Genomic DNA, 54,155 nt, shown 5'->3' with positions numbered 1-54,155 from the left:
GCACTCGGACACGCGCTTCAATCCGTTGTGGAGACGGTCTATTCGTTCCGGTGAAATTACTAAACATAAATATACACAAACGTATCCCTGTCTGATATACAACAACTGATAAACATAATAAGTTTTGATAAATAATAAAAAAAAAAACATACGAGTGTGGGTTAAAACCCAAACCCGGACCTCTGACATGCTAGGCAAAAGTTCTACCACTGAACCATTTGAGCTGACAAACAGATATATTGTAGCTTGATATTCACTATAGGAAGAAAGTGCAGCATAAAAAATAGCATATTTTAGCATTAAAATCCCTTTAACATTTATGGTGATCTGAGGGGGCGGGGGAGTCCAGTTAACGAGGCGTAATTCATTAGCTTTAATGAGAATTGTATATTTTATAGGCCTACATTAAAGTTTATTTCGTTTTTTATATTTTACATGTATTTCTTGAATGCTACTATTACATTAACTGTAGCTGAAAAAAATAAACCACTGTATATTTAATTTGTATATTATGTTGTTTATATGAAACTTTCTTTGTTTTTATATTTTTAATAACAGATTGGTTACCTGAGTACATATGTATAAAGTACAGTTACACTGTATGATTGTGAATTTTAATTGCTGTTTTTAACAGAGATTTTTTACTTTTCTGTTCTTTTACAGAACACTATTGCACACAAAGTAAGCAAAACAACATTTTTTTATTTCATTTTATTTTATTTCTGCAAACAACTTGCACCACTTGCAATAGCTGTCCAAGGAGGTGAAGGACCTGCGGGAGGAGTTTAGGCAATTCCGCCAGTCCTGCAGGTGTGGACAATTGGAGTCTGTGGTACAGCCACTGTCGGAGCCCTTGGAGCTGCCCTTCCACACCATGGAGGCCCTGGACCATGCAGAAGAGACACTGTTAAATGGCACAAACCGACAGGCAATGGTAGTTTTAGTTACATCATTATTCTGTCAGAGAACTTCACTGATATGCACAACTTCCTTAAACTGCCTGACCTTTATGACAGTAGACTCATGGGTTAATTTCACATTTCTCATTTCAATATCTCCTTAAAACTGCTGTTTTTTCAGTATGCCTTTATCAATCCAAGTTACATTCAGACTGAAAAAAATTATAATTCTGCACAGACCAAATTGGCTGAAAATTATGTTTGATCTTGAAGCACTGTATAGAGGGGTGTTTCACAGCAGCTCCAGTCTGTAGATGACGGGAGAGTACGCTGTGGCAGGGGAGGGACGGACATTAAGGGACAAATACATTGCGTTTACTGCTAAAATATACGAGATTGGTGAGGAAGAAGAAGAATGTCAGTAAACAGACAGTTTTTGGTCCCATTGACTTCCATAGTAGGAAAAAATGTATACTATGGAAGTCAATGGGACCAGAAACTGTCTGGTTACTGACATTCTTCTAAAGAAGGATTAAGAGATCCGCTGAATGGATTCGAAAACGATAAAACTCAACTGTTTAACTTTGGGGGAGTTGTAAAATGAGCCTAAAAAAGTGGAGTATCCCTTTAACGCTGCAAATGTGTAATACTTTGCCAGACTGCTCATCTCGCCACCATTGCAGGGACTACCCTAGAGGTGAGGATCCGCCTTATGATGGCACACCAGTTGTCGAATGAACTGGCTTCAAGACTGAACTGGGCTGGAAAAAAGAACAAGGAGCCTACCAAACAAAAACGTCCCTTTAAAGAGTTGGCACTCTGCCGATCTTTGTTTGGTAAGTCCTGCTCCATTTTCAATCACCATTATATTATCAATCCTAGGCTGCAAGCCAAAGGGCCTTAATGCACACCCCAACTCACCCCATGCAGCACCAGGAATCTTAGCACGAAGTTAACACAATAATCCAAAAATAAACCTCAGCATTCAGTGACTTGTAACAGTGATCTATAATTGTTAAAGGATTAGTTCACCTCAAAATGAGAAACAGTTGAAATGTTGCCGAAAAGATAAGAGCAACACACCGCTAATCCAAATGTAGACTTGTCTATTGGCGGCCCTCCCTCTGGCTCTGACCTAACAGCAGTAGCACAGCGTCTATGGCGTTATTTTCCTTTCAAATGTAGAGAGCGCATTATTGTAGCGCGAAAGTACATTAATATAATGCACGAGCGCGAATCTCTCTGCTCACGCTTGGAATTTAAAGTGCCAAGCGCGAACATCTCTGCTTACGCGCTGGAACTGGGGGGCGCTCTCAGATACACGCTGCTCTTGTAAGAATTGTCTCTGGGCTCGCTCAGAGTATATGCCTGCACTTAAAACGTGTTCAGTGCAATGTACTTTCGCGCTACAATAATGCGCTCTTGACATTTGACAGGAAAAGAAAGCGATACGCGTCAGGCACGCGACGCAGCTGAAACGCCACGCCTGCACGTGTTAATCATGTTAATATTTTCATCCCAAAGGTATAAATAATACCATACCCAATACCACCCTGCGATAGGTCAGCATTATGGTCAGGTAGGCAACGTGCATTTTCTGACAGGAATTGGAGCATGTGTTGCCTACCTTACCATATTGGTTTTTATTATTATTATTTAGAAAATTTGGGAACTAGACCACAGCAAACTATCTTACAGTCCAAGTGACGTTAGCAATATAATGTCTAATGTGTAACGTTATATATAACAGTAACGTTAACTTACCTTTGGTTGGTAGCCAGAGAGGTGTGTCAATCGTGAAGCAGCCCTAATGTCAGCTGTCGACCTGCAGGGTTGCCAGATGTCAGCAAGGTTTTCCAGCCCAAAACCTCGTCCAAAACTGAATGCAACGGTTTTTGTCCAAGATTATTTTGTCAAAACATCTTTTGTCTATGGTAACTCTAATCTACATTAACTATTTAATTAGTAGGCTATCCAGTTATTTTGATTACATTTGTGGAGTTAACAACTACTTCTGAACTAATAAAATAATAAACATAAAATTTTTAGAGTCACTTTGGCCTCATACATTTTCCTTATGAAAGAAGTCACTGCAAGCTAATCCTTTTTGCCTCCCTTTAATTCGAATACATCCATGAACAGGCAGTTTTGAAAAGTGCTTTGACTATAGGGGAGATATGATCTAGCCTACAACAAGAGGACTTGCCTTATCCGATCATTGAAAAATCATAGGCCTAGGCTACTGAATTTGTTCCAAGTCTTCAAATATATGCTCTGTTTAACTTAAATGCTATTTTGCATTGTGATTTTATCTTCTGTTTTAGATGCTCTTACTCAGCAGATGGGGACAGCTACCATCACCCAATTTTCTTTTGCACAAGCTGTGCAAAAGTGGCTGCGCTATGCGCCAGACCGGGCAGGAGGGACTGGACAACAACTTATGCAGGCATCAGATGACAATGAAGTGTAAATAAAGAGCAGAGAGGCTAATAAACATGAATTTGATTTTAAATAGTGTGGTGTGTTCTGTGTTTTATACAAGATTTCAAATGTTCCATTACTTTTTAACATCCTGGCTGTAGATAAAGCAGGCTATTTAATTTATGGCATTACATTTAAAATTAACATTTAAAAACAATTGAAATTCCATTGAAATCACGTTGATCCTTAGTTCAGTTGGAATTTCAACATTGTTTCAATATTCCTGATAATTGAAATACCATTGAAATTCCGTTGATCTATGGACAGAATTTCAACATTGTTTCAATATTAAATCAGGGTGCAAAATGATGTTGAATCAACATCAGAGTTAGATGTTGATTCAATGACTTAATGTTGACAACGGAATGTTGATTCAGCATAGTTTCAATGACTGTTTGCTATCTGGGTTTGCTCAGGACGCCGCCATCTTGCTTTGAGAACGTAGCGCAGAGCGTCCTGCGTCGTTACGTCACGACGCGTCCAGAATAAAAATGGGAGGGCCTCACGCGGATTGTTTTTATTTATTTCTTTGTGTCTAGTGGTAGGAAAACAATTGACAGTCCCGCTTTCGCGTAGCGATGCTCATCAGTATTAGGACAGTCACGTAGTTTCCCCTCGAGTGTTCAAAGTGACGGGAATCTAAAGGGTGGAGGAGGATGAAGCGGCGCAATGCGGACTGCAGCAAACTCCGTCGCCCGTTGAAACGGAACCGAATAACCGAGGGTATTCACAGCAGGTACGGACCGAGAAGCTCCCGGGCACCGACCGCACCGTAATGGCGTCTCTGAACGGAGCTCTGCCGTTTATGAGCTTTTCACAGTCAGATACAGATGCCATTCACTGTGATCCTTCACTCCGGCCTGAGTGTGTAGTGTATACGTGGATGCTGGCTTCTGTGTATCATCCATAGGCTTCAGTACTGCAGGATATGAAATTATAAGTATTACATATAGTACTGGCCATGGCATAAATGCTTTTATGCGGTTGTTTTTTATAGCCATCATCACTGTGTTCTGCTGGAAGATCCTACTTGTGCAAATGTGTTTTGGATCATGGTAGCTGGTGCTTAGTTGCTCAGCCAGCTTCAATAAAAAAACAGCTTGACCAACTGGAAGCTGGATTGTTGCTGGTACACTTACAAAACTACAAATCTTCAGCTAGATCTTACGGTCAGGCATTGAGATCTCATCTATGTTTAGATTAAACCCTGTGCAACTTAATGCTTCGAGTCATGACCGTGTGTTGGCAATAGACATGTATCTGTGGACCCATCTGATAAATTTGTGTGTGTATGTATGTATACACACCACCAAGATCTGCTCAGCCAAAACCTCATCTTGGCTGAGTATATTTGAATAGTTTAAATATATGAGGTTCTTTCAGTTAAAAATGTCAGGAGTAGACCTGAAAGAGTCATTGAAATGTGATATGTTAGCAGTCATGGAAATGTCTGCAGTGAATGTAAATTTCTGTGGTTATGCTCTTCTTGGATGCTCACACAAGCCTCCATTAAATGTTTTCTTTTTTAGAGACATTTGCACACGCAGAAGTATAATATTTAATAAAAAATTATATATTTAATTGCATTTATAATTGTATTTATTTATATTTACCTGATATACTGATATTAATCCTCCCTAGAATTTGTATTTTTTCTTTTTTAAGCGCTTAAATGCAGTAATAATGGAAGAGTGGAAAAGTAATCTTTTCGAAATTAATTTATAAAAAAGGTTTGCTTAAGATTTGAAGAATTAGTTTTTACCCTTCTGATTTCTCCTGATCTAGCAGTACCCTCCTGTACCTGAAGTTCTTGGTCGTTTGGGCGCTGGTTCTGCTGGCCGATTTTGCGCTGGAGTTCAGGTTCGAGTACCTGTGGCCTTTCTGGCTTTTTATCAGGAGCGTTTACGATTCCTTTAGATATCAGGGACTGGTGAGTATTTGACTCTGCTGGGTTCTTTGTAAACCAGCATTGTGTATCTCTTTGAATGACATGTTTTACACCGGTTAAATCAACCGTCTCTACTCCTCTCATCTGATTCCACAGGCGTTCTCTGTGTTCTTTGTGTGTGTCGCATTCACATCAGACATCATCTGCCTGCTGTTCATCCCCAAGCAATGGCTGTTCTTCGCCGCCAGCACGTATGTCTGGGTACAGTACGTGTGGCATACAGGTGGGTCAACATCGCTCAAGCCCCGTCTGACTTTACATCAGTATCTTTTTAGGAGTAAAGCTGCTTACACTCTAGAGTTGATTAAATTTGGGAACACTAAGAATCCGTTGATTGGACGTGGATGGTGCATTTGCAGAGAACGTATGGAAGAAATGTGGTGTTCACCAATGAAAACTGGATAAATGTGTATCGAGCTGTGCTTTTAGAAACCCAATCGACTGTTTTCTTGTTTCATCTGTCCCAGTTTGTTCCACATTTCTGTCCATGAAATGATCTGTCAGAGGTCTGTCTGTTGCTGGCATCTAAGCGCCCTAAAGCCTTTGTCGCTGATTATTCAGGGGCATAATTCAGGAGCATTCTGCTAAATATTACGCAACGGTTCACTTTTCTGCCAGTTACTAGAGAGGGAGATGTTGAAAGAGCTTTTAGATCTCTCTGGATAGTCCTTTATCTTGAATGTGTTTGATTGCATAATAAAAAATGAGCAAGTGGTATCTTCCTTTTTTTTTTTTCTCTCTCTCTCTCGCCAAAGCACTTGTTGGTGATTGACATAGTATAGTAGTATACTTTATTGTCCTCGAGAGGAAAATTGTTTTGGACTACAAAATTGCTGCATGACCTACATACAATCATCACAGACATCATAGTTTATGTACAGTAACAGTACTGTTCAAAAGTGTTTTTCAACTTGATCAAACATGCAGTGAGACCGTGATCTTATGAAATAACAATTTAACCCCCTTGACTGTCACTCACGTTTTTGAAGATAGACTTGAATGTGCTCGATACAAACCTAAATTTTTATAATTCATGACTGAAAACATTTTGTAACATGATTTTGATGTGCCATTTACATGGTAATGCAATGTCTGATTTTTAAAATGGGTTTTAAAGGATGAATTTTGAGATTTTATGTTTTCAAGTGATATATAACTTCTGATGATTTCTAAAATGTGATAGAGAAAAAGGCAACGAGGAAGTCTTTTTTTTTAACTAAGGTCAAAACTCCTTTTGTAATGTAGATTTCTGAGGGTGCACTCTTGTCATAAATTAATCTATTACTCTTCCTACATAATTTTTAACAAAAAATATTGGTGAAATATATATTTGGGAGTCTTAGACCTTTCCAACGATATATAGTTTGTCAAGATTAGATTAGATTTGATTGTAATATAGTATAGTCAACGTAGGCGTCCCTTATTCGGGACGGGGTGACCGTTAACCGGTTAAATTAATCTATTTGAATGCATTTTGAAATGTGAAGGAAAGCTGAATTTTCAGCATCATTACTCCAGTCTTCAGTGTCACGTGATCCTTCAGAAACCATGCTAGTGTAATAATCTGAAGTAGAAATGTCTGTACTTTAACTTTTGATCAATTGAATGCATACTTGCTGAATATATATATATATACACACATACATACACACATACATGCATACATACAGTTGTGGCCAAAAGTTGAGAATTACATAAATATTAGTTTTCAAAAAGTTTGCTGCTAAACTGCTTTTAGATCTTTGTTTCAGTTGTTTCTGTGATGTACTGAAATATAATTACAAGCACTTCATACGTTTCAAAGGCTTTTATCGACAATTACATGACATTTATGCAAAGAGTCAGTATTTGCAGTGTTGGCCCTTCTTTTTCAGGACCTCTGCAATTCGACTGGGCATGCTCTCAATCAACTTCTGGGCCAAATCCTGACTGATAGCAACCCAATCTTTCATAATCACTTCTTGGAGTTTGTCAGAATTAGTGGGTTTTGTTTGTCCACCCGCCTCTTGAGGATTGACCACAAGTTCTCAATGGGATTAAGATCTGGGGGAGTTTCCAGGCCATGGACCCAAAATTTCAACATTCTGGTCCCCGAGCCACTTAGTTATCACTTTTGCCTTATGACACGGTGCTCCATCGTGCTGGAAAATGCATTGTTCTTCACCAAACTGTTGTTGGATTGTTGGAAGAAGTTGCTGTTGGAGGGTGTTTTGGTACCATTCTTTATTCATGGCTGCGTTTTTGGGCAGAATTGTGAGTGAGCCCACTCCCTTGGATGAGAAGCAACCCCACACATGAATGGTGTCAGGATGCTTTACTGTTGGCATGACACAGGACTGATGGTAGCGCTCACCTTTTCTTCTCCGGACAAGCCTTTTTCCAGATGCCCCAAACAATCGGAAAGGGGCTTCATCGGAGAATATGACTTTGCCCCAGTCCTCAGCAGTCCATTCACTTTACTTTCTGCAGAAGATCAATCTGTCCCTGATGTTTTTTTTGGAGTGAAGTGGCTTTTTTGCTGCCCTTCTTGACACCAGGCCATCTTCCAAAAGTCTTCGCCTCACTGTGCGTGCAGATGCGCTCACACCTGCCTGCTGCCATTCCTGAGCAAGCTCTGCACTGGTGGCACTCCGATCCCGCAGCTGAATCCTCTTTAGGAGACGATCCTGGCGATTGCTGGACTTTCTTGGACGCCCTGAAGCCTTCTTTACAAGAATTAAACCTCTTTCCTTGAAGTTCTTGAAGATCCTATAAATTGTTGATTTAGGTGCAATCTTAGTAGCCACAATATCCTTGCCTGGGAAGCCATTTTTATGCAACACAATGATGGCTGCACGCGTTTCTTTGCAGGTCACCATGGTTAACAATGGAAGAACAATGATTTCAAGCATCACCCTCCTTTTAACATGTCAAGTCTGCCATTCTAACCCAATCAGCCTGACATAATGATCTCCAGCCTTGTGCTCGTCAACATTCTCACCTGAGTTAACAAGACGATTACTGAAATGATCTCAGCAGGTCCTTTAATGACAGCAATGAAATGCAGTGGAAAGGTTTTTTTGGGATTAAGTTAATTTTCATGGCAAAGAAGGACTATGCAATTCATCTGATCAATCTTCATAACATTCTGGACTATATGCAAATTGCTATTATAAAAACTTAAGAAGCAACTTTTCCAATTTCCAATATTTGTAATTCTCAAAACTTTTTGCCACGACTGTGTGTATATATATATATATATATATATATATATATATATATATATATATATATATATATATATGCTTCCATGGTTTACCGTGCTCTTGTATTCGATCTCTGAGTGAACAACAGAGCTTTTTAATGGATTTTCAAGTGCCTTGGTCATTATATGTCCTTTTTTTGAGTTTATTCAGCAATACCTCAGGATAGAGGAGGAAAAGAATTGCTGACACTGAATGATTGTTCCTTGAATACTGCTTCAATACGCCTTGAGCTGTGACTGTGATTGCTCCTGCTGACACACAACTTGCAGCGTGCCTCAACAAGAGAGGGTTCTTCCAGCAAACTAGGGTTTTGTTTGCAGCCTAGAGCTTGTTTTGTGAAACCTGTTGCAATATTGATCTCAGAAAACAACCGGTAGCCTTTTGTACAACCTCTCAAGGTCACTTATGCGCTAGAAGTCATTACAGTTTGAAGAATTATGCATTCCTAGATATGCCATAAGAATGTCATAACTATTTACAGCAGACTAGAGTTCAGTTGTCGAACATTAAATGTGCTTTTCCCTCTCTCTCGTTCTATTTTCAGAGCGAGGTGTGTGTCTGCCGACTGTCTCTCTCTGGGTTCTCTTCGTCTACATCGAAGCAGCCATCCGATTCAAGGATTTGAAACATTTTCACGTAGACCTTTGCCGTCCATTCGCAGCTCACTGGTAAGCTTTGCTTGCATTTTACTCGCCCTCATTTAATTCCAAACCTTTATGATCTACTTTCTGTTATGGAACAAAAGAGGAGAGATTTAAAAGTATGTTCATGCTGCGCTTTTCCAAACTATAAAAAAGCATGAACTTTCTTCACAATGTATCCTTTTGAGTTGCATGTAAGAAGGAAAGTCATAAAGGCTTGCATAATTTTGGGTGAAATCTATTTTCAACCACAAAGTCACACCACATTATGCTTCACAGATTCTTTATTATTAAACCTAGCTGATGTAACTGTACTACTTATGACGCAGAGTCAGCTTTGCATTCGTAAACACACTGGTGGTGTCTCTATAGCAGCACATGGGAGTGTGTCTGATGTTGAGTCATCACTAGTTGTACCAATCGTGCTTTTTTTTTCTGTTTTCTGTAACATGTTGTTCGAACCCTTTCATTGCAGCATTGGCTATCCCGTGGTGACGCTGGGCTTCGGATTCAAGAGTTATGTGAGCTATAAGATACGTCTGCGGAAACAAAAGGAGGTGCAGAAGGAAAATGAGTTCTACATGCAGCTCCTACAGCAGGCCCTGCCTCCAGAACAACAGATGCTTCAGAGACCGGAGCGAGAGACAGAGGAGGGTAAGATCACTTGATTATGGCAAAAATCATAATCACGATTATTTTGGTCAATATTGTAATTATTTAACATGATTATGAGGGGTCCATATGACCAAAACTTTATATGAGTGATCTATTTAAAGATAGTGATGCATATCAAAATATGTGTTTCCTGTAAATAAGGATGCTATGACATCTACATTGTAGCTACCAGCGGAATTGCAAACAAACTATTAAAAAATAATTAAACGGTCAGTAATAAAAAAGCGAAGGACAAATACAATAGAATAAAAAGAAACAGGAAACAAACTGTGCTGTAAGGTGTGTTTATTTTAATGGAAGTCTCAAGCAGTATGATTTCATTTACTTAGTATACCATTTATCATTAATGTCTCATTTCAGTTTTAGTTTGGCTCTAGTTTTGTATTTATTTTAGTTTATATGAGAAGGTTCATGTAGCGTGGTACAGCCTACAGAAATGAATAATCAAAGGTAAAATAAAATAACCCGCTGTCACTTTAAGAGCTGCACAGATCCTAATTACTGTTACACGCGTATTTTCATTCTCAACTCTTTACGTTCATTTTTGCATGTATTTGAGCGTTTAGCGTGCACCTTGAGCTAAAGATGACTTTATATGTCCGTGTTCTGTTCTTTCTGTGAGTGCATATCTCTTCATGAGGAGCAGCACAAGTTCTCTAGTGACAACTAGACATTTATAATGTTACAAAAGATACAATTTAAATAAATGCTGTTCTATATATATAAATGTGTATATATAAATATAAATGGTTCTTGAGCAGCAAATCAACTTTAGAATGATTGACACTGAAGACTGGATTAAGGCTGGATCTTAACTCCATTCAAACTTTGAACAGTAGTTTATACGTTTAGTAATACATTTAATCTATTATGTGAAACTGTACAATGAATTTGAAATATTTCAAACTATACTGTATTTATTGCATGATTAATTCAACAAATGGAAACCAGTTGTCATAAAAAGTTTATTTTGCAGTTTTATAAAAAAAAAAATTTAATTTTAACCAGCCCATTCGATGAGATGGTAAAAGTCCTGGTTGATACCTTGATATCATCAAGGTTCATTCATCACGCTGGGAATGAAAAGGTCAACTTTAGAGCATTGCAATGTCGGAAACGGTACTCAGTCAGTAGGTTTTAGACGTAAACCAGAGTTTTTACCTAATATTATCTAGGTAATCCATGCATAACAGAAGATTTTCATACTGTGCACATTAAACATACTGCAAAAATAAGTATGGTTGTACTTATTCATTTGCATGATGCTTTCCGACTTGTGTTTCATTTGTAGTCCTACCAGTCAAACAGCATAGCCTTGTAACCTTAAAATCTCATTCATTTGACAGCCACTTCAAAAGGCTTGTTTGAAGCAGACGCGTTGATAGCGGCTCAGAACGGCACTGCTGTTACCAAGAAACTTCCCGTCTCTCTGCCTGAACTGGAGTACAAGGAGAAGGCCAAAGACAAAAAACAGCAGCAGCACAGCATAGGAATAAACAACAACATCCTTCAGACTGTGGATGCTAAACTACAAGACATTGAGTATATGGAGAACCACCTAAACACTAAGAGACTCAACAACGAGCTTGGCAGCAGTGCCGAGAACCTGTTTCAGAAAGAGGAGGCAGGCGGTGGAGGCGGAGGCTCTGCCACCTCCAAACATTACAAAAACTCCTCCCCCCACAGCCACAACTCCACCAATGGCAGCGTACCATCCTCCTCATCCAGTAGGAGTGAAAAGAAGCAGAAGTGTGCAGGGAAGAACCTTGCACCTCACAGAGATCTGATGGAGAACTGTATACCTAACAACCAGCTCAGTAAGCCAGAAACATTAGTGCGGTAAGACTCCTACTGTGCTCCGATTTAGCCATTGAGTGAATCCGTCCCGTTTATTCCCCTCTTCTCTGTCTGGCAGGCTTGAGCAGGACATAAAGAAGTTGAAGGCTGACCTGCAGGCGAGCAGACAGGTGGAACAAGACCTGCGCAGTCAGATCAGCTCCCTGAGCAGCGCTGAGAGGAGCATGCGTTCTGAGCTCGGTCAGCTCCGCCAGGAGAACGAGTTGCTGCAGAACAAGTGAGAAATCACCAGCTTGAAGCATAATAAAAGTGCTTGTTACTATATGCCAAAAGCACATTTTAAACGAGACCCTTAACTCCGATGAAGACAGGTGGTGTTTTTTATTGAAGGTGAATACTAGTGTCAGTATCATTGATATCACGAATCATTGTGATTGGTCAGTTCTAATCAGCGCTGAGAAAAGTAACAGGTTGCAGGTGGGGACAATCATTTACACCTGCATAAAGACTATTAATCTAAAAACCAATTCAAATAGTTATTTAGACCAGGGTTGTAGGGGTGACATTTTATATCGCGATTATGATAAATTCTATTTCATGATAATGATATATTTCACAGTATTGTTATTTTTGCTTTAAGTAAGGGGTTTATGATATCAATATTTTTGATACCATTTGATATGTCATAATTCTTATAATCTATTTCAGTTGCACAAAACTAATGCTAGCCTAACTAACATTTAGTAAAAAAAACAAAAAAAAAACGCCTATATAAGAGCAAAGAAACTAATTACAAACAATAGGACATATGTGGAAAAACCTGAAAGGGTTAGTTCACTGAAAATAAAAAATTGTCATTAATAACTCAACCTTATGTCATTCAAAACCCGTAAGACCTCTGTTCATCTTCGGAACACAGTTTGAGAGCTCTCGGACTAAATCTAAAATATCTTAAACTGCGTTCCGAAGATAAACGGAGGTCTCACGGGTTTGGAATGACATGAGGGTGAGTTATTAATTACATAATTTTCATTTTTCGGTGAACTTATCCTTTAAGTGCTAGAAATAAGTAATAATACTTAAACGTACAAAACACTATGTAGACTTGTACAGAGATTTATTCCTACAAAAGTGAATCTGTTGAGGGCAGCAAGATATTTTTTTTTCTTTTATTGTTTGATTAACATTGGTAATATATGATTGCAGAATCAAGTTTCCATCTAAAACTTTTTTTACAGGTTTATATTTTTTTATGAATATATTTTTTTTCTTTCATTCATTTTCAAATTATTGGTCTAATAGTATATCAAATAAATCAAAATTTCAGCAATTGTTATGCATGTTTTTGCTGTTTTTAAATTAAATCATTTGATCAACAACTCAATATGACCACTGAAAATGACAACAGCACATTACAAATTTACTAAAATTTAAACTAAAACTTTAATACAAATCTAGAAATAGAAGCTCAGCTCGGTCAGAATATAAAAAAATAGTATAACCCTATAAAAATATTACAATTACACTGATTTAGATCCGATTTTATTATTTATTTTTTTATCCAGTAAATCCCATCATTAATCATTTTCAATAATATATATCCTTTGTATATCACCTTTCATACATTAAAATCTCAAAGTAAAAAAAAAAAACGTCAGTTTCTAAGGTCCCCAATTGTATTCTAATCACTACAATTGTTAAAAAAAGTTCTTTTCTTGTGGAAACGCCTGCCTATGTATCATCAGATGCACATTTCCATCTCTCTACCTGCAGTTGTTTATGCCAGTGTTGATTATGTGTGTCTCTGTCTTAGGCTTCATAACGCTGTGCAGGCCAAGCAGAAAGACAAGCAAACGATTGTGCAGCTAGAGAAGCGGCTCAAGGCAGAACAGGAAGTGCGAGCTGCAGTGGAAAAGCAACTTGCAGAAGAGAAGAAAAGAAAGAAGATGGAAGAGGCCACAGCTGCACGTGCTGTGGCTTTGGCGGCTGCCTCCAGGTAAGGCTCAGACAAATAGTTCTCCCAAAAATATGGTCTCAACCCTGTATTCTGTGGTATAGACTTGGTTATTTGGTGCTGTGTGTGTTTGTGCATCTTCTTTTCATTATGTCTTTGTGCTGGTGGGCTTGACTCTCGCCTCCCTTCACAGAGGAGAGTGCACAGACTCACTGAGGAGTCGCATACGTGAGCTGGAGTCGGAGTGCAAGAAGCTCACACATGACATGAAGCTAAAGGAGGAACAAATCAGAGAGCTCGAGCTCAAAGCGCAAGTAAGCCTGAACCCCTGCTGACATGCTGCTTTAATATGCTTTTTAGCAATATTATATAGCAATATTTAGAATAAAGCATTCAGAGAGGGATGGCCTTTGTGAGGCACAGAATAAAAAAACTACAAAAAAAAAAAAAGTTGGTCTTTGTAATTTTTGTTCCACCGCACATATATATATATATATATATATTATGAGTAACAGTAGGTGTCTTATGATCAAGGCTGCATTTCTTTGATCAAAAATACAATAAAAAACAGTATTGTGAAATATTACAATTTAAAAATACAGTTTTAGTAGATTTTGACATGTAATTTATTTTATGGCAAAGTTGAATTTTCAGCATCCTTATTCAGTATTAAGTGTCACATGATCCTTCAGAAATTAATAATATCCTAATTTGCTGCTCAGGAATTTTATTATTTATGTTAGTATTTTTTTTTCTGTGTACTTAAAGTTAAGACTTAAGACTGGTACTGATTCTCACTTAGCAGTTCATCAAATTGTAGATGTAACAAGTTGTGAATTGTTTCATATTGCCTGAAACATACCTTCATATACTTAACTCTATGTGCAGGAGTTACGCAAATATAAGGAGAACGAAAAGGACATGGAGGTTCTGATATCAGCGCTGTCGGCCATGCAGGACAAGACCCAGCACCTAGAGAACAGTCTGAGTGCTGAGACCAGGATCAAACTGGATCTCTTTTCAGCGCTCGGAGATGCCAAGAGACAGCTAGAGATCGCTCAAGGTCTGCCCTCTTCCGGTCTTCAAATATCTCTTAGGCTTTTCTGCTTCCGCTCACTACCCTATTCTCTATTTGTCCTGCACACAGGTCAGATTTTGCAGAAGGAGCAGGAGATAAAAGAGTTGAAGCAGAAGATCGCAGAGGTCATGGCGGTCATGCCCAGCATCACCTACTCGGCAGAGACCAACAGCATGACCCCTGTGACCCCACATTACTCCTCCAAGTTCATGGACACCAGTCCTTCCAGCTTGGACCCCAATGCCTCCGTCTACCAGCCGCTCAAGAAGTGAATGTCCACTCACATAGTCCAATTTGCTCTTTGATTAGTCGAAAAAGTTCAGTATGCAAACCAATGGGATGGGGTAGTATTTTTGTTTGATTTACCCCTCCTCTGTTGGTATGGAGGTTGATTAAAATAAGTGGAAAAATATAGAGGGGAAAAAGGGATGTCTCATTTACTAGAACTGCCCTCCTTGTGTTTTTAGGTTACTTTTGAAGCTCTTACACCTAAAATCTTTTCTTGGTAATGGCACTTTAGCCTGTTGTGGTTCTTTTTGACGTCCTCCATTTGTTTTGTGAGGTCTTTTATGAAGATCTTTCATGATTTTATTTAGCACCTTTTCATCCATGTGTTGAATCTGAACAGTTTTATGTGCCAGAAATGGTGGCATGACTTCTTTTACTTCCCTGGTATAAACGTACCATCTTTAAGTTTATTAAATGTAAAAAGAAAAGGGAAAACGTGTTGAGAAGACAGAAGTATTTGTGATGGAAAACATTGTGTTTGTTGCAATGGAGTGATTAAGAATGCATTTCAGTTCAAGTATGAGCGTAGTATTGTACATCTCTGTTTTTCAAGGGAGGTAAAAAGCATTTCATTGCAGATGTTGAATCAGAATTGGAAAAATGTTAGGTTTCTGTATCTCCTGTGGAAGGTTTTTTTTTTTTTTTTTTTTTTTTTTTTTAATTAAAAAGGTTGAAGACTAGCAAAAAAACTAAGTATTTAAAAAGGGGACTGATTTTCACATTGTATTTGTTGACAAAAATGCTGCATAAATATTTGGGAATGTTGTCGTATTTTGCGGTCAATGCAAGTCCTTTTTGTTACTGGACAAAATTGAAATAGAATTTAGTTGAAACCAGTTGAAAAGCTGAACATATGATGTCTTGTTTGCCAGTTATATTACACAGTGCCTTGAAATATGTTGTTTAATATATTCTCTCACACTTTCCATGCCATATTCACCCACCCCTAGAATCAATCTGGTTGGTCAGCACAGCCCATGACCGGTTTTTTTATTTTTTATTATTTTAATTATATAAATAATCTGCCATCTTATTGCCATGTGTTTTGTCGGGAAAAACAATACCGATAACAGCAAGCCCACTATAATCTACTAGATATTTTGTTATGTCTCTAATTTACATTAACATGCTCATTGCATTTTATAATTCTTACTGAATGCTTTGATTTTGGTAAAACGTGCCAATATGTCTTACCCTCCACCATTAAATGGCATTGATGATCATGCAAGCCATGCATCATTTCATAGCGACATCAATCCATTAATGAGTTCTCCTTCACACTTCTTCAGTGATTTAAGGTTTGTGTCATGATGCAGGCAGAATGTGCTTGTTTGGTTTAGTCCTTGTTTTACTACAGGGCTTTCTTTTTTATTTGTCTACCTTGGGAACGTATTACTGTGGATTGCATTTGGTGTTTTTATGGTAAACTTTGTGGAGAGTAAAGAACACACCTTTGTTTCTCTTTGTTTTGTTTTTTAACAAAGCTAAATAGGGATGTTATGTGTATTTACAGGGGTGTAAAGTACACTTAGTACTGTACTTGCTTTGCAAAATTGGCACTTCATTCAAATGCTATTGAAATTTAATACTTTAATTATATTTACGAGAGGGTGGGGTCCCTCCTTTTGGTTTCATTTTGCATTCCAAATATGTAATAGGGCATAACTTATATCTTCATTTATTTTTATTTTTTTTATCCTTTCTTCACTTCTGCCAATGCTAAGAATATTTACAGCAGTCAAAAAAATCGAATTTAATGTGGGATTTAGTTGGCTAAAATACAGCAGGGTTATCATCAACTAAAACAAAATAAATATTTCATTACATAATAGAACATTTTGTTTTTCAGCTTATTGCTAACTCAGCATTTCAAATTTTTGTTTAAGGTTTATGTACTAAAATAACTGACACTTAAAAACTAAAATGTAATAATAAACCATATAGAAAAAAAATGGACAAACCCATCAAAATGAAGGAAAAAAAATACTATAGCAATGCATTAGAAAACATTTAGCAGACTTTAACATTATTATTACTATAATTATAAATATTATTGAAATAAAATAAAAATATTAAAATGCTATAAAGTACATGAAATAAAAAAAAAATCAAATAACTTTTATTGCTGTTTGTTTCCAAGTCTGTTAATTAAAAAGGCAAAGCAGCCAGTTTTGTCATAATGTTTCTTTGCTAGAAATAGTGGCCTTATATTGAGAGACTTGCAAATATCGTATATATTAACATTTCTGAAATATCTTACCTTATATAGAGGGCCCTTCACATTGTGTCGTGTTATTATAATGGAACATAATAGTTTATTTGATTTTATGATTTCATCAAAGCAAGCCCGAATCTCAATAGAGGATTATTTCTTCTACAGCCGCATGAGGGCGACAAAGATGAGCTCAATAGATTCCAATATGTTCGTGTTATTTGATTTTCGCGGGAAACACGGACGGTGTCTTAAACATTATGAATGTTGACTCGTCAGGCATTATAGGGAGGAATGAACACATATCGGTGCCCATGCCAGGTTCCTTCATGCAAACCCGCTGTTTGAAATTCGCGCGCAGCCATTTCAAAAAGCACACGGGGAGGCTTCCATTTGACGCGGTTGCCATGGAAACAGAATCCTTGCACCGTGGCCTTGATTGACGGACGAAACGCCGCCCACGAGTCGCGGAGGCTTGAGTATTCCCACAGATGTTGGAGTCGACACGACAAAAACAAAGTTGAAAGTGAGAAGGCGTAACAGTTAGTTCATGGCCAACAGCAGCAGCACCTGAAGACGCGTCTCCGCTCATAAACCTTGACATGGATGTGCTGAAATCAGCCAGAAGGGCTTTTATTCGCAGTCCCAGCCTGACCACACAGTCCCGGAGCTCAGGCAAGCACCAGAGTGAGTAACGTTATCTGTCAACAGCGAGACTTTTGTTTCGGGTGGTTTCACGGGTCACTCACGTCTGCGTGTTGTCGATCCGTTTGCATGTAGACTCGTTTGTTAAGCATGTTTACCAATAAGTTACACACAAAAGATTGCGTTTTGCCTAAAAGTTGTGAAGCTTTATTAGTAAGTGTGTGGGTGAAATGTGTTTTTAACTGGATTTAGAAAAAAATAATCTGCAAAAGTTGTTTAATGAAAGACACCGATGAGTATTTTCACCTGTCCGACGAGATTCACAACCTTCATTAGATCCTAGATGTTTTGGGGTTCATTAATAGTTGACTCTGTCTCAGAACCTGTTGAGCTAATTTAACCAAAGATTTAACTTAATCTCGACAGCAGAAATGCCCCAAAACGCGGTCTGGATTTCGAGAAATGCTTTGCTGGAGCACGGTAACGTTACATAGACTAGCATGCTTTCATCAGCTCTTAAAACCCAGTACATTTTATTTTAGCAAGCTTCTTTTATTATTATTATTATTATTATTGTTATTATTATTATTATTATTATTAATGCGAATTTTGGGAGGGGGGAAAAACGTTGCAAAATGCAAGTGCATACTTTCTTGGACCAGGAGGCTGGAATGTGTGTTCATCTCAGAGCTGCTCTCTGACACTCATAATTCATGTTGAAAACCATTGTGCTGCTTAATATTTTTGTGTGAACCATAATGTTTTTTTTTTTTTTTCAGGATAAATAGAAATTTGAAAAGAACAGCATTTATTTGAAATAGAAACCTTCTGAAACATTATTAATGCCTTTACTGTCACCTTTGTTCAATTTAATGCAGCCTTGTCGAACAAAAAAGTATTGAGTCTAGTGAACCTACTGAATCTAGTGAACGGTAGTCAATGTAGTTTGATATTTTTAAAACTTATCACTTCTAAATTATTGAACACGTGGTCAGTTAAGATACAGTATATTCCCCACATGTTCAAGTGTATGTGTTTATGTACAAACCAGATTCCAAAAAAGTTGCGACACTGTACAAATTGTGAATAAAAACAGAATGCAATGATGTGGAAATTTAAAATTTCAATATTTTATTTAGAATACAATAGATGACATATCAAATATTTAAACTGAGAAAATGTATAATTTTAAGGGGAAAAAAAATAAGTTGATTTTAAATTTCATGGTGCACTCAAAAAAAGTTGGGACAAGGCCTGCAAGTCTGCAAACGTCTGGGGACTGAGGAGACAAGTTGCTCAAGTTTAGGAATAGGAATGTTGTCCCATTCTTGTCTAATACAGGCTTCTAGTTGCTCAACTGTCTTAGTTCTTCTTTGTCGCATCTTCCTCTTTATGATGCACCAGAATGTTTTCTATGGGGGAAAGATCTGGACTGCAGGCTGGCCATTTCAGTACCCTGAACCTTCTTCTACACAGCCATGATGTTGTAATTGATGCAGTATGTGGTCTGGCATTGTCATGTTGGAAAATGCAAGGTTTTCCCTGAAAGAGACGACGTCTGGATGGGAGCATATGTTGTTCTAGAACTTGGATATACCTTTCAGCATTGATGGTGCCTTTCCAGATGTGTAAGCTGCGAATGGCACGGTGGATTGTGTTCACCAAAAATGTTTTCTGGAAGTACTCCTGAGGCCATCCTTAAAAATATTTTGGTTTGCAGTAACAGTAAACATTTTTAAAAAAAGGGTCGGTAGGTAGGTCTATTTTTTTTTTCAAGTGTCAGTGTAAAAAAAAAACTAAAATTTTGTTGATGGTGATTACGTAGGTATGAATTTAAACAAATTAGCATATCGTAACGTCACTGACTGGGTCTTCAACCCGTGCCTTCGGGCACATCATTGCAAACCTCATTTTGATGCAGGCTATATATACCACAAACAAATTGAAATCTTTGTCAAAAACATGTTTATTGCATGAATTTCAGGTGAGAAGAAAAAAAATAAGGTTGGTTATTGACACCGCTAGGTATCTGTGTGCATGAGACTGTCTGAATACCGGCAGAATTCACATTTCTGTTGTAAAAAGAGAAACATTGTGCAGAAGTATTATTTGCTGTTATGCGTGTGTCCGAAGCTGCAGTTGCTGTGTGACGCGTGTTCCAAAAAAAAAAAAAAACCTGGACGCGCAACGAGAGAAGGCCATTAAAATCAATTTCCTATTTTCATTTTCGAAACTTGTGTTGGTCCAATCGATTCGTGCAATAGATTTTCGAAGTTTTAGACTAGATGGGAGAAGGGATGGGAAAAGATCTGGGCACAGTTTTTCCAGAACTTCGTGCCGAGTTAAAGCGGTGTCGAGCTGTTTTAATACATTTTTTAGATGTATTATGGTGCCCGAACCCGTATGACTTTGAACAGTGACTGCGAACATTTTGTTTACTGCAGCCGCAGCCATCATTACCAAGCGCGAACCGTTGACTCTGACAGTGAATGAGAGTGTGAGACGAAGCGAACGCACAGGCCATAGTGTGACATCCGTTAACCAATAGTGTTAACATAGATGACGTCACAGGGTTTTTTTTAAAGAAAGAACGTAGTATTCATTTGTATGTAGGCCTAGACAATTTATATATTTACAATACTTACTAAAATAATTAATTTATTGATTTTGTATTAGTTGTTTGAAGAGTAAAAAAAAAATAAAATTGGTCGGTCTTAACGCAAATGTACAACCGGCAAGTCGGTCGGACTGAGTCGGTCCTAAATTGACAGGGTCGGTCGGGTTACGGCAAACAAGAATATTTTTAAGGATGGCCTGAGCCCAAGTTGTGATTTCCATTACAGTAGCATTCCTGTATGTGATGCAGTGCCGTCTAAGGGCCTGAAGATTAGGGGTGCTCTGATCACGATCGGCCGATCGTTAATGCGCATCTCGTCAGTAAAGCCGGTTCTCTAATCAGCGGTAAATTCCATCAGGTGCGTGATTTCACATAAAGCAGCTGTTACTACACAGAGCCATTGTTAACTGAGAAGCTGCACAAATCCACGTTCCTTTTCAGCGTTTATTTTGCGCATCGTGATCGGAGCACCCCTACTGAAGATCACGGGCATCCAGTATGGTTTTCTGGTCTTGACCCTTACACACAGAGATTGTTCCAGATTCTCTGGATGATATTATGCACTGTAGATAATAACTTCAAACTCTTTGAATGTTTTCTCTGAGAAACTCCTTTCTGACATTGCTCCACTATTTTTCGCCGCAGCATTGGGGGAATTGGTGATCCTCTGCCCATCTTGACTTCTGAGAGACACTGCCACTCTGAGAGGCTCTTTTTATACCCAATCATGTTGCCAATTGACCTTATAAGTTGCAAATTTTTTTTGGAATGTGTAGCTCTCATGAAATCCAAAATGAGCCAATATTTGGCATGACATTTCAAAATGTCTCACTTTTAACATTTGATATGTTATCTATATTCTGTTGTGAATAAAATATAAGTTTATGAGATTTGTAAATTATTCCGTTCCTTTTTTAATCACAATTTGTACAGTGTCCCAACTTTTTTGGAATCGGGTTTTTATATGTGTGTGTGTGTGTGTGTGTGTATAATATAATATTATATATATATATATAAATAATCAGGGATGGAAATTAGCACCCGCCACCAGCCAAATGCGGGTGATTTTGTGTTGTGGTGGGTAAACTCGCTTCACCTACCAGCCACCATGGCGGGTAAATAAAAATAGCCTACTGTTTCACCTGGCCAGTGGACAAAAAAGTTAATTTCCATCCCTGGTGTGTGTACAACATGCAATAAAGTGTAATATCATCCGAAGCAGCTCCGTGGAGAAAGGCGGTGTAAACTGGGATCAAACGGCAGCGTTGTTCCCAGTAGTGTTTGCAGCTGAAGTAAGTGCCGCCGGCGGAGTGATATATTTGTTGGTTATTTACAGTACGTTTTATAGCCGCGCTCATGTTATACAAGATCACGTGAAGAGTTGAATTTGCTTTCGTGCACAAGTTTCCGCATACTGTCACGTCTCTGTCAGACCCTGGTAAGTTCATTTTCCTCCATTATTCTACAACATTTTAGATTATATGGACAGTTTGTGTTTATCTTATTGTTTTTAACGGCCTAATAAGCAAACTAACAAACAGTATTATCGGTCGCGTGTCTAATAACTGCTGTCCGGGGGATGCATTTTATTTCCAGTCTTCAAGTACTTTTTCAGAAGTTAGCTCTGTGGCTAGTAAGTCAAACCTCTACATTGCGAGTAAATCACTTGCATATATGACTAAATCTTCCTTCTGGCTACTAAATGATGTCTAATATTAGCCAATGGCTAATAAATTCTCTGATTTTACTCGCCAGTGTGTTAGTTGGAGGCTAAGTTTAGCACAGATATTTTCACTCGCAAACACTCTGACTGTCCGTCAGACGATCTGAGCTTTTTTTCCGCAATGGATCCGCAACGCACCTGTATAATGTACCGTAAACTCTAGTGTTAAGGTGCATAAATCGCCGTCGCTTTCTCTCACACTCACATAGAGAAAGAGAGCGAGAGATATGGGCTGAAATATGTGCCACTAGAAACTGAATTTGAATTGCTAAACTTGAATAATTGCATTGAATAACTGAATTTGAATAACATAATTTGAGAGTGTATTGTTTAATTTGAATCATTGCATTGAAAAACTGAATCTGAATTGTATAATTTGAAATTGTATTTATTCAAAAACTGAATCTGAATTGTAGTCGAATAAAATTTGTCCAATAAAATTTGATCCTCACTTAAAATTAAACTCTCTATATATCTTCACATTCACTTCTCAAAATTCAGATTCAGTTCTCAAATTCAATTTCAAGTTACTGAGACAGACATCCGGGTAGTTGGAGGATGAAGGAAGAGCAATCGAGCACAGATCGATAGATATCGTTCTTTGGCGCACAGGAGCCAATCAGCACCTACGTTTTGAAGCATAGTACGTACCCACCATGAAACAAGGAAGAAGTGCTTGCCTTGCCGACTGACTTGACCACCATGGATCCTCCTGGGACAAATATGGTAATGACAATTTTTTTTTTTCACGATCTAACAATCTTTAGTTTAATGTTGTAGCTGTTTTGTAGAAACGGGGCAAATTACATCTTTCTCGAGATGTTGCAAACACAGTAGCTATTATCCCACGTTTTTGTGGTTATGTACTAGCTCTGGTAACAACATCTTTGCTTGGCGTTTATTATTTCTAAGCATTTGCCTCTTCCTCCGGTGAAAATGTTGTTGCCGCCAAGTAGACTGGTCATGTCTTCAGCGTGATTATTTACGATAACTACTCCTCGTGATTGTCATTGTCAGGGTACTGCTTACTAAGAGGGAGAGAGAGTAAGCTTGTATGTCTCACTATGTTTTGACAGGGAGACAACTCAGAAGTAGTCAATTCAACATATTTGCTCACAGATGCAATACCTTCCCATGGTCCTGTTGGGCCCAGTGCCCAACATCAAACTTTAGTATATTTTTTTAGTCAATAACAAAAAGTGACTATATATTGTCGCATTTTAGTTAGATATATCCCTCCAAGCATCTGTCTCCCCACCAGTGGATTAATGCATTGACCAGTTGGATTTAATACTTTTTAAATTGACTGAGCTGTTACCATAAAGGCTCACTGTGCTGTGTGATGTACATTTTCAACAGTACAAAGGTTTTTTTTTTTTTTTGGTTGTCAGTGTTCGCATATGATTATTATTGATCAGTTAGTCCTGACCATAGCACAATTACTTTCTCTCAAAAGTCCACCTTTTAACTTTATTGTACACATTTTTACATTTTAATTTTACATTATATTTCATACATGTGTTTTGTCATTTCAGCAAAGCTGACTTCATTCCTTCAACTTCAAAACAAAAGTGAGCATTTCTAGGTTTGTACGCTTCTATAGTCTCCTTCAAATGTAAATAACCTAAGCCTCTCAAACTTTTGGGGCCAAGTACCTCATATCATGTCAAAGAATCCAGGGATCACCTGTAAGCTATGACCCTACAGAAGCAACAAAAAAGTAAATGGCACAAATATGCAAATACTAACACACAATAGAGAAAGAATAATTCACGTACATACACCACAGTTTCTGAGAAACAAGAGACAGTTTGAATGCAAAATAGACTGAGTTGAACAGATTACATTTATGTCTGTTTAATTGTTTTTATAACAACATACACATAAACCATAACTTGATTTTGAAAGATTTGTAAACCGATGCTCTACGGTTAACAATGATTTTTGATGTTTCCTGCTTCTGATGTCTTCTGACCCCGTTCTGCATGATGTCAAGAAATTATTCCAGCATACTGTACTGTATATTACACCGGCAGAGAGGAAATAATTATTGTTATTATATTACAGTTCCTAAATATTTTTATATTTTTATTTACCACAGAAGCTCTGTCCCGAGACACTCTCGAGTTACGTTGAGACTGATGATTCCCCAATCTTCCACAATGGACTTCACATAGGATGAACTGTTTCCAGTTTCAGCAAAACAGCAAGGATTCATTAATGGATGACTGCACCTTAGAACTCTTCACTAACACTGCCTGCATCACCTGGGCCACAGAGAAAACAATGTTACTGCCTGTACATGGCACAATTAACCTTTAACCTTAAAGCTGAATCAATGCAGTAACACTGTTAACTACTATTGACATTGTACCAAATGTTCAGACTGAATATACAGAGGAGAACTAGTCCCCAGTGTTTTTGGTTAGTCTGGTTTCTCCAAAGGTTTTTTACTCCATTATCAACATCTTGCAGATTTTTCTTTATTAACCACTATTGCCTATGGCTTGCTTGCTGTATGTATGAAGATGTGACGAGTGGGGCGGGGCCGAGAGACGTGGGAACAGAGCGAGGCCAGTGGAGTGATTGGAGATGAACGACACCTGTTCGACCCACCGGTCTCGAGTCCCACCCAGGAGATGGAAGGATATAAAACTGGAGCGACGACAGTGAAGGACGAGAGAGGACCAGGCCTGGGTTTTAGTTTGTGTTTGGTTTTTATTTGTGCGCGTCAGTCGTCCTTGAGGGGCTGATGCGCTGTTTTGTATTTATTTTGTCATTATTAAATCTTATTTGATTGTCCGCCGGTTCCCGCCTCCTTCTTCCCGATGGTTATGGAGTTTTTATCATTACAGAAGACTAAAGCATTTAGCAACAGTATGTCTTCCTGTAAAGATTCTTTGAAATGTTATGTATTTCGAAAAATGTAAATGGCTTACATTGATAGTGTGCATATTGCTTTAACATTTATATGTAAAAAAAAAAAAAAAATCAGTAGAATTATTATTATGATGTACTATTTTATGTACTGTGTTATATGAGTTAAAGTCAATTACAATTGTAATTTCTGTCATCATAATTTAAATAGTGTGATAATTACTGTATGATTTTCTTTGAAAACAATAGTTTCTTAAATAATAGACAATCAGTAATTACAGTACATTAACTGCCTGTAAGCAAAACCATATATAACAACATAATTAATTATTACACTTATTACGACCACTGGCACGGCACCAATATACCAAAACTCACTGGTTAAATCTTATGTGCCCTCCAGAAATTTGCGCTCCGCAAGTGAACGACACCTCGTGGTGCCATCCCAAAAAAGTTCTAAATCACTCTCACTGACCTTTTCCTAGACTGTGCCCAGCTGGTGGAATGACCTCCTGATCTCTATTCGTACAACTGTGTCTTTACTCATTTCCAAGAAACATATAAAGACTCGTCTTTTTCACCAGCACTTAACCAACTAATACTAGCACTATCCTTTTCTTGTCTTTCATATTTAAAAATAAAAATTCTTATCACACCGGATCCATGGTGGTCAAGTCAGTCGGCAAGGCAAGCACTTCTTCCTTGTTTCATGGTGGGTACGTACTATGCTTCAAAACGTAGGTGCTGATTGGCTCCTGTGCGCCAATGAACGCTATCTATCGATCTGTTCTCGATTGCTCTTCCTTCATCCTAGTGATGGGAAGTTCGATTCTTTTCTGCGAACCGGTCCTTTCGGTTCACCGGTTCTTTTACGCTCGACGTAATGACGTAATGGCGTCACATCTATCAAACATTCAAATATATAAAGTCAGTAATCATAAATGTAGTCAGTTAAAAACCTCATAATCATGAAAAGTTTACAATTAAGTTTTGCAACAACGCACCCAAATACAGTAACAGCAATAATGTGCATATGAGGATTTAAGTCTTGAAGATATAAAGTAAATAAATTAGGTGTCATCAGCGCAGAAACCACTATACATAAACCATTGCGATGTATTTGTTATTAAATGAACTTACGTTTCGCCAGAATGCCCCTTCATTCAAGCCCTCGGTTTACCTGCGCTCATAACATTAGCACAGAATCAGTTCAGAATCAAATACCAAAAGAATCAGTTCGGTTCAGACGCGCTGTGAGTCAGTCAACTTTACTCTGAATCACGCATGCGCAGGTTCATCAGCTCCTCTGTTCTCAAAACGGACACGTCCGAAAGAAACGGTTTTGGTTCAGTGTACTGATGATCCGAAAACCGATGCAACCGGTTCTTGACTCGAGAACGAGAATCACTCTAACTGGCATGTGCTGCAGTTCAGTATAATCAGCTGCTCTACTCGTGTTCATGTTCTGTTTACTACAAACTCAAATTGTGAATGTGTCATCATTAACTATAAATACAGTACACATATTTCATAAATCATCCCTTATTCCTATTAAACATAGATTCTTTAGAGTTCTTAATTATTGTCCAACTTCCCTGAAACCCCCTCTGGCCTATACATAATCTACAATATACAGATTAGAAACATTCATCTTAAAAAAAAAAAATAATAATAATAATAAAAATGTATATAGATCTTTTATCACACTTTCCGAAATACTTTACACGCATGCGCAGTAGCATCAGTTCATCGGTTCTCAAATCGGACGCGTCCGAAAGAAACTGTTTTCGTTCAGTGTACTGGTGATCCGAAAACCGATGCAACTGGTTCTTGACTCGAGAACGAGAATCAGCTCATCGGTTCTCAAATCGGACGTGTCCAACAGAAACGATTCTCAATTCAGTGTACTGGTGATCCGAAAACCGATGCAACCGGCTCTTGACTCGAGAACGAGAACTGCTCCAGCAGTGGGCGTGTTCGTTCGTCATCTGGCTCGGCTCGGTGTTCATCTTGATCTTCAGTTCGGTCTACACAGCAGTTCAGTCAGTGTTTTGTATGAGTAAATGAATTACTCCGGGATATTGGTTTATTCTGACTCAGAGGGAGTGTCAGTCACGTTAAAAAAGTTAACATCTTAAGTAATTTGTGGATTAATGCTTGTTGGAGACATGAACCGTTTCAATCGATTCAGTTCGATTTGGTGAACTGGTTCAACCGGTTAAAAGAAGAGCCGGTTAAATTGAACGATTCGTTCACGAATCGGACATCATCCTCCAACTACCCGGATGTCTGTCTCAGTAACTTGAAATTGAATTTGAGAACTGAATCTGAATTGTGTGAAGTGAATGTGAAGATATATAGAGAGTTTAATTTTAAGTGAGGATCAAATTTTATTGGACATTTTATTCGACTACAATTCAGATTCATTTTTTGAATAAATACAATTTCAAATTATACAATTCAGATTCAGTTTTTCAATGCAATGATTCTAATTAAACAATACACTTTCAATTTATGTTATTCAAATTCAGTTATTCAATGCAATTATTCAAGTTTAGCAATTCAAATTCAGTTTCTGGTGGCACACATTTCAGCCCCATAGAGAGAGAGGGGATTGACGTGCTACATTTAAACAATATTATTTGTTGCATTTTCCTGTCAAAATAACGGAGTTCCTATGGAAGACTTCAGCTTTTAAAAACAGCTGGGTTTTCCGGTAGTGGGTGGAGTTAATGCGTGAACGGCAATCTCATTGGCTGGCGCTCACCTATTATTGTCCCTGTTTTGATTTTAGCAAATCAGTTCGAGCGAACACACAAAACCTGATTAATATTGATAATTCCAGCAGCTCATTAATCCATAGTAATCCTTAGTGTGTTTTATAGTTTTTAATAGTAGGAATCTTATTATTATATTCTCAATATTTGTGTAAGATTTTTTCTTTTTTTTTTTTTTTTACAGAAACACTGAATGACCAAAAAAGCACCACCACCAGTCCAGTTAAAATGTTCAGTTAAAATGACTAATAAGCATTCAAACATGGTTATCAAGTTTACTTCTAATTACTAAAGTTCTATTCTTAAATGATATTTGATTATTATAAAGCTTGACTGACTGGCGAGTAAATTAAAATAATTACTAGCCAATGGCGATTCATTTGCCAAGGTGTCCGTAGAGGGTTGTAAGTTGACGAGACGCGTAAAAACGATGTATTAAAAACGCTGTGCGTTCGTTTGTCGACGGCGTAAAAGTTTCCGAGCCGAGATTTCTTTCAGTGATAGTGTTGAACAGAGGACTTTTCCCCACGTGTTCCCTCAACCACAAAAAAATTTTAATAAAAATACACCAAAACAAAAAAAATTAATACACTTACACATACAAATACTGGTGAATCCTTTCCTTTGGAATTAAGTACGAAAACTGTTTAGAATATCGTAAAAATTTTCTGTGCATTAAAAAAGCAGTGTATCATCCGGTTGGGCTACGGAGTTGATAGAATGAGCTGCTTTAGCAAGAGTCGGCCGTTTCAAAACATAGTAAGCTGCCTAGATAGGCAGCATTTTTGAGCATCACTGAAAGAGAAAATGTCAGTATTTCATTGAGACTTGAGATTAAATAAACTGCTTTAGTATTGTAGATCTTATAGTATTCATTTTCACATGCAGTTACACATTGTTGGTTAAAAACAAGAAAGTGGCTGGTAAAAACATTGAGTGGCTGGTAGATTTGGAAATCCACCAGACACAGTGGCCGGTGGACAAAAAAATAAAAAAATAAGAATGAAGAGAAGCTGCCTGCGACGATTTTGTGAAATAAACATGATGCAGTGCCAGCAGTGTGATTTTTGTCAGCATCTGAAATCAGTTTCCTTCTCTTTGGCATCAATCCTGGACTAGTCTACAAGTAGGTACTTGTTTGCTGGCAGTATCTGAACCGTTCTAAGACACATTTGTTTCAACAAGACTTCTTCAAAGTTGCAATGGACAAGTCCATAGAAGAGCTTTGAAAGCAGATGAAGTGGGCTGGCCTGGTCTTTACAAGGGCAACTTTTTCCCCTTTAGTGGGATCAGAAAGTTTGCTGTGCATTTTCATCTCCCTTTTAATTCTGTCTTGACTCCACAAAAGCGGCTCCGTGAGTTGGCTGAGAGCTGCTTATCTGCATGACCTGGAACACAAGAAGTCTGCCAGTACACAGTTATGATTGTGTTTATAATTCAATCACAGTGAAGGCTTAGGCTTTGCCAGAATAGTAAATGTTTCCAACATCAGCAAGCTACCAGTGTTTATAGGTTGTTCTCTCAATGGTTGAGTGAAGGAGAATAAGACGCAATTGTGTGTTCAGCATTCTTTTGTTGATCTACTGACCTACTTTTAGCTGCAATACAGACTTCAACTCATTTCACTCCTTTTGGAGGAATGCAAACACAGATCTGAGTCTGACAGGGGCACGGTTGAGCATTGAAAAAACAGTGGATCAGTATCCATGCTAAATAAAATGAGTAATTTAGTTTAACCAGGTTAAATATTTTGGTGGATGAAAACTTCAAATATTAATATTTTTATTAATATTATAATTTACAGTTAGGATAGCAAAGTGTAAAAGTGAACAGGATTATCAACTTTTAGTTGGGAGGTTTGACAATGATTAACCTTGTTATAGTTCATAATTGCTTTCCTTCCTTTCCCTCTTGTATGTCCAAAAAAAATTAAAAATAATAAATGAATAAATAGATAAATAAATGAATTAATGACTAAACAGTGACATGTGGTGTAACCATAATACAAAAATATAAATTCTTACATGTGAATGTACACATTTATCATTATTTTTCAAAAAAAGTTTTAAATATAATTTGCAGGTAAAACTTTTTTTTTTCTTTCTCTTCACAAATACTGTAAGTTGTGATGGTCTACAGCGGCCCTATCTATGATGATATTCCTTGTTTCTGTCTTTTTTTTGTTTTTGTTTTTCTGCATCTTGGTTACACGACATAACTTTGATTTGGTTGATGAAAGTTTTTCAGATATATTTTACTTAATAAACAGTGCCTTACTGACCCCTATACTAAATGTAGCTGTTCTAAAAAATAATGTAAGTGACTACATAATTGTGCACAGATAGCAAAATGAATAAACTTATCAAATTTTAAACAGATTTTTGATAACGATTCACACTGTTATAGTTTATAATTACTTTCCTTCCTCTTGTATGTCTCATTCTCATCAGAGCAATCAAAAATGTCCTTCTTGCTGCTCCAAAGTCATGTGCCTGAACATAGAAAGTGCATAGCTTGCAGCAAGCATGGCTGCATTGTAATGAAGAGAGAGTTTTTATGGTGTTTTATAGTGGTGAGATTTATCGCCCTTGCCTCTGGATCTTCGATGTGTCGGTGCCCTGCACATACTAAAGAGGCAGAGCGCCAGGGAGACGTCCAGCAGCAGCTGTTGAGCCTTTTCCAGGCAGTCCATTTGATAAAAGCTTTCGATATCCACCTCTAATGTTCATAAGGAGTTGTGTGGGAGTAGAAGCATGAATTAAGACTTACAAGGGAGTTTTTGAAATTAGCTTTTTTATTAAGATTTCTTTACAAAGCCATATGGTCCGTTTAGTTGTTTGTAATGAACACAGAAAGAATAAGTATGATAAATCTCTTATCTCAAGTTTCTCATTAAAATGCCAACATCGCTTGCGTCATCTACTTCTATCTGCATTTGTCTCGAAGCAAGAATGACTTCCTGTTTCGGAGAGTGCTGTTTATTTTTCCATTTTGAAAAATAAACAAAATGATTTTTTTCCCTCTCTATCTGGCCAAGATTGAAATAACTCCCAACCCTACCATGACCTCAAAAAAAAAAAAAGAAGTGCACTGTAATCATATCTAGCCAAACATCCCGAGTTGAGTTTCTGATTTTGGAGATTGGAGGTAGGCGGTGGTTTGGGTCACTCCACCCTTAAATGGTTCTCCAGGGACATGGTTAAGACAAAAAAGTGCTTCCCCCTGTGATTAAGGGCCTTTGGGTGTGTCACTAATCCGTACATGTATGTCACCAGGGCTGTATTATTACACCCTTTTCTATCTCTGTGAATTACCCTGGTTTTATGCCGGGGTTGTAGAGCATCGTCAATCATTTCAGCATGAATTTTATTTGATGAGCTGTGGGAAAAATGATGTAGACCCTGCAGCTTCTCAAAGTGATTTAAGGACACTAGAAGTCACTCATCAGCATTTCAGTTACTTTTTAATGATTTGATCATCTTTGGTGTGACTGGTTTTGTTTATGCCACATTAAACCTGTAAATATTACCCTTGTCATGACATTTTTTTTAAGTCTGCTTTGTTTTCTGTCAGCTGTGCACAAATATCAAAAATCGCTTTCTGAGACAATGATTAACTATTTCCTGTGCTAGGGATTCCTGTAAACATGTATAATTCATTGAACAGGTGGTGCAGTAGCTTAATGGTTAAGCATTTCAGAGGTTTTATTTAAAAATATATATTTATTTTTATTGTTTAAAGTTTTTCCAACTCTTTTTTTTTGAGGGGGGGGGGGGGGTGTTATAATATAACATTTAAGTGGAATATATAATTTAAAATAATTTAATTAGGATCATATATAAAAATTAACACAATAGGATACTTAGACTTAAATACCAGTGTTTAAAAAGTCATTAAGTAAGATACAAATCGGACTAAAATAAAAAAATATTGTGACAAGTGGAGCGGGGCCGAGGGACATGGGAGCGAGGCCGGTGGAGTGATTGGAGATGAACTACACCTGTTCGACCCGCCGGTCTCGAGGCCCATGGAGGAGATGGAAGGATATAAAACTGGAGCGACGACAGTGAAGGACGAGAGAGGACCAGGCCTGGGCTTTTAGTTGTGTTTTGGTTTTTATTTTTATTTGCGCGCACCAGTCGTCCGTGAGGGGCTGGTGCGCTGTTTTGTGTTTGTTTTGTAATTAAAGTTTCATTTTGATTGTCCGCCGGTTCCCGCCTCCTTCTTCCCGATGATTAGGAAGTTTTTATCATTACAAATATCTTGTCTGTTTTGGCTCAGTGCCTTTGTGATGTAATTCCCAGAATTTTAATTTTGCCAAAAATTAAAACATTTTGCCACTGCCAAAAGCAATCAGGTGACTGCAGGAGCCACAGGTAGTGTTACGAGAGCCAAACATGTGAGTCTCAACAGAAAGAGTGAGAGTGTTTATTTGTGTGCATCTTAGTGATAGTGGATAGCTGAAACGGCTTAATGTGTTATAATCAGATTGGGAACTTATACAGATTGTGATGGCAGAAGTGAGGTTCAAATGTTTTCTAATCACATTTACATTTCATATAACACATTCCTTGCATCAACATTACAACTAAAAAGTCTCAAAACGGAGTATTCAAAACACATGCTAAGCTAATACAGTATATATGCATTTATATTAGTCAACCTAAGCAAATTATTCATTCCAAAGATGTGCAGAAGGCTAAGATAGACTTTAACGTTTTCACATTCTATTTTTTAGTGAAGATGATCTGAGAAAAGACACTTCAGGATAAAAATAAAAAATGCAAGAGACACTGGTTCAAGAAAGATGCATTTAATTTCTAGAAATTATCATCTGCTACAGCTGCTCCAGATCTTTGACTGTTTTCAGTCAGTCCTGGAAATAATGATGTACAGAGGCATCCAAAATGTTTTTTAGCCTGGGATATTTGAGTCTTTAGAGCAAAAGTTGATTGTTACGGCCAGCTCGTAACCGCAACAAAGATGGGACAGCCACACCACTGAATTAATATAATTAATATTTATTACAAGATCTAGGGGTTTACAGAATACAAAATGCAGACAACGATCGATCCCAAAACGAGGCAACCCGAGGCCAACCGGAGATGATGTCAACTCTCCGTGCCCCCCTCATTGCATAAAACCAGGATATTTATCTCCACCTCCTAATGGGAGTCAGGTGTCCTGTATCTCTGCGGCCGCCTGCAACACAAGGAAAAAACAAAACCAAATTCCAAGAAAGGAACACACCCATACCCATAACACCTCCCCCCTTAAGAGAGAGGATCCTTACAAGAGGACCTCTAAAATGTGAAAATTAGGTATTCATTAAGTTACAAAAGGTCTAAACATAACCACTAAACCCACAGCAAACCCAGTATGATCCTTTAACCTGATCCCCCTCTACAAATTGAATCAGCAACTCCCGGCGCATGGGCACGAGATAAGGCATCAGCCAGTACATTCTCCACACCCCTTATGTGTCGAATATCCAAAGGATAGGGTTGTAGTGAATACAGGTTGTAGTCACTGTGTTAGGTGGAGGAAAACAGTCAATTGCCAAGACCTTAGCGCGCACCGGACGAACATGACCCTGCCCAACTACCTTCCCCAAATAGGTCACAGTCGCCTTGACAAACTCACACTTAGCCAAGTTGACTGTGAGCCTAGCCTCTACCAAACGCTCAAACAGTGTTCGAATGCGTAAAAGATGCTGCTCCCACGTGTCACTATATACCACGACATCATCCAAGTAAACAGCACAACCATTTAACCCGGAGGTTACACGGTTCATCAAACGCTGGAAGGTAGCAGGTGCGTTTCTAAGGCCAAAACTCATTACAGAATACGAATATAGCCCTGAAAAGGTAATGAATGAGGCAATCTCCTGTGCACGAGTGGTTAGAGGCACTTGCCAATATCCTTTCAATAAATCAAATTTACTGACATATTTTGCTGAACCGACCGAATCTACACAGTCTTCCATTCGGGGCAATGGAAACGAATCTGGTTTTGTCACATTATTTACCTTTCGGTAATCTGTACAGAAACGGTACGATCCATCTGACTTCCCCACCAGTAAACAAGGTGATGCCCAGCTTGAATATGAAGGTTTGGCGATGTTATTTTCAACCATATACCTAATTTCAGACTCAAGTTGCTGTTGTTTATCCAAAGAGACACGATAAAAACGCTGGCGTATTGGTTTCGCATCACCAACATCTATATCGTGCTCTATCAAATGAGTGCGTGACGGTGAATCTGAAAACAATTTGGGAAACTCGGAAATCAAAGACAACAACTCCGCTCTCTGGTGTAGGGACAAATGCTGCACAAAACCCTCCAAGTTATTAAGAGTCTCAGAATTTTTAAGCCGGGGCTGCAGCATACAATCCTCAGGTACTTTAACATCCTCAACCACTTCCACAGACAAAGCTACAGCCACCGCTACATGAGCCTTCTCGGACACCAACGAACGGGAATAAAAGGATTTTAACAAGTTAACATGGCACAACTGTGTGCGTCTTTTCCGCCCAGGTGTTGAGATCAAGTAATTTTGGTCACCAACTTGACATACCACAGTATATGGACCTGAAAACTTGGCACAGAAAGGAGAAGCAGGAAGAGGCAACAAAGCCAACACCTGATCCCCTGGACAAAACACACGAGTCTCTGTACGTCGGTCAAACAACCGCTTCATCTTCTTTTGTTTGTTAAACAAGTTGTCTTTTGCCATTTGACCAGCTAGGAGTAAACGTCGTCTAAAACCGTCAACATATTGTAACAAACTCTGAGGTGGGTCAGGCCCTTTTTTCAGTCCATCATGAAGAACAGCCAATGGTCCATGCACTTTATGACCAAAGACCAACGCATTTGGACTAAAACCTAGACTATCCTGAACCACCTCCCGAGCTGCCAACAACAACCAGGGCAAACCATCCTCCCAATCACGCTTCAATTCCACACAATAGGCCCGAAGCAAAGACTTCAATGTCTGGTGGAAGCGTTCCAGAGCCCCCTGGCTCTGTGGATGGTAAGCACTAGAATGATTGCACTTCACACCAAGCTGCCGCAAAACTTCCTGAAACATATGAGAAGTAAAATTTGATCCTTGGTCGCTTTGAACAACCCTAGGAATCCCAAACACAGAAATAAACTGTGTCAACGCCTTAACAATTGAACGAGTAGTGATTGAGCGAAGAGCATAGGCAGCAGGGTATCTAGTACTCTGGCACATGACTGTAAGCAAATAAGCATTACCTGATTTAGAAGGGGGTAATGGACCCACACAATCAACAATCAAATGCTGAAATGGTGGTTCAATCGCTGGTATTGGATACAGCGGTGCTGGTTTTAGACCCTGGTTCGGCTTCCCTGTAAGCTGACAGGTTTCACAAGTTTTAATATACTTCCGAACATCTCTTTTCATACGAGGCCAATAAAAGTAGCGCAACAGATGATTATAAGTTTTGTTAACTCCAAAATGACCCGCAGCGTCGCCATGTGCAGTACGCAAAACGGTGTCTTGAAGAGATATTGGCACAACCACCTGAATACAGGCCTCACCCAAGGGTACTTCACTACCAGATAGCCATTTCCTTAACAGGATCTCATCCTCAATGAAAAAAACACTTGCTGCACTCGCTACCTCTTCAGTGGACAATGTGGCAGAAAACATTTCCTTCAAGGTGGCATCCTCCTGTTGCGCCACCACCAAATCCTGCTGAGAAACAGAAGGTAAAAGATACGAAAAACCAGGAATCATTCTCTTTTCACAATCAGATTTGAACTCTAAATCCTGATTTTCACACACATTCTTACTCATTGCCCGCGTAACAGCACAAGTCACAAACACTTCAGAAAACTGTTGATCAACATCAGCTTGTGCTGGTAAGGAAGGAGAATCTGTTACAATAGGAGGAGGGGGTACATCCCTCCAGACACGCCCCCCAGCCAAATTATTACCCAGAATAACCGAGATGCCCTCCACTGGCAGAGAAGGTCTCACGCCTACAGTAACCTGACCATTGACCAAGTCTGACTCAAGTACAATTGAGTGCAATGGAACCGGCAGAACTTGTAACCCAATTCCTTTTATTAACACCTCATTTCCAGTACTGGAACTCTCAGAAAAAGACAAAACAGACTCTAAAATAAAAGTCTCAGAAGCTCCAGTGTCTCTAAGGATTTTAACGGGAACTTTATCACTTCCAACCAGAGACACAAAGCCGTCAGTAATGAAAGGAGCATAACTCAACTTTTCTTCATTACCTGACACCAAACTTTCTCGAATACCGGCTACATTAACATCAGGAACAGCCAATTCAATAACTGAAGACACAGCAAGAGCAGATTTTGGGGCAGATTTAGAACGGTTCACTTTTGCTTTAAGAGCTGGGCAATCTTTTTTCCAGTGTCCTTTATTCAAACAATAAGCACACTGATCACTTCTATCAACCAAACTTCCCTGCATTTTCTCAAGTTTCACATTAACAGGCAAAAAAGAATGAGTCTCCATAGGAGCACTTTCCACAGAGCCATTTAAACGACGCCAATGTTTTTTTTTAACATCTCTATGAGTCAACACATATTCATCAGCAAGGACAGCTGCTGCCTCTACATTCTGAGTACTACACTCGGTTATGAAAATAGCCACATTTTCAGGTAAAGTGTTTTTAAACTGATCCAACAATAATAATTCATAGAGTGAATCAAAATAATCTGCCTGTGAAACAGAGCACCAACGATCAAACTGAATCCTTAACTCTCTTGCAAACTCCGTGAAAGACTGCTGTGTACCTTTTCGTAAAGTCCGAAACCGTTGCCTGTAAGCTTCCGGAACTAACTCATATGCCTTCAGCACCACGTCCTTTGCCCTACTATAAACTTGACTGTCGCGAACACTAAGTGTCGAGTAGGCTTTTTGAGCTTTACCACAAAACACACACTGTAAAAGTAGCGTTCGCTCACAATCTTCCCATCCCATTAGATCAGCCAACCGTTCAAAAAGAGTAAAGTAAGTATCTAAGTCGTCCTCATCAAATTTCGGCATGAGGTTAAGAGAACGAGAAGCATCAAAACCTTTTGGAGCTGGACTAACTGAGGCCTGCAGATTCCCTGAATGACATCCCAACTTACCTTCTCTAATCAGAGCAAACCTTTGAGATTCAATATCCAGCTTACGCAGCTCAACTTCTTGACTTATTCTATTCTTCTCCATCTCCAAGAGCAACAACGCCTTCTGCTCTTCAAACGACAGAGATGAATGTGTACACACAGGAACATCCTTTTCTCCTTGATCTCCAGTCACCCCTGATTCAGATACAACAAGAATGCCCAAATCAAAAAGGGCAATTTTAACAACAAATACCACTCCCTTTTTTAAACTTTTTTTTAGTGGTAAGGCTGATTTTATACTTTTCTGCTACTTCCAATAACTGTTTCTTAGAAAGCTTATAAAAGTTCTCCTCAGTGGGATGCTCAAAAAACTCATCTAATAATGTAGTCATCTTAAAAAGCACAATCAACCTCTAGAACATAATTTTAAACGTCAGCTCTTTTCAAACTTCTCACATTTAATGACTTTCCCCTCTACCTACATAAAACACAACCTCAACCCTAAGCTTCGTGCTTCCACCAAGAGCTAAGTGACTTTAAGCACTCGAATACCATCAGTACAGACTACTCTCGGATAAACCAGAGAGAGACTTGTACAGCGGCAGTGCCCTCAGCCCAGCGTCAGCACAAAAACAACAAACTAAAATAATAAAGGGTCAACGCAAGCGTTGCTTCAGCCTAACAAGGGAAAAGCCACCAATATGAGAAGACAATCAATCAATTTTATCCTCGCTATAAATCTCACGCAACTTTAACGGAGACTACTAAACAACGTACATACACCACCCAAAGTTATCATAAACAACCTTCATACATGTACATCGACAACCGGTCTCAACTGCCTTCATCAGTCAAACAAACAAATGCCAAACAAGAGTAAAACATATGTCTACCTCCGCAGCATTTCAATATCGCATTACAAACCTAGGTTAGGTGAAAATCAAACTCACTTACCTCACTTTCCTCTCATGTAAATGAGTGGCAAACAATTGCGATGAACAATCGACAAAGAGCAGTGACTAACCAACTTACACATTCATCTGTCCGCACACTCTCCTGCAAACAGCTGAACTGCTGAAAATACCAACAGGTGCTTCTAATTACCAAACACGTCTCTCGGACGAGCCCCCAATTTGTTACGGCCAGCTCGTAACCGCAACAAAGATGGGACAGCCACACCACTGAATTAATAGAATTAATATTTATTACAAGATCTAGGGGTTTACAGAATACAAAATGCAGACAACGATCGATCCCAAAACGAGGCAACCCGGGGCCAACCGGAGATGATGTCAACTCTCCGTGCCCCCCTCATTGCATAAAACCACGATATTTATCTCCACCTCCTAATGGGAGTCAGGTGTCCTGTATCTCTGCGGCCGCCTGCAACACAAGGAAAAAACAAAACCAAATACCAAGAAAGGAACACACCCATACCCATAACATGATTCCCACAAATGTTTGCTCATGCAGTGTTTTAATATTTCAGAACTTATGACTTCTACAGCACAAGTGTTTGATGTGCACTTTGAAGCTGTTGACAGTTTGTCTGTGCTGCCTAGGTTTAACCCACATGTGTGAATGTTTTTGTAGCTGTTTAATGGAGTGTTAATGATTCACTCCATCCGTCTTTTCTCCCTTTGGTCCAGAGCTCCCTGAGAACTGGACTGACACGAGAGAGACTCTTCAGGAGGGAATGACCTTTAACCTTCGGCATCTGGGCATGACTCTGGTGGACCAACCCAAAGGCGAGGAGCTCTCAGCTGCCGCTGTCAAGAGGATTGTTGCCACAGTGAGTTCTGTCATTCGACATATATCTCCGATATGACTATTGTATGAAAGGCTCCTAGAGAAATTAGGTCTTTTATTGAAGGGACTCTTATTTTGATAGTTGTAGACTGTATTTCCACGTACATCCAGTAGGAGGAATTATTGTACAGTCGTGGCCAAAAGTTTTGAGAATTACATAAATATTGGAAATTGGAAAAGTTGCTGCTTAAGTTTTTATAATAGCAATTTGCATATACTCCAGAATGTTATGAAGAGTGATCAGATGAATTGCATAGTCCTTTCTTTGCCATGAAAATTAACTTAATCCCAAAAAAACCTTTCCACTGCATTTCATTGCTGTCATTAAAGGACCTGCTGAGATCATTTCAGTAATCGTCTTGTTAACTCAGGTGAGAATGTTGACGAGCACAAGGCTGGAGATCATTATGTCAGGCTGATTGGGTTAGAATGGCAGACTTGACATGTTAAAAGGAGGGTGATGCTTGAAATCATTGTTCTACCATTGTTAACCATGGTGACCTGCAAAGAAACGCGTGCAGCCATCATTGCGTTGCATAAAAATGGCTTCCCAGGCAAGGATATTGTGGCTACTAAGATTGCACCTAAATCAACAATTTATAGGATCATCAAGAACTTCAAGGAAAGAGGTTCAATTCTTGTAAAGAAGACTTCAGAGCGTCCAAGAAAGTCCAGCAAGCCCCAGGATCGTCTCCTAAAGAGGATTCAGCTGCGGGATCGGAGTGCCACCAGTGCAGAGCTTGCTCAGGAATGGCAGCAGGCAGGTGTGAGCGCATCTGCACGCACAGTGAGGCCAAGACTTTTGGAAGATGGCCTGGTGTCAAGAAGGGCAGCAAAGAAGCCACTTCTCTCCAAAAAAAACATCAGGGACAGATTGATCTTCTGCGGAAAGTAAAGTGAATGGACTGCTGAGGACTGGGGCAAAGTCATATTCTCCGATGAAGCCCCTTTCCGATTGTTTGGGGCATCTGGAAAAAGGCTTGTCCGGAGAAGAAAAGGGGAGTGCTACCATCAGTCCTGTGTCATGCCAACAGTAAAGCATCCTGACACCATTCATGTGTGAGGTTGCGTCTCATCCAAGGGAGTGGGATCACTCACAATTCTGCCCAAAAACACAGCCATGAATAAAGAATGGTACCAAAACACCCTCAAACAGCAACTTCTTCCAACAATCCATCAACAGTTTGGTGAAGAACAATGCATTTTCCAGCACGATGGAGCACCGTGCCATAAGGAAAAAGTGATAACTAAGTGGCTCCGGGACCAGAATGTTGAAATTTTGGGTCCATGGCCTGGAAACTCCCCCAGATCTTAATCCCATTGAGAACTTGTGGTCAATCCTCAAGAGGCGGGTGGACAAACAAAAACCCACTAATTCTGACAAACTCCAAGAAGTGATTATGAAAGAATGGGTTGCTATCAGTCAGGATTTGGCCCAGAAGTTGATTGAGAGCATGCCCAGTCGAAATTGCAGAGGTCCTTAAAAAGAAGGGCCAACACTGCAAATACTGACTCTTTGCATAAATGTCATGTAATTGTCGATAAAAGCCTTTGAAGCGTATTAAGTGCTTGTAATTATATTTCAGTACATCACAGAAACAACTGAAACAAAGATCTAAAAGCAGTTTAGCAGCAAACTTTTTGAAAACTAATATTTATGTAATTCTCAAAACATTTGGCCACGACTGCACAAGTTTGCTGCCTGATGACTGCTTGTATTATTACTGAGAGAACGCCAGCTGCGCTCAAGTTTTTCCTCCGCTGCGCACTGAAGTTTTTCCTGCCTGTTATTTTGTGTTATAAAGTGTTAGTTCATGACCATAAAGTAAGTTCTCTTCAGTTTACATATGTTTTAAATGTATTTGAAGTGTATTATTTAACATTGTAGTTTACACAGGCATGTATTGGCATGTAACGATTCACGTGTGATCGTTCGATAGATAAACAAGATATGATGTGCAATTTCTGCTAAATACAGAGTTTGATGTTACAGTTTACATAGTAATTGGTTATGTCTTGATACTGTGTAAGGATTAACCAGTATTGCTACCTTTTTGATGATGTTATTTGAGAATTGATTGCACGGTTTAATGGACCTGGATTTTATTAATATATTAAGACTGAAACCATTTTGTGGGACCAGATCAATAGTTCTAATTGCATCCTTTGCATATTGAAAACTACAGCCGTTATTTAGATTATAATGAAAATGCTGTTATTCTCGATTAAGGAGTGTCTGATTTATTTGTGAACCTGTTTTACTTATACTGTTATGTTTTGTTATTTTTAGACTAATTTTGAATACACTTTGGAAAGAAGCTTCAGTCTCCTCATTCATTGTGTCCTGACCGACACACCAGGAGTGTATACTGCTGATAATTAGAACCCAAGCCTTGCAGTCTCTTTCCTCTGCAACAACTTTATATCAGTGTGACCCCAAGCAACCACATAGCAACACAATAAATCACACAAAATGCCTTAGAAAACTCACAATCGCCACAGTAAAAACACAGTACACCTTAGAATTAAGAACCAAGTTCTGCATGGACCAACATAAATATGTTATTGTTCATTTGTTAGGCCAAAGCCAGCGGGAAGAAACTGCCTAAAGTGGCCCTGAAAGTGTCTCCTCGGGGAATCGTCCTGTGTGACAGTGTGTCCAACCAGCTGATCGAGAACATTTCCATATACAGGTGAACTCTACACATTTCTGGCATGACTTCTCTCACGTTCACCTGCCTGTTAAACATTCACACGCTGTGCAGCTGGACCTCGTTAGACCACCAAAGAAATGATTTCTGTACGCTTCCTCTTCTGAGAAGTGAGTGTGTCTGACCTACAGTGGAGATGATTTATCCTGCCATCCAGTGTTTTACCACACACACACACTCATCTCTTGAGTTTCTCACTAGGGGACATGTGAAATACAGCATGCTGCAGGAGACCAGCGGTAGTTCCCATAAATCTCATCTTCACAGTTGGATGTGTTTAAGCTGAGCCTACTATCTGCACACACTCACTTCCTATATCCATTTAAAGAAAAACAGCAGCCGTCAGTTCTTCAATGTCTAACAGTAGCTCAGAAAAACAGTCCTTGAAATTCCAGCACAGACAGCTGCGTCTACCCCACATCCATATCTCTGCGAAACGTTGTTTTTGTTTACTCGAAACTGACTGCAAGTCCTTAACACTGGTCTGTTTTATGACCCTTTCCGGCAGGATATCATACTGCACAGCTGACAAGATGCATGACAAAGTGTTTGCTTTCATCGCTCAGAACCAGCAGAATGAGAGGCTGGAGTGCCATGCGTTCTTCTGTGCTAAACGGAAAGTGGTGAGTGTGAAAGCTGTGAATCTTCAGTCACTACAAAGACTCTCAACTGGAACAAAAGGAGTCAAAGCATGAAGAATGGAGACAGTTTTTCAGAATAGCTGACTAGATTACTTTGAGTCTGTTGAAAGACAGGCTGTTCTTTAAAGCATAGCACTTCATCCAAAAACATGTCTGTAAGGCTAGATGCTGAGGGTTAGAAACAAAAGCTTTTCTAGTGATCCGCCCACCTAGGCGATATTTGAAGGCAGCATAACCTTTGCACTACTAATGCAAAGGCGGTTCAGAAAGCTGGGTAAATTCAGAGATACTGTATATTATTTTGACTTTGAGTGTAAGCCAACATCGCATGTAATCTTCAGAGAATGCACTTGAGTTTGGGGTATTGTGATTTGCTGCGTTACATCGTTTTTCACACCGTGTCTGATACTAAAATCAGTGAGACACACTTTGCAAAAAACGTGGGAATTGTCGATGCTGCTTTGCGATAAGAAATTAAATTCCTCCATCCAGTTGCAGCTTAAATTTGCAGCTATATTTTGTTTTTGTTTCTATTTCAACGTAGCACCACTTGAGCTTTCCAATGCCGTTTCTACCAGTGATGCTTTATTCAACTTCCCCCATCTACTTGCTATCAGCAGTGCAGCTGAGTTGTAGGTTGCCAGGTTGAGGTCACAAATGGGTTCAAAATTGTATGATCTGTCTATTGTGCGAGTAGGATGCGTTTAATACAAGATCTGGCAACTGGACAACCTTGGAATAAAATATTGATGTGATTATTCATATAACGAAATGAAGTCATACAAATTAAGGGAGTTTCCCGGGAGAAATAACAAAATGGGAGGAGGGCGGGAGATGGGTGTGAAATACGGGAGACTCCCGGCAAAAACGGGAGTGTTGACAGATATGCTTATTTATTTACTTGTTCGTTAATTTGGCTCCAATAGTTACCATAATGTGTAGTTACCACCTCTCTCTCTCTCTCTCTCTCTCTCTCTCTCTCTCTATATATATATATATATATATATATATATGTTATATCTGTAGGTTGTTCTGGAGCGTATCATGTGCAGATACTGCAGTCCTCGTCTGACTGACTCATTGTTGTCCTGTTGTGTTCTCGCAGGCCCAGGCAGTCACGCTCACGGTGGCCCAGGCCTTCAGAGTGGCCTTCGAGTTGTGGGAGGTTGCCAAAGAAGGTACAGAGTGTCATATCTCTCTGAAGAACCATGCGGAGGTCGTATGTAACTGCAGTGGAAAATAATTTGTCACTTTGTTTTGAAGTATATGCTCTCCTGATGGGATCCTGTCGTGATCGCAGTCAGACCATTGCACTGTTGCCTTTTCATATTATAGAAAAGATGGACACACACAAGGATTTTATTTGTATATTTGGTAAACAGAAGTCAGTCAATGCATCAAAAGGTCATTCCTTATATATCTTGAACTTTACAAACAAATCTTCTTAAATGATGTGACCAGAATACAACGTAAAATTGAATATCTTAAGGAAAGGAAAATTAGCAAAATGAAAATGTACTCACCAAGATGTAGCTAAACAGCTGATAAAACATCCCTATAATCCACAAGTTATCTGCACGACTCCAGTCCATCAATTTACATGTTAGTGAAGTGGAAAGTGGTGTGTTTGTAAAAAAAAAAAAAAAATACTTTATTAAATTGTTTTTAACTTTAAACTGTTGCTTCTGGCTTAAGCACAAGTCAGTCATCTTATCTGCATCAGGAGAGAAATATGCACAGATAAAGCACAGTTTACAAGTGAAATTGGTTCTAAACCAATATTTTGATGTGAGTTGACAACTGGACTTTTCACCGGAGGAAGCGTTATTATGGACCATAGGCTCATATTTTGGCCAGAAGCAGCAGTTTAAAGTTAAAATGCCTGAATAATGGATTTCTTACAAACACATAGATTTTCACTTCACAGGACTTTAATTAATGGACTGGAGTCTTGTGGATTATTGGGATGTTTTTATCAGCTGTTTGGACTCATTCCGAGCAAGTGATTTTTCTTCACTTTTTAGATGAACTTTTCTTTTAGTGTTCAGTGAAATGGAAGTATATTTTCCTGTTTTGTTTTATGGTACAGCATGAAATTAATGTGTTACTCTACTTTCAGAGAGAGAGAATCATGTGAAATGGGATTCAGCTGGAGAGACGTCCAACAGCTCACAGTCGGAGAGATCGGTCAGCCTGAGCAGCCTGAAAGGAGGAGGTACAAACTCCTTAAACTCTCTGGGTCTCCTCTCCCCACATGGAAAAACCTATATAAACATATATGTTTCAATATAGGTTTTGATAGGTTTTTAATTTGTGACATATATAAAATTGGCCGTTTTCCTATATTATATGTACATATAAGTACATATATGCACACATATGTACACATATATATGTGCATACATATACCTATATATGTACATATATGCACATATATATGCACCTATATGTTCACCTATAATAGTAAAATTAAAATCCATAGCTGCTAGGCAACATAAATAAAAGTCCAAAATGTAGAAATTTACATTTATTTATTTACTCAAGATCAATCAAATAGTACAAAACAAAAAATATGAGCTAGGCATCATGTATGACAGTCAAAAATGAGATATGAGCTACAAAATGACCGGATCCTGCCATTAGCTATATAGAAGACATATCTTGTATGTATAGGGCTTATATGTGGATATGAAGAAGCAATACAGGAGACCTATATTTCCTGTATATGCACATATATGCACCTCAATTTTGCCTATATGTGGCATATATATGCATATATGCAGCATATATATTATCATATATGTGCATATACACTGCATATAGGTTTCATATATGCGCATATATCCACATATAGGTTCTTTCCATGTGGGTCCTCTCCTCTCCTCTTCTATTTATTTTTTGTTGTTGTTTTTTAAGGGTGATCGATCCCTTTAGCACTTTGACATGAATGTGCTGTGTATCTATTCTAGCAGTAGCTACAGAAAACCTGTTGGACATTGACGATTCCTCATCTGCTGTGGTGAATGCGGACAATCCTCCCGAATCCAACAACAGCAACACTGTATGGGTAAGATCTTATATTTGTACACCAGCCTTTCTCTTCATTGAGACTCGCATTGAGGATTCTTCACGAGTGACTGCTGACCATTATCTTTGCTCGTCTCGTTACAATTCGACTACCATTTTGCTGCTCTTTTCAGGAGACGGATGATGGTCTGGAAGAGGCTTTTTCAAGGTATGAGGCACCCAGAGCTGTTCTTATCTTATCACAAGCTTCTGTTTTGTCTAAATCTCTTTTCTATCTCTCCTCAATGAGGGGCAGGAAGGGCAAATCCTTGAGAAGTGAGCTGCATGTAAAAAGCATGCTGATAAGCTCTCGCACATCAAGACGATCTCAAACTACAAACTTTGTGTGTTTGTTCTCAAAGATTGTTGGAACCATTTGAAATATTTCTTTTAGTTTGCTACTTTGCTCCAACTTCCCGGACTTTTGATTTATCATCCAGAGCAACTTTTGATGTGAGTGCCAAGAGGCACTTTTCCCATACTGATGTCTCATGGGACATATTTTCTCATTTTATTTGTTTATTCTTCACAGAACCAAGCTAAAGCTTTACTTAACAGTAGTTTGCTCTGCAAATGTAGAGTTGGCCTTCAATGATTTATTTCTGATGGCATATAAATGACAAACCTGACCTGAATATTTGTGCTTTATGAGTAAAAATGGTCTAAATTGTGATTAAATCCACCAGACAGGCTGAAGATGGAATGCTTGGGAGCATTTCCTCAACAAGCCTCTTATTTATTTTATTATTTTTTTCTTTCTACTGCTGTTTTTGTCTACTGTTGTCAGACTTATAATGGTTGATATGAATAATTGATAATGTAAATAAGAAAATTAATTGTGTATAATAATAATAAACTATTATTATTACTATTAATACTATTACTATTAGAGCTAAGCAAATAAATTGGAATAAGTAGAATTGGCATAAAGCGATTGTATATAATATGTGTGTATATATTAATATTGAAGTAGCTAATGCCACATTTAATCTTTCAGGTATATTGGAAGATTAATATCAAAAACTCTTTCATGGATTATCACCTCCTTTAAAATGGAACTGTGTTTCTTAAAGGGCTACAGAGAAACGTCCTGCAGCCCTTGATTGTTGTACTCTCTCTTTGTTCCTAGCTGCAGTTTGGATAGCTATGAGTTCTCTCCAGGTAACCAAGAACAGGTCCAGTCCTGTACCAATCCAGCCTGAGCTTAACTTCCACCCGCTCCATATCCAAATCTGTCTGTCAGTCTGTGACATCCTTCCCCTTCCATGTTGTCTTCCAGAACCCTGCCAGCGTTCACTGATCAACCCAACCAAATTATCATCCTGGGCTGGTTCTGACCCAACACACAGATATGGGTGTGAATTTGATGGCAGGGTTGTGCAATGATCCATATTTAAATGCAATATGCAAGACATTTTTTCCTTCTAAATGTATATATTTTTTACCTTTATGGATTGTTTCCTTCAATATCCCATCATTCTCAGTCAAGCCAGTTTGTGTGTTATCTGTATGTTTTCATTTTGTATCGTTTTTAATCCTTGAACATAATGCTAATAAGATTACAATGCATGTCTTCTAACCTTACAAATAAAATCATACTAGTTGTTAGAATAATAAATAACATAGCTACCAACCAAATGTGGCCTTTAAAGGAATAGTTCACCCAAAAAATGAAGATTTTCTGAAAATGTATTCACTCTCAGGCCATTCAAGATGTAGATGAGTTTGTTTCTTCATCAGAAACAAAACTCATGGAAAGCCTGACGGGGAGTACATTTTCTGGAAAATGGTGAAATATTCTTTTGATGAATCCTTTAGACCCATATGGGCAATTCCAGCATTACAGTTGTGACTAAATCAGGGGGTTAATTTGTATTTTTTGTGGTTAGGTTTACATTTTAGTGGAATTGACCATATGTTAATCTAATCTGTAGATTGCATCACTGAAGAGTTTCAGCTTTTTCAGGTGACATTCTTCTGTCTCTTTCCACATAGACTTGCTGAGTCTCGCACTAACCCCCAGGTCCTGGACATTGGGCTGACGCCTCAGGACTGGAACTCTGAGACCGATTGGGACAAGACCAATGGAAACGCACCAAACGCAGAGGAGCTCTTCAGCCTCTGATCACAGATAGGTTTGTGTAGATCTGGGAACCTCGTGCAGGGAGTCTGCTGTCAGTTGAGAGGGCAGCAATGGTCCCTCTCATCTTGATCATCTGCTCCATCACACCAAAGCAGCAATAGCTGATGAGTATTTTTGCAAAAAAAATCTATACTATGTCACTCGAGTTTACATGCTTTATTTTTATCAATCCAAATGTATACAGAATAATATATGTAGATACCGGAATCAGTATTGTTTATCATATGAGATATAACATTGTGTATATTCAGGTGCAGTATAGAGCTACTTTAAGATATTAGAGATTCATTTATCATCACAATTCTCTTCATTAATGATAACATGGAAATTAGCATTAAATTCACAGTACAGCTTGTCTTTAGCATCTTTGATGCCTAGGAGTCATATTTCAGTATTTACTATTTTTTTTATAAATCTAGACTGTATATGATTATTATAACACCCATTTAATATTTCTCTAAAAAGTATAATAAAAGTGTTAATATTATCTAAGAATTTATTTCATTATTTATTTTAATTTGTATCGTATGTGTATTTCATCATGCAGTATTTCATTATCTCACAATCATCATCATTATTATAATTCCTTAATATTTCATTAACCGTTACATTTTATTTTATAATAAAAAATTATCTTGTATTGATCCATATTCTAAACTAATTGTCCTATGTAGGGTCGTTGGGATTATGGAGAACATTATATCTCTAGGAGATATTACATTACATTATTATTTATCCTTAGTAACTCAATTATTCATGCAAATTTTAAACATGAATTTGTCGCTTTGCTTCACCATCCGTTTAATTCAGTCGAAAAGCTAATAAATATTAAATGATAAAATATGATTAAAGATTTTTTTCTCATTTAAATAAGAAGTCTTGTTAATATTGCATTTGGAAATAAATGACATAAAATTAGTGTTTATCCAATAACTACATTCTTTATCCTATAAAGGGTAAAAAAAAAATATTTTTATTTATTTATTTATTTATTTTTTACTATTTTTAGTCACCAGGAGAGGGCAGCATTGTCTTTTAAATTTCTCTGGCTCTTTATCTTCATTTCAGTCCTTTGTATTGTGTGAAATGCTGTTCTTGTGCATGAGGTGGATTTTTCACTTTTTCTGTATTCGTCCCAGATGGCACAAAATGCACTTGACACATGTAGAGCAGCTGCAGCAGAGTCTGTTTGAAATGCCACAGGAGAAATGGTTCTTTAATTTACTGAAGCACACGACAAATCCCTGTACTCCTCTCGAATGACAGTTATTGTGGCGGTGGATGGCAAGAGGACCCTATACTTCACCTAAAAACCAAATCCCAAGAAAGTCTTATTGAGAGCTCACTGAATATTAATGCAAAACAGATTCAATATATTTCCTGTAACCCATGAGAAAGCTTTTCTTAAATACGTGTGATTTTTGTTTGTCTACATGGACTTACTTGACCTTTGTGTTCCTATAATAATGGATGGAATTTTCCTGTATCTTTTGCTTCAGATTATAGAATCGAACCCAAGCGGTTGATTAGCGTGTGCACATGTGCGGAGTCAGGTGTGCATGTGGGTTGAATCGTGTGACGCAAAGTGCTCAAGAGAATCCCTGTACACACACACATATACACACGCACACTCTCAAATGAACACGTGTCTAAAAACGTGTGGGAGGCTCAGAGCCTCAGAAACCCGGCTCTCCTCTTGTAGTTCTCCTCTCATGTACACTCTGTCCTCTCGCCTGAGGACTTTCCCACAAACTTCATATGCATTCGAAATTTTGTGTAATGTTCGATGCAGTTCTCTCCTTTTCTGTCTCTCATCTATTTCTTGGTGAATTGTGGGTGAAATGCCATCGATTTCGCCAATGTCTGTAGTTCAGAAGGGATGAAGCTTACGCTTTATAGCCAGTAAAAATAGATGAAACCTAAAGGGCAGGAAGTCCGCAGCACACAGGCATCTGTATTCACAGGGCCGCTTTCTGTGAATGGCTGATGGGATTTTGCTTACACTTTAAACACATCAAGGTTGAACAAGATGGATGGGTTTGATCACAGAGAGTTGTTGGAGAATGTGAGGCCCATTACTTTTTACTTTATTTTTTACCTTAGAAGTTCTCTTCTATTCACTGCTCAGTAAGTCTGGTCTAACTCCCATCCTTTGTGTACATTTGACCCAGATAAATAGCTCCGATCTAAGAACTTCCTGCTGAAGATCTTTAATTTACATCGAATGGATGATATTTATTTCCATTCAGCTAGTTTTCCTTTTGTGCTGTATTATATGGAGTGCATAGCAGATTTCTTTAAATTATCATAAAAAGTTTTTCTTAATTTTTTATTTTTTTTTGGAAGAAACTGTTTGGAGTAAGTCCAAAATGAAACCATCAGGATTTGATTGTTAAATTGATGAGGCAGACAACATTTATTGGTATTTTAACCACAAACATAATGCACAATGTGGTCCCAAAATATATTTGGATGGTTAAGTTATAAATGTCACTGCATTAGATACAAAATAACAAATGAGTGGCATTTATTTGAAAGAAAACACTTTTTAAGCTTACAATTTAAAGTCTTTTTTGCACTTTGTGGTTGTGAGACATTGGTGTAACATGTTAATGTTACATGTTGATAGTTAATGTGATGAGCTACACCTGTGGTTTCTCTGATAACACATCTGTGACAATATCAGGAGAGCTGACTTCATACACTCACTAAAAATGACCCAGTCATACGGACTAGTTGATTAAAAGTAATTACAAAAATGATAAGTCACATTTTGTCATCTAATGCAGAGATATTCATACATTTATAGTAATTATAGTCCATTTTTCTGGAAGACTATGTTCACTTACAGTCCATTTCTGATGAAGTGCCTGAGCAAATGCAGAGCTCCACAATAAAGCGTTTTCAGGTCAGCTGACTGAACGTTTGCTTGCTGTTTCAGGTCAGTGCTGTGCTGTCACTGAAAATCTCATACGATTCTTGTACATCTATTTTCACCTTTGATAACCTTTAAACATTTGGTGTTCTGAGATGTATCCCACATTTATGCAAATTTAATGAATAACTGATTAACATTGATTGGGTTTTGCTAACCACAAAAAAAGGTTTGTGACCATCTTGAAAGCATGCAAGAATGTGCTGCAAATTTCAAACTAATAATTATTTGCATTATATGGCATCGTTTTCTAGCAAAATCGTGTTTCTGAATTTATGGATGTAGATTATAATGGAATAATTTGTTTCCAGCTTGTTTTAAATGTTCTCCATAAAGAAATGGAGAGAGGGAGATTTTAGAGTTTATTATTATTATTTTTTTTTGTCTTAATATATATTATTTATATTGTTATTCTTGTCATATATATATATATATATATATATATATATATATATATTTATTTTATTTATTTTTTATAGTACAATTTTCTTTCTTTCTATGGGGGAAATGCAGTTTCAAGTAAATATAAAAATGCTTTTTGAGGGGGGACAAAAAGTACAGAAATACTTTATTTTGTAGCCTACAAGTGGACATCTTTTTACTAAATGAATGACCAATAATAAATTATATAAAGTGGAAAGAGATAATACAGTAGTTTCTACAAAATATACAGTAATGGGTTACTAGAGGGGAAAAAAATGAACCAGACACTAGCTTGAAAATACATGATCCTTTATTTTTTGTGGTTGTACATAATTAGACATTTATCTATTTTATGCCCATATAAATTGTATAATTCTGTGTAGAATAGCAGAAACATGCTAGCCCTCATGAAGCATTGTTCAAGAACAACAGTTAACATAGACTCGATGGATTACATAAAACATTCCTTGTGTTTTGAAATCCATGCGTTATAGTTAATATGTGGAACGAATGTTATCGTCACATTAGTTATGCCCCGCTCTGACTCCAGCCGTCACGTCACGAGTTCATCTCACTCATTTGGGTTCTTTTAGGCATGATCTCTCTGCTTTGCCTTCAGTAGACCTTCAGGATCCTTTAGTGGAAATGCCAAGTTGCCACAACACAGAACTATGTACAAGAAATACACTCTTAATGTAGCATAATCTTAACCTGACACCTTATTTTAAGTCATGGTGTGTAACTATGCTGTGGACTGAATGAAAGGATGATTTCACACAGACTGTCAATACACAGGCCAATGCATTGATTCACAGAAGCTTAACATAAGCATACACATACTCTATCACTTGTACTCCAGGCTGTCTGTTCCTCATCATGACAGGCTGATAGAAATAGTAACATGGCGCCTAGTTTTGTTTCTGATTTTAAACGAGGAGTAAACTTTTTTATGATGAACTATTTATTCTCCATCTTCAAAGAGGCTTGCGATGCTTCAAATATAACTTGGAGATTGTTCACCATAAGAGTAAATTATGGCTTTCGTTTATATGCGAAAAAACAAAAGATATTTTTGAACCGCTTTTGTCCATACTAAACTAAATTTCATAACTAAATTATTTCTTTTTACCATTGAAAACATTTGTGATGTTTTCCTTTTTCCTAAGGATTCAAAATAACAGCATTTATTTGAAATGAAATTGTTTTGTAATGTTAGTCTAACGCCTTTTATGGCACTTTTTTTTTTATCAATTTAATGCATCCAAATTGTTTTATAGTAATTTAAGTATTTTCATAAGTAGTTTAAATATTTTTTATAATTTTAATTTTATAAAATGTTTCATCTTGCAGTAAAGAAAATACAGCTTAATTACAAGCAAAAACTTTTTAATAAGGTAAATATTTTATACTACTAATTTCTTTATTTAGATTTTAAGGTATAATTTCATTCTGAAATGTTCTTGAATAGATTCCATTTGATCCATGCTATGAAAGTTGAGTCAAATTAACATGTTGGACCCCAAAAAAATATATTATTTCTGTTCCACAGAAAAAGGAAGCCATTTGAGTTTGGATGCTTGAGGAAGTTGACCAAATTCTTTTAAGACATTGCCATTGCCCTCTGTTTTCTGGGTTTGCACATTTAATGAAAATTACTGGCCAGTAAATCCTGATTGTTATGATCATAATCTTAAACGTTCTGCTCTACAATGAGAGAAAAAGTGACTGTTTGAGTGATTGAGACCTTGTGATTGTTGAATACATTTGGTGCTTAAAAGGATTGTTTACCCAAAAATGGAAATTCTGTTATTGTTTTACCCTCTCATGCTGTTTTAACCCTATGATTAACCATTAGGCAAGGGGTTTTCAACCTTTTAGGACATGCGAGCAAACCACAAGTTTCTCAAATTTCACTGACCCCAATCCACAAATTTTCAGGTTGAAATATAAATATGGGTCAAATGGGTTGAGTATGATGAGGGTGAGTAAATGACATCATCTGAATTATTCCTGGTGACACAATTACAGGAGCATGAAATGTGATTACACTTCCTAAAATCTCCAACTGTGCACCCTGCGAAAGCTCTCTCGAGTGTCACTAACAGGAGAATTATTCTCTTCAATAAGTAGCAAATGAGCTGCCTCTTAAATCCAGACGTTTGCGCTCATTCTTTGGAGATTTCTCTTTGAAAGGACTTTGGAGGTAAAGAATGGGATAAGCATGGTTTGCAAAGAGGGGAATACGTTGCTCATTCAGAAATCATTTCAAACTGCTTATGTGAAATGTGAATCCTGATCGCTATAACACTATATTAGTGCTGACTGCTGGCTTTTATGTGCAGCGGAACAATGTAAGCTGATTTGTATGATTATGGCTGTGTTCGGAATCGCATAATACTATACTAATTTACTGTTTGCATATAGAGACTACTGGTTGCAATCAACAATGTTCAGGTCATAATTCACCCCCAGAAAATGAAAATTCTAGTATGAAAGAAGACATTATAGTTTACATAATATAAAGCCTATTTAAGGACCATTAATCTATATTTCATGACAATCAAGGTTGTTTGTCCCTCTAAAAATCCTTATCTATTATAACATCTTGATACTTTATTATTATTTATTTATATATTTAAAGACACACATTACGCACACTATCATTCAAAAGTTTGGGTTGAAAATAATTAGAAAATGTTCCTGAAATGAAGGGTCTTATACTTAGCAAGGTTGCATGTATGTATGTATACAGTAACATTTTAAAATATTATAAACAATTTAAAATACCTGTTTTTATTTTTATGCATTTTAAAATGTAATTTATTCCTGTGATGCACAGCTGATTTTTCAGCCTCATTCCTCCAGTCTTCAGTGTCACATGATCCTTCTGAAATCATTCTAATGTATTGATTTGCTGCTCAAGAAACATTTCTTATTATTAGGAATGTTGAAAACTGTTGTGTGGTTTAAGGTTTCATAAAATTTGCCAAAATGTGCAGTATATAATATGGCAAACAGGAAGGAATACAGACTCGATCTTCCATACCCAGTTGATGAATAAACAAGCTGTGATTTTTAACATCTCTTATTTGACATTTTTCCATAAATTGAAAAGCAAGCGGTAAGCAGTACACTAGTATTCCACTCCGAACACAGCCCATATATGTTCATTGTGTCTATTTCAAATGAAATTATCAATAATCTGAACGAAAGTGTTGCCGGTTAATACAAGACTTCAACATATGTCTGAACAGTGAACATCTGAAACACGTGGCCGGTCCTCTCTGGTTTAAGCCAGTCCTCACACCCAGCCTTCTGTTCTCCTGCGTAAGCCACACAGACAGAATATTGATATGAGCCATTTTTCACCCAGCAGTCTGCCTGAGCTGTCTTCCCCATGGCCAAGGTTAATTAGCAGTCATTAAAAAGAAATATCCACTTTCCTCCTCAGGC

At 38.0% G+C, this 54,155-nt stretch overlaps 2 protein-coding genes across 9 annotated transcripts; both read left to right on the top strand.

The window, feature by feature from the left end:
- The first annotated feature begins 3,854 nt into the window (after positions 1–3,854).
- LOC132104405 (macoilin-1-like) lies at positions 3,855–15,675 on the top strand. 2 transcript variants are annotated; one of them, XM_059509856.1, is made up of 11 exons: positions 3,855–4,116; positions 5,169–5,310; positions 5,425–5,551; positions 9,118–9,241; positions 9,690–9,868; positions 11,236–11,728; positions 11,805–11,963; positions 13,500–13,682; positions 13,834–13,954; positions 14,529–14,703; positions 14,788–15,675. In XM_059509856.1, the coding sequence occupies exons 1-11, from the start codon at positions 4,037–4,039 to the stop codon at positions 14,988–14,990; spliced, it is 1,986 nt and encodes a 661-aa protein (XP_059365839.1). In that variant the 5' UTR covers positions 3,855–4,036; the 3' UTR covers positions 14,991–15,675. The 2 variants fall into 2 exon arrangements, with proteins under 2 accessions (XP_059365839.1, XP_059365837.1); XM_059509854.1 differs by having other exon boundaries at positions 5,166–5,310.
- Positions 15,676–17,471: 1,796 nt separating this feature from the next.
- LOC132104407 (low density lipoprotein receptor adapter protein 1-B-like) lies at positions 17,472–47,470 on the top strand. Of its 7 annotated transcripts, XM_059509864.1 has the most exons (10): positions 17,475–17,905; positions 38,624–38,766; positions 41,364–41,476; positions 42,003–42,117; positions 43,241–43,313; positions 44,255–44,350; positions 45,105–45,202; positions 45,336–45,370; positions 46,331–46,362; positions 47,197–47,470. In XM_059509864.1, exons 1-10 carry the CDS (start codon positions 17,821–17,823, stop codon positions 47,241–47,243), a joined length of 837 nt encoding a protein of 278 aa, XP_059365847.1. In that variant the 5' UTR covers positions 17,475–17,820; the 3' UTR covers positions 47,244–47,470. The 7 variants fall into 7 exon arrangements, with proteins under 7 accessions (XP_059365845.1, XP_059365846.1, XP_059365847.1 ...); XM_059509862.1 differs by lacking the exons at positions 46,331–46,362; positions 47,197–47,470 and adding an exon at positions 45,458–46,324 and having other exon boundaries at positions 17,472–17,905; XM_059509863.1 differs by lacking the exon at positions 46,331–46,362 and having other exon boundaries at positions 17,473–17,893.
- The last annotated feature ends 6,685 nt before the right edge of the window (positions 47,471–54,155 follow it).

The sequence above is a fragment of the Carassius carassius genome, chromosome 25, assembly GCF_963082965.1.
Source record: "Carassius carassius chromosome 25, fCarCar2.1, whole genome shotgun sequence".
Lineage (NCBI taxonomy): Eukaryota > Metazoa > Chordata > Actinopteri > Cypriniformes > Cyprinidae > Carassius > Carassius carassius.
The sequence above is the reverse complement of the archived record's forward strand: the minus strand, read 5'-3'. Positions and strand labels throughout refer to the sequence as shown.

What these genes read in the sequence shown, in the direction of transcription:
- LOC132104405 (XM_059509854.1), top strand. Translation starts at nt 4,037, where the DNA reads ATGAAGCGGCGCAATGCGGACTGCAGCAAACTCCGTCGCCCGTTGAAA. An exon ending in CCTTTAGATATCAGGGACTG is followed by an intron (nt 5,311 to 5,424) that starts GTGAGTATTTGA and finishes CTGATTCCACAG; the next exon opens with GCGTTCTCTGTGTTCTTTGT. An exon ending in ACAGCTAGAGATCGCTCAAG is followed by an intron (nt 14,704 to 14,787) that starts GTCTGCCCTCTT and finishes TCCTGCACACAG; the next exon opens with GTCAGATTTTGCAGAAGGAG.
- LOC132104407 (XM_059509858.1), top strand. Translation starts at nt 17,821, where the DNA reads ATGGATGTGCTGAAATCAGCCAGAAGGGCTTTTATTCGCAGTCCCAGC. An exon ending in TCAAGAGGATTGTTGCCACA is followed by an intron (nt 38,767 to 41,363) that starts GTGAGTTCTGTC and finishes TTCATTTGTTAG; the next exon opens with GCCAAAGCCAGCGGGAAGAA. An exon ending in CTGGAAGAGGCTTTTTCAAG is followed by an intron (nt 45,371 to 47,196) that starts GTATGAGGCACC and finishes CTTTCCACATAG; the next exon opens with ACTTGCTGAGTCTCGCACTA.